The sequence below is a fragment of the Myodes glareolus genome, chromosome 18, assembly GCF_982192425.1.
Source record: "Myodes glareolus chromosome 18, mMyoGla1.1, whole genome shotgun sequence".
Taxonomy (NCBI): Eukaryota; Metazoa; Chordata; class Mammalia; order Rodentia; family Cricetidae; genus Myodes; species Myodes glareolus.
Window position 1 is genome coordinate 70367512 of NC_142043.1, and position 68779 is coordinate 70436290.

The 68779-nt window shown below is 52.9% G+C and overlaps 4 protein-coding genes and 1 pseudogene across 4 annotated transcripts; 1 reads left to right on the forward strand and 4 right to left on the reverse strand.

The window, feature by feature from the left end:
- Window positions 1-921: 921 nt before the first annotated feature.
- Sfta2 (surfactant associated 2) lies at window positions 922-1681 on the forward strand. The gene is made up of 3 exons (XM_048440830.3): window positions 922-1095; window positions 1265-1353; window positions 1487-1681. The coding sequence occupies exons 1-3, from the start codon at window positions 1035-1037 to the stop codon at window positions 1571-1573; spliced, it is 237 nt and encodes a 78-aa protein (XP_048296787.2). The 5' UTR covers window positions 922-1034; the 3' UTR covers window positions 1574-1681.
- A 5794-nt stretch (window positions 1682-7475) lies between these two features.
- On the reverse strand, window positions 7476-8623 carry LOC146890911 (serine/threonine-protein phosphatase 2A catalytic subunit alpha isoform pseudogene; annotated as a pseudogene).
- A 1079-nt stretch (window positions 8624-9702) lies between these two features.
- Vars2 (valyl-tRNA synthetase 2, mitochondrial) lies at window positions 9703-20056 on the reverse strand. The gene is made up of 29 exons (XM_087898592.1): window positions 19518-20056; window positions 19327-19408; window positions 19138-19238; window positions 18651-18772; window positions 18501-18567; window positions 18306-18403; window positions 17277-17358; window positions 17055-17174; window positions 16609-16720; window positions 16048-16136; window positions 15481-15571; window positions 15264-15391; window positions 15083-15186; window positions 14761-14842; window positions 14169-14245; window positions 14016-14091; window positions 13797-13902; window positions 13638-13708; window positions 13415-13540; window positions 13231-13335; window positions 13077-13145; window positions 12904-12982; window positions 12682-12809; window positions 12452-12604; window positions 11627-11833; window positions 10505-10616; window positions 10235-10410; window positions 10034-10156; window positions 9703-9957 (listed from the first exon to the last, which is right to left on the reverse strand). Exons 1-29 carry the CDS (start codon window positions 19716-19718, stop codon window positions 9862-9864), a joined length of 3183 nt encoding a protein of 1060 aa, XP_087754718.1. The 5' UTR covers window positions 19719-20056; the 3' UTR covers window positions 9703-9861.
- A 109-nt stretch (window positions 20057-20165) lies between these two features.
- Gtf2h4 (general transcription factor IIH subunit 4) lies at window positions 20166-25458 on the reverse strand. Its single transcript, XM_048440784.3, has 14 exons — window positions 25282-25458; window positions 24359-24501; window positions 23992-24096; window positions 23113-23244; window positions 22801-22897; window positions 22632-22720; window positions 22366-22477; window positions 22180-22248; window positions 21934-22017; window positions 21600-21732; window positions 21284-21414; window positions 21063-21110; window positions 20838-20916; window positions 20166-20451 (listed from the first exon to the last, which is right to left on the reverse strand). The coding sequence occupies exons 2-14, from the start codon at window positions 24496-24498 to the stop codon at window positions 20279-20281; spliced, it is 1392 nt and encodes a 463-aa protein (XP_048296741.1). The 5' UTR covers window positions 24499-24501; window positions 25282-25458; the 3' UTR covers window positions 20166-20278.
- A 6467-nt stretch (window positions 25459-31925) lies between these two features.
- Ddr1 (discoidin domain receptor tyrosine kinase 1) lies at window positions 31926-46938 on the reverse strand. The gene is given in 19 exon segments (XM_087898593.1): window positions 31926-32862; window positions 32983-33132; window positions 33606-33840; window positions 34243-34461; window positions 35177-35304; window positions 35460-35654; window positions 35656-35705; window positions 36625-36735; window positions 37625-37790; window positions 38386-38537; window positions 38628-38711; window positions 39732-39978; window positions 40076-40262; window positions 41578-41677; window positions 41893-42040; window positions 43240-43468; window positions 43797-43899; window positions 43992-44121; window positions 46801-46938. Coding segments are annotated over 19 exon segments (2802 nt in total). The 5' UTR covers window positions 46828-46938; the 3' UTR covers window positions 31926-32721.
- Between the last annotated feature and the right edge of the window lie 21841 nt (window positions 46939-68779).

Consider the following 68779-nt stretch of genomic DNA (forward strand, 5'->3'; position numbering starts at 1 on the left):
CAGGGGTCTCTGCTGACCACCCAGTCCTCAGGGGTCTCTGCTGACCACCCAGTCCTCAGGGGTCTCTGCTGAGCGGGAGAAGCCATGATAAAGAGTCAACCTGCTTGCTCAGCGCTATTAGTGCCTCGCACATGCGCTCATGTGATGCTCCCAGAATCTCTTTGAGGTAGAGGCAGCTCCACCCATGGCTCAGTTCCCGCTCTGAAGAGTGTGCCCACAGCACCAGCTTGCTGCGGTGGTTCACACGTTGTTACCATTTAGGAATTATCATTGAGTTCATTGGTAAAGTGTTTGCTACACAGGCACGAGGGCCTGAGTTCTACCTCCAGCACCCACATAAAAAGCCCGGCGTGGCGGCTGGAGGGACGGCTCAGGGGTTAAGAGCTCCTGTTGCTCTTCTTCCAAAGGACCTGGGTTTGATCCCTGTATGGTCGCTCACAACCCTCTGTAACTCTGGTTCCAAGGGATCTGAAGCCTTCTCTGTGAGCACTGCACACACGTGGTGCTCATACACACATGCAGGCAAATCACTCACTCACAGAAAATAAAATAGAAATGAAATCTCAAAGATGGAAACTCTCCGCTGCCCAGGTTTCCCACCTGGAAAGTCACTGAGACTGGGCTGTCAAGACAACAAGAGGGGCAGGGTGAGGCCCCACCCACCCCTCCCTTTGGGGCACACATTCCAGAGCCCTTCTCTGGCAGGAATGATGACAGCTAAGAACGGTTAATCATTAACCCCTCAAGAGCCACTGAGGGACCCAGGCTTGGGTGGGGCCTGGCACTTGCAGGAGGGCCCCCACTTGTCCCTACCTCTCTCTCCTCTGAGGTCTGAAGCAAACAATGGGGGGTACCCCTCCACATTACCCTGGAGCCAGTGAGAGGCCCTCTCCAGGGTCATGGGAACCACTCTAGGAGAACTGGAAAATCCAGTTGCTGGGTCTCTTGGTGCCCCCCACACCAGTGCTGAGGGCCCAGGTAAAGAGTGGCTGTTTCCACTTCCCTTCTGCCTTTGGAGAAGTGAGGTAGCCACAATGGGGTCTTTGATGCCCCTCTTGCTCCTCCTGGCTCTCCTCAACAGCTCACATGCAACAGGTGAGGGCTGGAGGGTGGACATGGAGGTGGGAGGATTCCTTGGTACTGAGTCCCTGATCTGATGGGACAGCACTGGAGGAAAGGGAGTCTGGGGAGGGGGGACATGCCCCCCTCGGGAGGTATCATGACCCTGACTGCTGGGTCCTGAGTCACATTTTTGGTTTCCCAGGGTCAAAGGTTATTCTGAAAGTAAAGCTTGCGGAAGTTTTCCAGGCCAAGGCCTCCCAGGACTCCAGCTTTCTGGGCATGCTCGAAAAGGTAGTTCTTAGAAAGGGGATGGGGTGCTGTGTGCTTCTCTGAGCTCCTGCGGGTCTCTGCTCGGGCTGCCTGAGTCACGGGGGGAGTGGGGGTACCACCTACATCTCATCCTCTACTCATTTTTGTTCCCCAGATCTGCCTCCTCCTCCACCTCCCATCGGGGACCAACATGACCCTCCATCACAAGGGGCCACCACACCATCTCACCTGCAGAACCTGAAGGCAGCTGAATTCAGCTTTCGGCTTTGGGGAGTGGGTAACGAGAGTGAGCTGGCCTTGACCTAGCAGACCCTCGCCGTACCACATGCTAATAAACAGGTGGATCTAATGACTGGCTTGGTGTGTCCAGTGGGTCTGTGTGCACAGGGCATGCCAGCGTCTCTGACTGATTCTCCTGTTTGCTGAGCAGAGGTGCTAACTGACTCCCCCTGTATACCATGGAAGCCTAGAATATGAGAAGTGAGGTAATCTCAGACAGACGACAGACAGACAGACGGAACACCTCTCCTGCCGTGTTCCTCCTTGTCCCCGGCTTTTCTCAAATGCTCTGAAACAGTATCTTCTTTTACAAGAGAAAACCCAGGTCCAGAAAGCATCGTTCTCCTGAGGTCCAACAGTCGCCAAGAAACCAGGCGCCATACAGATGCCTTAGTTTAAGGAGGATTTTAATTGCAGCCTCTTGTCCTAAGCTTTGGGGCCATAGATTCAGCAATCCCTTGGAATGCGGACAGAACATTTCAGGACATACATAGCCCATTGGCCCTGGGTCCTTTTGGCCTGCATGGCTGGTCAGGGTGGAGGGAGCTCAGAGGGAAGGGAGGGGTGACACTGAGAAGTAGCCAGCAAGTCCTGGTGCGGAGGCTGGAGAGAGGCAGCCATTAGGGGAGTGTGTGACACCTGACGTGGACGTGGGATTACAAGTGTCCTAGGCTCCAGAGGATGGACTGCAGAGCCTGCCATGCTGTAGGTGGGCACATTTGGGATAAACTGATGTCAGAGTAGGAACCCAGCCTTAACAGTTCAAATCCTGCCGGGTACCCAGAGGCCTCTTCCATTTTTACTCGACTGCCTTCCTCAAGATTATCTTGAGGGGCTGAAGAGATGGTTCAGTGGTTAAGAGCATTGCCTGCTCTTCCAAAGGTCCTGAGTTCAATTCCCAGCAACCAGATGGTGGCTCACAACCATCTGTAATGATGTTTGGTGCCCTCTTCTGGCCTGTAGACATACACACAGACAGAATATTGTATATATAATAAATAAATAAACATTTTTTTAAAAAATATTTCATATCATAGTTAAAAAGAAAGATTATTTTGAGCTGGGCCTGGGGATGCACGCACACCTTTGATCCCAGCACTCGGGAGGCAGAGGCAGGCAGATCTCTGAGTTTGAGTCCAGCCTGGTCTCCAGAGCGAGTTCCAGGACAGGCAGGTGTGGGACCCAAGCAGCAGTGAGACCCCCCAGAAAGTAGGCCTGAGTTTCTGTTTACCCTAAGGCAACACCTGACTCCAGGAAAGACCACAAACTGAGACCACCCAGGTACCACCCAGGTACCACCCAGGAACGGACCAATCAGCATCCAAGGGGACAATACCTGCCTTTCCAGCCATTGTAGATAGAATTGCCATGTGTCCTTAGTCGAGCACACACCCATCCCCTTTCACCCAGACACCCCTAGACAAATGTCACCCAATCAGGCTCCTGAACCTTAGAAATCCTCCTCACTCCAACTTCTACTATGGTGAAAACCCCACCCCAACTGGGCTCGGAGCGCTCGGCTCTCTTCGCTGCATCAAACACACTAAGCTCAAGCTTGAAATAAAGGCTCTTTGCCTTTACATACGGGGTTCAGTCTCCCTGGTGGGCTTTTGGGGGTCCCCATGATCCGGGCATAACGCCAAGGCTACATAGTGGAACCCTGTCTCAAAAACTGACTAAATCCTGTAGCCTTAGACCCGACTGACCGCTTGGGAGGGTTGGGATGACTGCTCCTGTCCTTCCCAGTCTCTCCACCCATGCCACCGTCACCCCACGTGAGAGCTGACTCCGGTGGGAGAGCAGGATACTCAGGGAGAACATCTCTGAAGCTGAGGACGCACAGACGGGAAGGAAGCAGAAGCAGACATTTTGCTTTGCCTCTCTTCTCCTCTCTGGCTGTTTTGGAACATGTAGCATCAAGAAGAAGGAACCCATAGGTCCCCAGGGAACCCCGGTGTTCTGTGACTTGCGCTTGGACTGCCCCAGGAGGGAAGTGGCCCCCACGAGTCAGACGTGCAGACTCCAGGTGAGCTAGGGGCTGGGGTTTAAGGAGCAGACAGACGTCTGTTCTGTCCAGCTCCTCGCGCTCAAGGCCTGGGATCATCAGCGCGTAGCTTCCGGATTCTTTCCCTAAAGTAGTAAAATGGAGATAACTCCTTGGGGTTCACCGTAGCTGTGAGGGAGAGCTGGAGGGACATAGATAGACAAGGAAAATGAAAGTCTCCCTGAGGTGGGGGTTTCTTGTTCCCAGAAGACATTTCAAGAAGAAATGGCAGGATGCCATGGGGGCGGGGTTTCTAAATAGGGCCAATAGGTGAAAGGGGGCGGACCCAGGGACCTTATATAAGACCCAAGCCCGGCTCCCGTTAGCAGATGATCAACTTTGGAGCTGTTACTTTTTTTTGATTCTGCAGCTTAGTGTTTTACCTTTCCCCGGTGTTCAGTTCTCCAGGGGACTCACTCAGCAGCTTCTACATGACCAGCACCCCTTCCGAACAAGGGATCACCCTGACCAAGACTAGCTGAGGGGCGCCTAGTCGGTCCCACCTCCACCAAGAGTAAGGAGTCGGCCCCTTTGAGCTCTGTGGCCAAAATGAGATTTCTCTCTTGAGAACCACGGTGGCGGGTTAAGGCACCACTCCTAAGCAGAGACAAGACAAACCAGGCCCCAAGGTACTGGGGAGGAAGGGTTGCAGAGGGCAGGTTCCTTACTCAGCACACCTGAGAAAGCCCCGTGGGGTAGGGCCTTCCTCATCTGCCTGGCTCTCGGGCCCTTGACCCAAGTGCCGGCACCTGGGGATGGGCTGTATGGGGGTAGGGAAGACGCACTCAGCTTTACCCGCACCTGCATTTGTGTGCCTGCACCCCGCAGAAGCCAGAGGCGTCCCCTGGAGTCACAGGCAGTTGTGTGCCCCCTGACCTGGGTGCTGGGAATGAAACGTGGGTTTTCCGAAGAACTGAGTCATTTCTCTGCACTGCTTCCTAAGCTGTTGTAACTTTGGAGAATTCAGAGCAGCCTTGACGCAGAGGAAAGAGATGGCTTTGAGTTGGCAGTGCCTGAAAGTGGAGGCCTCGACAGGTGAGGAGGTCAGGGGTCTCTTAGGGGCAGGAAGGCTTTGCTGCATGCTGGTACCCTGACGGGCTTTTGCTGTTTGTTCAGAACCCACAAGGCTACTGTTGAAGTAATGGGACAAATGACCTCTCCACTCATACCCCGTCCTCTAAACCAGGATCTACCCACTCCAGGCACCCCCCACTCCCAGTCTTATTATTGTATGTGCGGTGCTCCCCCCTCCTTGCCGAGACTCTGAACTTCGAGTGTCCTGCGGCTGGAAAAACAGACTGTAGGGCTGTAGGTGTGGCTTAAGGGCTGAAAGCTTGCCTAGTCTTGCACAGGGCCTGGGTTCCATACCAGCACTGAGTTTGCAGCAGCCCAGGGTCAGATTCTGGCCAAGCTGCAAGCAGTAACTGCTAGGCTCAGTCTCTGCTGGGGGAGGCTCTGTCGGCTGGGGGGAGGCTCTGTCGGCTGGGGGAGGCTGGAGTTGACGCTTCCACTGGGTCTTCACACCAGCTCTTTCCACCCCACATATCCATGCTCTATTTTTTTTCTCTCTTTGCTGCCTGTTGTTTCTGCCCCATCATGCCCTGGGCACCCAGTTTTGTTTTTAATTTCCAGTTGCTATAACAAACGGGCAGAGGGGAAAAAAGCCTTTTGTATTCTCTAGATCATAGGTACATGTGATAAATAATTCAGCCCAGGTGCTGAGCTTGCTTACAGATTATAAACTTGAGGGGGAAAGGAGGTTCGATGGAATGTTTACTCCGGTTTTGTTTTGAGTGGTGGATTTTATATAGGCAAAGTAATTCATTAATCTGAATAAACTCCCCCTTTTCTCTTTGGGTCTACTGAGAAAGGGGGGTACAGGTAAAATCCCAAGAGGATGCTCTGGCAAGGTCGGGAAGACCTTTCAGTCTCTTGCCTACAGATGGCCCTCATCAGCAGAGGTTCCCATAGTCCTTCCTGGGATCTCTGATCTTGGTGTTTTTCTGCACACAGACCTGACCTCAATATAAACTGGAGGACTTTTTTTTTTTTTTTCAAATGGCCTCTAGTAGAAATTATCAGTATGTAAAAACCAAAAGAGAGAAGGTCTGCACCTGTGAGTGGACGCTGGCGTGGGTGAGAACTGGCTGGTGAAGTTTGATAACTTGCACTTCAGTTTCAGCTAGATGTTAATTAAGGAGGCGCTTTCCTGGCAGCCCCAGAAACAATAGGGGTACAGTTAGTGTAGCAGGGACTGCTGGCTCCTGCAGGGTCGCAAGAACAGGAGGCTAGCGGGGCCCTTTGAGCACCCATAGTCCATTTCTTTCTAGGTTCCAGTTTCCCGGTTAGAGGGGAACCTAGCTTCTGACGGACTACCCTGTTCAGCTGGCCTTTTCCACCTCAGGTGCCATTCCTTGGTCAGCCTCTGTCTGGTCATTGTGGTCGGGGCAGCTCTGTAGGATGGAGGACAACTCTTCCTGGTCACTGTGGTCGGGGCAGCTCCAAAGTATGGAGGACAGCTCTGTCTGGTCACTGTGGTGAGGGCAGCTCCACAGGATGGAGGACGGCCTCTGCCTGGTCACTGTGGTCGGGCAGCCCTGGAGGTTGGAGGATATTACTATTCTAGTGGTCAGGAGTGTCTTTTCGGTGTCCTTGGTTGTGCCGTGGACTCTTTTATCCTTGGGACCATGACTTTTCCTCCCAGCTGGAAGATCCTTGTCCCTCCAGGCGTAGTTTGAGGTCACTTTAAGAATCCCACCCTGTGCCTTCTTTCTGCCTTAAACCCTTGGCCTCATGACAAACAGCCAGTTTCTCTTGATATGTGGGCAGAGTGGCTGGCAAATGCTCTCTGGTCTGGATGCAGGCCCAGCATATCTGAAACCTTGCTGGCAGAATGCAAAAGAACTCATGCATGCAACCAGTTTCAGTGATACTGGTCTCAGGTGTGGTGATTGAATAACCAGTTCTCTCCAAAAGCCCCCAGCCTGCACATCTGGGGACCACACAGGAGGTGGGCACCGTGGACATGTCAACTGTGGCTGATAATGGGACAGTAGGCCTGCCTTATAATGTTCCGTAGAGTTGGCAAAGACCAGTGACCATTCTTCCCTAGGGCCACAGAACTGAGCTGGTACCTGGCTCCTAATGAACACCTCCTGCCTCCCTCTGCAGCTCGACTGGCTATATGATGATATTCTATCCAACACAATGCAAGGGGGGAGTGTTAATATCCTTGAGGAAAGGGCTTCCATTTTGGAGGGAAGTCCAGCCCTTCGAAGAGCCCCACGATAGAAACCTCTGTGATGACATCTGTGATGATGTGCTTTATAACTGGACCCATGCGGCAGCCGCTAACCAGTTTGAGGGAACTCTGGCAGTTGAGTGGCTGGCCCCGGCACAGCTCCCTTCCACACCCCTCTGCTCCCTCACTCCTTTGGGCTTCTTTTGTGTGCCCCATCTCAGCTTTTCTCTGAGGGACTCTCTCTTTCCCAGCCACCAACTTGGCTATTTTTTTTTCTCCGTTCTCCAGTTATTATGAAAGCATTGTGGTGACTTGTGCAGTGACATCTTAGAGGAGGGAAACGGTTCCATCCAAACAACGTGGGGCTGAGATTGGAGAAGGGGATAAACTGAGCGCAGACAAATCACATCATTACTAAATGGTGTCCCTGAAAAGAAACAGCTAGAGGGGAGGCCTTGGTACTTATTTAAAAACGTTCATTAAGCTCCAGTGATTGCTGTTGTCACCTACAGTCACGCTGAGTAAGCCACAGCTAAGTGGGAGTCAACTGGACTCACGGGTGTTAATGTTTGCACCCTATTTCTGCAGTCTCTCAAGCAAGCAAAGGTAACACAAATGGAAACTGGATTCTTGACCAACAGTGTCGCGTCAGCATGCAATGAACTGGTTCATTCTAAAGTGGTCATGGCTGTTGATGACAGGAAGCTTTGTATTTTTATATGGCACATCTTTTGGTCTGTGTGAAAACAAGTTTTTTGAATTATTTTCTGACACTTTGGAGTTACTGGTGAGCTCTGAACACCAACATAAAGCTATTGGCATGATTAAATGTCTCGGAAATATCTTGGCCAAGGGTATAAACAGCTCAAGGGGCTATTCCTCAGCCGCCACGGTCATCTGGATCTGACCACAGCAAGTCACACACTGGACCCGCATGAGGAACTTCTTGTAGGCGATCAAGTGCTCAGATGTTGTTGGGGACTGCAGCCCCCCAGATCTGAGCTTCCTGTAAACAACTTGTTTTCCTCTGCTCTGAGCAGCCTGCAGCTGCTCTGGGCATGAGACCCAGATGGTAGGGGAGTGGATTCTGGTGGGCCTGCAGCTGAAAGATCCTGAGAGCTGGGGCGTGGCCAAAGCACTAGATAAGCTGCCCCTGAACACCATTAAAGGGGGCATTCTTGTTTCAAGGATGACCCGTGTCTTCGGACTGTAGTACACGTAGTAGCACAGACTACAAGGTGTGTCTATGGATGGTAGACAGATCTGCCCATCCACCCAGGCAGTGAGAGGAAGATAGTCGAATGGGTCTGTGAAGTATTTCCAAACATTTCCGTATTTTCTTAACCATAAACTTGTGTGATCTGTCTGCCGTCATGATTCCCTTGGAGTATGGTGGAGTATTACGCTCATGGTAACAAACCTTAAGAGCTAGCTACAAGCAATGTAACTGTTTCAACTGAGTAATATCCTTGTCCACATGGTCTCCCATAAACAAGTAATTTGTATCTGATTTACTACCTATTCTAAAGAGTTCCATGAGGTCATGAACTTGCCCATGTACATTTCCACACAGTGACCAGACATGGAACCTCTGCAGGTTGGATTCCTTTGTCAGGATTTCTTTAGCCTTCACGCAGGCTCTTGACCTGGGACTCGGAATGCTGCTTATACTCGTTCAGCTGCTCGATGCACTGGTCCTGCGGCTTGGTCAATAACTTATCGTCCATGATGGTGAACCAGCTGCTGCTCTGCCTGCTCCCGTGAGCCCGGCCCCCCCACCTGGGTCATAGGCACAGGCTTCCACTCCCGAGGTGCTTTGTGCGGCCCCTGGTGGATGCTAGGTGCTAGCACCTGCCTGGCTGGTCCACTACTGAGCCACTCCTCCTCCTCTGCTCTCCCTAGCTCAGGCAGGACTTTCTGTAATGGCAGTGGCCCCAACTTGGCTATTCCCACACCTCCCAAAAGTCTTTGCTTAGCCCCGTCTAAGACTCTTGACCCATTTATATTTCAACACACTCAGTTCCCTTGTCTTCCCTTTGTCTCTCACCTTTGGTGATTTTTTTTTTTAAATTTTGTCTGCATTGGTGTTTTGCCATGGATGTTGGGTCCCCTAGAACTGCCATGTGGGTGCTCAGAATTGAACCCGGGTCCTCTGGAAGAGTAGTCAGTACTCTTAACTCCATTTGATGACTTTTAAACTCACTATCACCCACCGAACCCAGAGCGGGGGAAATTAGGAGACCCGTCTGCTTCCTTCCTTTGATAAGCATGCAGACGCATGGCAGCAACTGGAGTTAATGTGTCAAAGCAACTCTAGTGTTTGAAATGTTGTTACTGCAGCAGAAAGGGCTGCACTGGAGCTGGTGTGCTGAGCCAGCTAGGCTAAATCCCTGTTGGTAAGTTGGGCGAGTTCCTTCCATTCTCTGGCTGTATCCAAATTAAGCTAAAGCCCATAGGAGTCCATTCTTAGTAAGATATCAAGAATGACAGAAGACCCAGCCACAAAAGGCTCAGCACAAACATCTACCCTGAGCCCCTCCATGCAGAAGGGCTGAGCAGGCTCTGAATCTCACTTGAGGTGAGGTATTTGGGTGCGGGTGGCTGCCTGCATCTGGGACATGGAACTTGGACAACTGAGTTCCCCAGAGTCCTTTATAGACCTCACGCCCAGAAAAAAAAGTATCAGCCTCTAGGCACAGGTCACCAGAGCCCTGCCCCTAAGTTTAGGAAACTGTTGGAACCAGTGTCACGCCAGGGCAGTGGCTCTCTTCTAGAGCAAGGGAGAGGAAGGATCACACACGGTGCATTGGGGTCTCATCATTTTATCTCCCTCTCCTCATTCTTGCATCGCGGGGACTTCAGGTCTGCTTCCTTTTACAAAACAAGGAAGGTAGACGAGGTCACTTCTGAGGTCGCCCTGCACCCCAGGTCTGGGAAGGAAGGCTGGCAGGGGTGTGAGTGGGGCTCAGAGCTCCCTGGCACTGGGTGTCTCTTCAATCAGCTGCTGGAGGTGGGAGGCTGCTTGGTCCAACTTTGATAGCTCCAGGCGGAGGGAGGAAAGCTGGATGGGGAGGGGGACGAGAATGGGTGAGCCGGCTCCGCACCATCCCCGCCAGGACTCAGGCTTCCTCACTTACCCTCTGCTGCCTCTCTGCAACCCCCTCTGACGCAGTCCGGTTCAAGAGGTCAGCGAGCTGTTTCTGTAACTTCTGCCTCCGGGCAGCTAGCCGAGGTAGCTGGCTCTGGGGGTCCACCAGGCCCTAGACATCAGGAGCGAGGGCTGAGACACCGGCAGTCTGCAGCCTCCACCCTGAGACCCTCCAGTTTCCTCTGCTCACCTGCAGCTCCATGTAGATCTTAACGGTGTCATCCAGTGGGGCGAGGGCCCAGCCGGAGGGAGCTGCTGCCCCTGGGGGCAGGAACCCGACGGCCCCACAGTGGCTCAGGGTGCCCAGGGGCTCCAGGAAGGGCTGGAATAGGCCCTGTTCTTCCGGATCTGAGCTCTGGAGCAGCACTGGTGGAGGCAGGGACAGTGAGGCCAGCCGCTCCCATCCTTGGCTGCCCTTCCCTGACAGCCCCTTCATGACGACACCCAGGACCAGCCTCACCTTGGGGTCGGGCTTTTGTGAGCTGGTAGGTGGCTCGGAGGGCCCGTAGTGCCTGGACAACCTCTTGGACCCTGGAGAAGCAGCGTTCCAGCTGGGGCTGGCGCCAGGACTCCTGGTGAGAAAACCCAGAGTCAGCAGGGAAGCTCCCGGGAAACTTGGCATTGCTGCTGCTGTACCCTCTCCACTGCCTCATCAACGAGCACAGCGCTCCGCCTGCAGGAGCAGGGCACCAGGTGAGGGCACCACCATCTAAGGGAATGCACGACCAGGAGTTGATGACTTACTCACTCTGCAGTACCAACCAATCCCCACTGGGCGAGAAACCCAAGTACTATCAAGACACAAAGCCCAGTGTCAGGTTTAAATCTAGAACAGTTTTACTTTGTTTGAATATTTTACAAGCATGTACTCGGTACAGCATATGCATGCCTGTGGGATCTCCTGCAACTGGGGTTACAGTTGAGAGCCACAGTGCGCGTGCTGGGAATCAAACCCCGGTTGTCTGCAAGAACAGATGCTCTTAGCTGCTGAGCCACCTCTCTAGTCCCAGAATCCCCCCCACCCCCCGCCTCTTTGTTTTGTTTTTCGAGATAGGGTTCTCTGTGTAACAGTCCAGGCTGTCCTTGAACTTACTGAGCTCCAGCTGCCTTTGCCTCCCAAGTTCTGGGATTAAAGGCGTGCACCACCACTGCCCGGCCTTTCCCCTCTATCTAGTCCTGGAACTTGATATATAGACCACACTGGCCTCAAACTTACAAAATCCTCCTGCCTCCGCTTCCCAAGTGCTAGGATTAGAAGTATGAATCAATTTAGTGAGACAGCATAGAAACAGCAGTGCTGGACATGGTGGCACATGCCCTGAATCCCAGCACTTGGCAGAGAGGTAGGCGGGTCTATACAGCGAGCTCCAGGACAGCCCAGCTACACAGAAAGACCCTGTCTCAAAATGGGGGAAAAACAAACAAACAAATGGGGCTGGGAAATGGCTCAGCAGGTAATGTCTGCCAGGCAAGCGTGGTAACCTGAGTTGGAACTCATGTGAAAAGCCCTATGGTTAGTGGCAGCGGCCCCACAACCTTCAGCCATCACAAGGCTACCCTTCTACCCCTGACCCTGACTTACCAGGCTGTGGGCACTGGGGTAGGGGGCCACACAGATGCTGGGGGCAAGGGGACCACCTTGCCTGGGGGGCAGTCTTTGCCAAAGTTCTTCTGCCAGGAAAGGCATCAGTGGAGCGAGGAGGCGCAGACCAACATCGGCGCAGGAGAACAGGACCTGAGGGGGTCCTGGGGGACACGGTGCCTTCGACAACACTGGCTTTACCGCTTCCTAGGGAGGGAGCTGACAGGTAGTAGAACAGCCACACTGCATTCTGCCTCTCTGTCACTGCTGTGCCAGTGGAGACCAGCTCCCGGGACGGGGTACATGCTAAGGTTCCGAGCATCACCGACACCACGCTATCTATCCCTGGATGTGCATGTGAACAGGGCCCCGTGCAGTGATTTCCCAGAGGTGCGGGAGAGAGAGTGTGACAGTTTGGTTTTTTTTTTTTTTATTTCTTATTGGAAAGGGACAGTGGTTTTTTCTCTGCAGTGCTGTGGACAGAAGTGTCCGATGCACCACGTCCTCTGCCCTGGAACAAGGCTGAGAAATAGCTATAGCTAGGGAGATCAGCCCCATGCATGCCCTGAACGACCCTGAGTGGGGAACTGAGGCAGGCAAGCACTCTGGGTGACTGTCATGGACACTGCTTAGAGACCCTGGTCTGAAACCCACCACAGTGTCCCCCCGGGAAGCAGCAGCTAGAGTGGCCGAACCGTGACTCTTCAGCCTCCTCACTGACAGGCAGCAACGCTGGGCTGCACTCCAGGGGCCAGGCAGTGAGGGAGGAACATGTGCACGCACCCCCAGAGCTCTGGAAACTCTAGGCCCTGCCTTACCACTCACCAGGTAGACATCACAGAGGTTGTGGAGCCAGAAATGGTACAGGGTGTGGGTGACGAGCGACAGGTCCCGGCTGAGGAAGCCCCTCTCACACTCGTGGGCGGCAAAGGCCAGACGGCTCAGAATCCAGGCATCCATGGCGGAGGAGGGCAACACCTGCAAGCAGGCGGCATGAGGGCCCGGGTGGCTGGACCCCGTCCCCCGTGACTCCAGGCTGGCTGCCGTCCTCCCACCTTCTCTGCTGGCTGGGGTACGAAGTTCTCCCCCAGGGCGCGGAGGATAAAGCGCAGGGCGTTCCAGATCTTGTTGCAGAAATGGCGGTAGTTTAGGACCTCAGAGACAGACAGGTGCAGGTTGCCCCCTGGAGGGAGAGAAACAGGAGTCTCCCCGTCCTCGGCAAGCAGGGCTGGCTGTCCACACAGGGGCCCTCGGCCATGCCAGCCACCAAGGCTCACCCAGGATTCCATGAGAGCACAACGCAAACCTCAGGGCATCTGTCCCACACTCAGGGATCCCATGAGGAAAATCCTTTTTCTGCAACCCAAGGAAGACAGGGGTGGTCAGTGCCTTCAAGGCTGCAGGGGAAGCTGGCAGCCAAGTGAGACTGGACAAGGCCCACGGGTCTGACCTGTGCTGCGGCTGCAATGGCCAGCTCCCTCGGGTCCAAATTGCCATCTCTCAGCTTGGCCTGCAGCACCTGGGGATGAGCGACAAGTTCACGGACCTCGCTCCCTGTGCTCCCCTGACCTCTTCATCCCTTGAGCTAAAGCCTTTGTTCCTACCTGCAGCTCTTGCCCGCTAATGATATCCCGTGGGTCTAGCACATTCCCCAGGGACTTGCTCATCTTTCGGCCTTGCCTGTCCCGAACCATGGAATGGAGAAGCACCTGGAGACATGCAGGGGGTCAGCAGAAGGGCTTAGGGACCAGGGGGAGACCGGGCATGTGGGGCACTAGAGTACATTACCTTGCTGAACGGGAGCTGCCCCGTGAGCTGGGTCCCCAGCATGACCATGCGGCTCACCCAGAACAGCAGGAGGTCACTGCCAGTTTCCAAAAGCGAAAGCGGGTAGAAACGAGTGAGGTCTGGCGTCTAGGACAGGATAAGCAGTAAGGGCCGCGCCCGCCTTAGCCAGCTCTGCCCACCCGTGTGGCGCCCACCCTCATGTGTTCTGCTTTAACCACCTCACCTCTTGGGGCCAACCCAGGGCAGAAAAGGGGAAAAGAGCCGAGGAGAACCAAGTGTCCAGGACATCAGGGTCTGGGGACAAAACCGAATGGGGGCAGCTAGAACCTTCGGCCGCTGCTGCCAGTCCCAGCGCCCCTCACAGATTCGGCCACACACTCACCCCTCTCCAGGGTCAGTTCCTCCCCTGGTCTCCCGGTCAGCTTTGCTGCTACGACTCTGGCCTCAGCCTCTGACCGCCCGACCACCCAACATTCCTTCCCGTTATCCTGAAAAAATCATGGGATTAATGTGGCGGGCTCCCAACCCCCAAGCCACCGCCCCAGGCTCTGAGCTCCCTGCCTGGGGCTTCCTTCCACACCAACTGCTGCTGCTCACCAACCTCTGCCTTCTCTCCAACCACCAGGTAGGCCGGGATCTGATGGCCCCACCACAGCTGCCGGGAGACGCACCAGTCCCTGTCAAGGAAGATCCCAGCTGATGCCTCGATGTGCCCAGGATCCTCCCCCTCCACCTTCATGAGCGCCCCCCTTACCCGATGTGGGCAAACCAATGCTGCCAGCTCTTCTGGTGGAAGGCAGGCCAGAGCTCCAGAGCCCCTGACTCCACAGCCTGGAAATAAAGGTAGCCCACGCCTTTAATCCCAGTCACGGGCAGGCGGGTCTGAGTGTGAGGTCAGTCTGTTCCAGTCCTGCTAGTGAGACCTGGGCAGTGAAACGGCTCAGGCAAAGAGCTTGCTTGGCTCACAGCGTGACAGCCTGAATTCTAGTCCACAGAAGAACCAACCCCACACTTTAGCCTCTCATCTCCACCTGGGCACCATAACAGAGGCAATTAAATAATTTTCAAGTTTTAGAATGCTTATGTCCATGTATGTTGTATAGGTGCACACATATAGAGGTCATAGGTCAACTTGTTCTCCTGCACCATGTGTGGCAGAAGGGCCTTGAATGCTGGCCAAGATGATTCTGGGCTAGAACAAGGGTGCGCGGCAGCCTGCTCGGGCCACCTGCCTCCATCGCCACCAGAGCCTTTATGACAGATCCCCAGTCTCTGCTTCATCACTATCCTCAGAGGCTCCCCGCCTCCCAGGCCCAGTCCCTCCTCCCTATACTGGGCCGCCTTACCTTGGCAGCTTGGTCCCCCATTTCCTGGCAGCGGACAAACCACTGGCTCTTCAGCAGGTATTCTACCACGTCCCCGGAACGGCTGCAAGGGTAGCAGGGTTAGGATCCGTGTGCTAAGGAGCAGCTGGGGACAATCTCACAGGACCCTGGACTGGTGGCACCTTTTGTAATCCTAACACCCTAGAGGCTGAGGCAGGGAGTTCCAGGCCAGCTCGGATTATACGATCAAGACCCCGACTCAAACAGAACCCACACGCTAACCAGGGTATGGAGCCCACCCCCTTTCGGGACGGCCCCTAGCGGAGGACTAAAATGACACTACCTGCAGAGGGGCAGCACCATGGGGTGCTCCTGCAGGCCCCGGAACAGCCCCCGCTCCCTCAGTGTGCACATGATCTTTTCCCGGGCCACAAATCGGTGAAGACCCTGGGGGAAGTGACAGGCAGGATGAGGCGGGGTGGACAGTGCCCACACGAGATGGGCAGCACCAAGACCGGCCCCACCTGCAGCCAGTCTCCACAGAGAGACGTCATTGTCCCATCCTCTGCGATGACACTCAGAGGGGTCAGGCCGTGCCGGGCCCCCATCTCGGCATCCGCTGGACTGTGAGCCGGGGTCACCTTCACTGCCCCTGGGGGAAGGAGCTGCTGTGAGACGCCCGCTCGCATGGCTCTCCCACTGTGTCCCCCACTTCTCCCTGAACCCTTGGCTTCCACACACCTGTGCCCACATGTGGCTCAACAGTGGTGTCTGTGATGAGGGGGAGGAGCTGTCCTGTCAAAGGGTGACGAAGCTGTCGCCCGTGTAAATGCTGAAGGGAAAGGTGAGTGTCAGGAACAGAGGGTCCGCCCCGTGAGACCCCAGAGCAAGGGAGACTGAGGGTCCGCCCCGTGAGACCCCAGAGCAAGAGGGACAGAGAGTCCACCCCGTGAAACCCCAGAGCAAGAGGGACAGAGGGTCTGCCCCATGAGACCCCAGAGCAAGGGGGCAGAAGGCAAAAGGCCCAGCGAGTGAGCCAAGGAATAAACACTCCGAACAGCTCCTCCACTGCTCCTACGAAGGCAGCCATGGGAAGCGCACGAGCCAATGAGTGTGGTGGATACAGAGATGGGCAGCAGCGTGGTCTGGGGGTCGTAGTTGATTAACCCCAAGCGTGAGGAGAAGCAGAATAGCAAAAGAGAAGGGAGCATAGACCGAGCCGCCACAGAGCCGGGAGGAGGGGTCTCAGAAGGGGGAACAGTGAGGAAAGGGTGCAGTGTGGGGTGCAGGCCCACTCCAGTTACTCACTGTGTATCGTGGGTCGTCGGGGTGGACGGCCACAGCCACGTCTCCAGGCAGTGTCTCGGGCCTCGTGGTTCCCACCACAATCTCCACACCTGGAGACAAGCATTCAAGCCGTGCGGTCAGCCATCGCCCGGCCCTCCCGACACAGGTGAAGCAGACAAGGCCCAGCTGGCCCCTGCTGCCTCCTGCCCTTTTCTGACCTAGCTGAAGCATTAAAATCTACATGTTGCAGCTGCTTTCCTTTGCGTTGCTTTCCTGAGATGGGGCCCATGTCACCCTGGCTGTCTTGGAACTTGCTATATAGACTGGGTGAGCCCTAAACCTGGAATCCTCCCACCTCTGCCTCCCAAACGCTGTGATCGCAAGTGTACCATCATTAGTCAGAACTGATCTTTCACCTCTTTCCTGAGTGAAAGACTCTCATACACTCATCCTAAGTTCCCAAAGTAGCGACCCCAGAGTAAGGACCCCCAGCAGCAAACCTACCAGGAGTCCCAGAGACCCAGTATGTGCTTGAGAAAATGGGGAGCAGAGGAAAGAGGGCAACTTTAGGCTGACACTCACCAGGCTCGCCATCCACAGGGAAGGCAACAGAAGCAAGGAGCCCAAAAGACACGGGGGTTGGGCAGCCGGGCAGCTGGAGCACCGTGCGGCCAGGCAGGGGCCGGCTCTCTACCTGGAAGGTTGAAGAGGCAGGTGAGAGAGCAGCCTCTCTGCAGAGCTCACATCCAGGATTTCCACCACCATGCATCCCGCTTCCCTGGCGTCCACCCAAATCCCATCCAGAGGGCTGGCGAGCCAACGTCCACTGTAAAGTCACAGAGCTCAGAAGCCAAGGCAGTTCACTGCGCTGAGCACAAATTCTGTGATTCTTTACAATGCCCCTACGAGGCAAGATGCCACCATCTGACTGACGGGTGAAGCGGAATGTCTAGAGCTTGAGACAGGCAAACACAGCTGCCAGCGGCAAGGGCCCGACTCCGCCAGCCTGCTTCTCTCCTCTTCCTCACCTCAATGTCTGAGATGGCCGATTTCAGAGTGCACGACCAGTTGACAAGCTGACGGCTCCGGTACAACAATCCCGAGTTGTAGAGTCGCACAAACGCTTCCGTCACAGCTGCCGAGGAGCCCTAGAAGGATGACATGCTCCCTCAGCTGAACCCAGAGATTCCTCTCGTTCCTCTCCCAACACCCTCCCGAGAAAACCCGCAGGGATTATAACGTGAACTCACAGCGTCCATGGTGAAGCACTCTCGGTCCCAGTCCAGAGAGGCACCCAGAGCGCACAGCTGCTCATAGATCTCCCCTCCTTTCCTGCACCAGAGATTCCTTTCGGTAAACATGACCAGAACACCTCCCGCACACTAACCAAGGACGCTCACCAATGCCAGGTAGCACAGGAAATAAGGTGCACGTGGCACCAGCCCAGCAGGGTCTAGAAGCCGATGAAGACAGAGCCACACAACCAGAGTGAGGTTTTCCATGGCTTTAAAAGCTGCATAGAGGTCTCTACAGGGGTGTCTAAACTTCTGGCTTCTCTGAGCCACGCAGGATGAATAATTGTCCTGGGCTACACACTGTGGTGTCTACGCTGTGGCCCCTGGGTTATGGGAGCATACAACACACATCTAAGCTGCGGCCCATGGGTTGTGAGCGCATACATACATTCATTTTGCACAACACCGTAACACGACATTGCCATCTAGAAAGTTCACATTTGAGAACTGTACAATAAAGCAAAAGAAAGAAACAATCACACACACAAAACAAGTCCCCAATGTGTTTTAAATAAGTTTACAATTCACAGCTATGCAGGGATGCACGTGACCCACGGACCACAGGTTGTACATGCCTGGCAGGAACAGCCACACAGTGAAAAATGTAAGAAAGTAAGAAAGACAAAACACGTGACAACAGACATGAAGGAGTCGGGCCCCGGTGCAAGGGAGAGGATGAAATCCAAGAGGAAACAGGACAAGCAGACAGAATTTAAAACAAAAAACAACCAGATACGTGCACAGATCCATAATATACACATACACAATATTTACACGATATTTACATTCTGACATAAACACAGCGTGCGCCCCCCCACACTGCCCCCCCCACAGAGCTTGGACACCCGGTCCCTCAAACGCTGAGTCCCAGAGCTTCTGCCCTGAGGCGGTTCGGAAGACCCGAACACTACCTGTCAGGAGAAGGCAAGCAAAGATTCAGCCAGTCATGCACGTAGCCCCGCCCTAGAGGCCCCGCCCCCGTACTCGTGCTTCCACTGCCACATGGCCTTGAGGAAGTCTTCCCGGCTCAGCTCGTGTCTCCTCACGCCCTGCTCCTTCCACAGGTGTTTCTCCACCACAGCCTGGAGTGGAATCAAGGGCAGACGAAAAGCTGGTCAAGGTGCTTCGGATAAAGACTGCGCCGTCGACCGAGAAAGGGAACCGGGACAAAAGACCCACCTGGGTAGCAATTCCTGCGTGATCTGAGCCAGGGATCCACAGCACGCGATCTCCACGCATCCGGTGCCTGAGACGGAAACACCAGAAGGGACCCTTGAGTTCACTCACCCAGTTTCCCTTCAGAACTGCGGCCGCCCCAAGTCCTCTCACCAGCGCACAAGCGCGTCCTGTATCGCTACTGTGAGTGCGTGACCGATGTGCAGGGAGCCAGTGACGTTGGGAGGTGGGATACACATGGAGAAGGTCTCCCCTGTAGCGTGGGGCAGCTGCGCCTAGAAGGAATGAGGAGGTCTGAGGCACCGGAGAGGACAACAGCACCCTCTGGTGTGGTGTGCCCAGGTCAAAAAGAACTTCAGAAGGTCAGGTGTAGATCCTGGCTCTCGGGAGGCAAAGGCAGGTGGATCTCGGTGAGTTTGAGGTCAACCTGATCTATATAGAGACCCTATCTCAAAAAACCAAATCATGATGATGATGATGATGATAGAATTTCATCCAGTGTGCAGAAAGTAAAAAGAAATCTCTGAAGCAGCCGGGGCCGAATGAAAGCTGAGCTGTGAAGCTGGCCTGTGCCCACAAAGTTCAAGGGCTGCCCGATCGGTCCCTGGGCCCTCGCAGCCCGGTTCTGCCCAGCACTGACCTGATACTCTGGCTTGAAGAAGCCCTCTCGCGCCCACCACTGGTACCAGGCCGCTTCAACATATCGGGGACTGTAAGCAGGAGGCAGGGACCCAGAAACATCTGTACATGCAGAAGAGAGAGCCACTACTGAACTGCATTTCAGCAGACCAGAGAGCATCAAAATCACAAAAACATAACCACGGTTTACCTTTCTTTTCACCTGGCTCGGTGGGGATTTCATACAATACTACTTCCTTGTGGCTCCAGGCCTTGGTGGGCACTGCGGGTGACTGTGGGAGGAAATGGGGGTGGGGTTGCAGATCGCAGTAAGTACACCACAGTCATCTAGATCCCCGCACCAGACCTCCTTCAGTCCCTTCCCAAGGACTGACCCCTGACCTTGCTCGTCTCAGCTAGCCCAGCCTCCAGGGCCGCCTGCTTCTCCCGCAGGCGCTTCTGTTTGGCTTCACGGTTCCTCCGAGAGAGGGGCGAGCCTTGGAGCTCTGGCTGTGTACACAGTGGCTGGGGCCTGGACAGACCCCAGGAGGGCCTCAGTACCCAAAGCGGTGGCCGGAAAGAGGCCAGAGGTAAATGAGACATCGGGAGTGTTTGGGAAGAAGTCAGGTGCGCTCATTAAGAGGCCGTGGGGTGCTGGAGGTCACAGCCCGTCACTCCAGCCCAGCGGCTGAACCCTTTCACTCGGTCCTTCCGCCCAGGGGCGGAGCGCATGGTGGCAACAGCATTCTGGATCGCTGAAACCAGGGCGTCCAGAAAGCAGGGGCTCTGGCGGTCACCCTGCACTGACGCAGACACGAGGAAGAGAAGTCTGGGGTTCGGAAACCAGGAAACCCCCAAAACTCCCAACACGGGACTCTATCCTGAACTCCGCAGCGGACTCGGCGTGCAGACAGGGAAGCCGCCGGGTGTGCGCACGCGCAGGGGCGGGGCCACGCCGGCGCGTGCGTAGAAGACGCTCCGAGGGTTTACTATGTAGTTGTGGGTACCACCACCTCGGATGGGAAAACGTGAGCAGGTGTCCGGAGCCGCTTAGCTTTTTCCTTAATTTTATTAAACAAGAAATGTCCCGGTGTGTAAACAAAATACATCTGAGTTGGAAAGCTGCCCGCCCGCTCGCCCGCCCGGGCCCAGACCCGGACTGCTCAGGAGCTGTGCTTCTGCCGCTTCCAAAAGCGCTTGACGTCGCTGTGCCCGGCCGGCGTCACCACCATCAGCCGCTTGGCCGAGTTCTCGAACACCAGCACGCCCAGCTCCCGAGCGTGGGCCAGCAGCAGCTCAAAGTCCACTTGCGACAGGAACTGGTTATACAGGACGCCTGGGGTTGGGTGGGACAGGCAGGAGGTGAGGGGCTGCAGTGGCCTCGGCCCCTTCGGGCAGTATAGGGCAGAGGCAGCAAACTAGAGTTTTAAGAACGAACTCGTGCCATCCAGACGTTCGAAAAGAAACGGAATATCACAAGAAAAACCATGCAAACCTACTTAGGGCGATGACTGAATGACCCTGCTTCTTACCCTCACCTAGCTAGCTTAATCCAAATTGCACTGAATTGGGACATAATTCCTGCTACCAATATATCAAAATAAAGGATCAGCTTTCCTCTCCCTCTCTGTGAGGGAAACAAATAAGAAATGCCCAAGACCCTTTCCATTCACCATGGCCAAACTTCTGGCCTTACCTCTTAGGTCAACAGAAGCCACTCACCTTCAGTGAAACGAAGTCTGTCCCTCTCCAGCTCCCACAGCCGAATCTGGTCTGTTATGGTGGGAGGCAGCACAGGAGTCTGCAGGAACAAGGTTGGGGCTATAGGACCCAGGGCAAGAGCCCGAAGCAGTCTCTGTGGTTTAGATGCCCCTTTCCATCCATCCTTCCGTCGCTAGATGCCCAGGCTGCCAGCCTCCAGCATCTCGGCACCCCACCCAGCCATACCTGTTTGAGCATCACTGGATGGGCCCTGGTCCTCAGGAAATGGATTATCTAAGAAAACACAAGAACGCAGAAAGCCGTCTGAGCAGTCTCTGTCCCTGAAACAGCATCTCTTGCACTTGCCTCGCCACGAGCCCAACAGAGCTGAAGATATGCTTCCACGGCAGGAAGACCCCCAGGACAAGCACAACCCATCTCCCCACCTCCATTCCAAGTAGGGATACCTGCTGGGCTGTGATGCCACTGGCAATGGCCTGCTGCACGCTCTCCCGGGTCACTTGTGCCACCACCATGTTGGGGAACCGATAGAGCATCTCGGAGAAGAGGGCGATGAGAGCGATCTGCAGCTCCGACTCTGACCCGGGATGAAGAGGAATGAGGAGGTGCCCACACCTGCCTCCCTCTAGCCCTGCCCTCGTGTGTTAGACGAAATACCAGAGTGCTCCTAAACCATAAACATGGCCATAACTGGAATCCCTCCTGTGTCCCCCCTCCACCACCACCGCCACTCCCTCCCCAACCACCTCCATCCAGCCTCACCGGTATAGGCATACAGTCGGTAATTGGTTTCCACGACAATGAAGCCTGGCTGATGCACGGTGCCCCCAGCCCCAGAGATGCCAGATGAGAGATTGATGGCTAGGCGCGTGGGGTAGTAACGCCGGGACTTCCTCTGGAAGGGCACAGGGAAATAGGGTCCCCTATCAGGTCACCCCACCACTCTAGCATCTGCCTGACAGACACCAGATCCCCAGTGTAAAACCAACCCTGAACTTCCCCCCTCAAATGACCCAAGCACTCAGTCCTGGCAAGGGCTTTCTGCTGCGCCCCAAGACCCCACTCTCCTAGAAGCCAGGCGGCTGGGTGTGCGTACCTTCCTCTGGAAAACGAGTCCGAACTCACGCAGGTGTTGCAGGAAGTTCAACAAAGAATCACTCATACCCTCTACAGAGTAGTCCTGGGGAAGAAACGGCCAACGGGGGCTGGGCACCCAGTCCACCACTGGCCACCCAGCCCCTGCACCCCCTTCTTGTGACTTCTCAGGCAGTTCTGTGGTCATTGTTACACCCCACTTCTCCATAACCTCTCTTTATCTCCCTGTCCTCCAGCCCCTACTTACCTTGCCCAGAGTAGAGAAACTGAGCTGGAAGAGGAAGGAGAGAATCTCCACTAGGTCCATGCCCCGACTCTGAGGAGAAAGGGGAGGTGAGAGAGGATATGAGGCAGAGAGGCAGGAAGAGGGAGTTAAGGAACACAGTCTAGGGACCAGAGGAGAGTGGACATGGTTGTAGGCCCTGGCTCTTACCTGCGCTGTCTGCAGATACTGCAGCATGAAGTACCAGAGCTGGGCAGACGTGTCCAGCAGCAGGAACTGGAAGCCAGCAGAAGTGATACAGGGCGGCTCTCCAGGTTCAGTGCTAGAAACGGAGGGGCTGATGGTAACGGCAAGCAGAGAGGGGCTGCCTATTTCTTATACCTACTCAGACCTCTTTCCTCATCCCTCTGAGCCCTGGACACCCGCTTTATCTGAGACCCAGTGAGCAGGGAGCTGCTGTGTTCTGCCCACCTCACCTTTTCATAAGCCCAGCCTGGCTGAGGAGCTGGGCCAGGTCCTGGCTGACGGCTGCACTGGGGGAGCCCACCATGAAGTGCAAGACCACCTAGAGACAAAGGGTCGGACTGGATCTCAGGGCTCCAGGAATGGGGGCAGAGCAGAGGCACACAGAGGCCCGATCCTCACCTCCCAGCGCTCCTCAGCGTACTTGTCAAGCGAGGGGACGTCCCGGGCATGCTTGTCTGGTCCCAGCTGACTTGTGTCATCAGACCAGGCCTTGCCCCTGCGGCCAGCCAGGATGAGCAGGAGTAAGGAACCCTGTCTGCTTCCCCACGAACCATGAAGAGGGGGCATTTCCTATACCCTGCACCCATACCCGGTCCAATGTATTTTTGAAGGAGCTTCCAAAGGGGGAGGGGACCTCTCAGGAGCTTCTCCTCCTTTGCGGCCATCAGCAGTTCCCCTGACCTAGCTCAGGAAGAGAGGGAAATGACATACCCACCCAGAAGGGCAATCCGGAGGTTCTGGCGGAAGATGGGGTTGAGGATGAGGCCCTGGAGTCCACCAGGGAGCAGCTGAGTATGCCAAATACGGAGGCCACTGAGGAGCCCTGTACTCTCCTCCTGAGCCCTGGACAGAAGCAGAGGCGAGGGGCATGTTATGAGCAGAAAGAGACCTCTAGGGGGTTCCATTTCTACCTTTTCTAAACTGACAGCCCTTGGAACAGCGTCCCAGAGCGAAGCTGTGTTTCTAACTACAGCACTAAATAAAGCCTAGTTTTTCTTTTCTTCTTCTTCTTTTTTTTTTCTTCAAGACAGGGTTTCTCTGTAGCTTTAGAGCCTGTCCTGGAACTCACTCTGTAGACCAGGCTGACCTTGAACCCCCAGAGATCTGCCTTCTTCTGCCTCCCGAGTGCTGAGATTAAAGGCATGTGACACCACCACCTGGCTTGTTTTCTCTTCTTTTAATCGTTATTTGTTTCTCTGTTTCGTTTTCTACGTCAATCTCTTTTTTCTTTCTCTTTCTTCCTTCTTCTGTTTTGTTTTGTTTCTGAAAGGGTCCTATGAAGCCGGAGACAGCCTCAGACTGACCGTGGAGCCCTCGAACTGCTCTTCCTAGCTCTCCCTTTCAACTCCCAGGACTGCTTCTTTCTTTTCTTTGCTCTCTTTTTTTAAGTTAGCATACAACTAGTTAGTTACAGAAATCACAACCTCCAAAGGGGAAACTACTGCCAGTGTACTCTTGGAGGGTATTCCCTGTGCGGGGCAGAGCCTGCGGAGAGGCCCGAGGTGTGACCCCAGCTTCTGTGTGGATCCTAGCTGTGCAGCTTGAGAATGCAGCCACTGGGCAGCCAGCATGGCTGTGCTCAGGACTCACTTGCTGAACTCTTTCTTCACCCACAGGGCCACTGCAGCCTGTGGCAGAGGCTGCTCCAGAAAAAGCATCCGCATCACCCAGTTCTTCGCCAGAGAAGGGAGCTCCCTGTAAGGTTCAGAGGCCAAAGGTTACCAGAAGCTGCCTCATGCCTGCACCTCTGCCCACATCTGCCTCTCGAACGTCTCACCCCACCTCCCACCTCTTTACCAGTTCCACTGCCCCCACACTCTGTTTTGGACTGCCACACCTTGTGGTAATGTCTAACACACCGGTGCTCACACTAGGCTAAGCCTTTCCCCATGAGATTCCAGTCTGCAGACCCCATTATGTTCCCCAAACCACGGTCCTTGCTTTGAAAGGCTCTCACCTGAAGACAGCCAGACAAGTGGCTGGGTGCCCATACAATCGGTCCAGCACCCCAGGGCTCAGGCCCCCTAAGAACTCCTGTAGATTCCTACATTGTAGGTGTGCTCGGTTCAATCCACCCCTTGCAGGGGCGCTCTCCATCACCTGAGAGATACAAATGTCAAAGGTATTCCCCACGATCCTGGACAGTGTCGCTCTGCCTACAGACCTATCAGGTCCACTATCACCCACCATTTCTATACCTTCCTCTCTGGTGCTACTCAGTACTTATTTCTCCCAAACCCCTCATGTTCCTGCTTCTTCAGCAAACAGCCCAACACCTTGAACTTGCCATGTGGCCAAGGATGGCTTTGAACACCTGATCCTTCTGCATCCACCTCCCAAGTGCTGGGGTTACAGGAATGTAGCATTGCTGACTTTTCATCCCACATCTCCCCTAAAGTAAACCTTTCCTCAGTCTCCAACTGGTGGGATTATTCCGACTTTTGTATGTGGCCCTGAGGATCAAATCTAGATCCTCACCAGTGTGACCAAGTGACAGAATCATTTATTGTTCCATACTTGCAAAAGAGTTTTGCATATTAGCGATGCCTCATATTCATCTAAGCAGTGACAAAGATGCTTATTTGAACCCAGCCCTCTCTCTCCTCCACCCTCCTTGTCAGATCGGTCTATAAGCTCCAAATCTGTCAAGTCTTTAGTTCTCATCTGGAGACACGGCTATAAACTACTTCCATGCTTACCAATATAAATCCCTTTCTATCCCTTTTCCCCAACGCCAATCTCACCCTCTCACCGTCCCACACCGTCCCACACCGTCCAAGCTCCTCACTTCTTCCTGGCTTTCCTTTCACGCCACCTCTAGCTTAACTCTCTCCCTTATCCCTCTCATATCTCCTCGTCACTCGGATCCCCCTCGCGTACCCCGGGTCACGAGCCGTCGCTTAATCAGAGCCAATGTGTCGCATTGGCTTCTGAAAATAAAGGATGAGAAAACGGTGGGAGAACCACGAAGTCTTTCACAGACAGGAACCAGTCAATAACCACTCCAAAGGGTAGGGAGCGCCGAGAAAGTGTGAAAAGTAAAGGGGATGAGAATAGGCAATGCACTCGCCTGCCGCGTGGCATCTTGGGAATTGTAGTCCTCTCCTTGCCTTCATTGTAACATCGCGAGGACGATTTGACTACAATTCCCGAAAGGCACAGCAAGACTACCAGCCGAGAGAAGCTGTTTTTTCATTGAATTCCCTAAGAACACCCTAAGACAGACCATTTAGTTCCACATCTCTCTTTCCCTTGCCTCTAAGGCGAGTCCTCGTCCCGCCCAGACAGGAAGAGGCAACCAATCCGGAGATGCACCCGAGGCCTCCAATCAGAGGCTCGCTGAGGTCGCTCAGTGGCCGTGCGTTGGATTTAGAGACCTAAAAGCCGGATTTCTTGACCTCTGCTGTTTCCCACGAAACTGAGATAATGTACCGTGCAGAGCATTTTCACGAGGCGAGGATTAACACATTCCAGTTCGCCCTTATTTGGCAACTAAATGCTCAATCTTAATCTCTTCCTCCAGGGTCCTTCCAACTCCCAAGCGGTTGGAAGACTCCATTACAATTTCTTAAAAAAAGCTGCCGTTTGCTCTGATTTGATAAATTTACCGGAGAGAAAGGCAAGGCAGGAAGACATCCACCAAGGTCAACTATAGTTTCTCCAGTTCTTTCAAATTCTGTTTTGTTTTGTTTTGTTTTTTGGTTTTTTTGTGTATCCATGGCTGTCCTGGAACTCGTTCTGCAGACCAGCCTGGTCTTGAAACCAGAGATCTGCCTGCTTCTGCAACCCAAGTCCTGGGATTAAAGGCGGGCGCCACCACTGCCCGGCATAAATTCTGTTATTCTTACATCACAGAATACCAAACCCAAGCAGAATAAGGAATTTGCACAAGAGATCCCCAGTGCTGAGATAAGAAGCACACTTACAAAGGACAAAAAAAAAAAAAAAAAGGTAGACCACGTAAGACTTGGTTATGCCTTATTATGCCCATGTGTTTCTCCCTGGCTATTTGCCAGTCAATATCTACAGTTAGCAGAACAACAGGAAGCTGACAGCGCTTTACAGCACACGGTATAGTGTTTGTATATTTCAAACACAAGAGTTACAGTCTGGGAAGAAATGTTGGATGAAATGGGCAGAACTGAAAGAAAGCACCTCTTATGGAGCAATTAAAAAAGAAAAGCAAAAAACAAAAAACACAAGGGCTGTGAGATGGCTCAGTGGGTGAAGACTCACTGTGACCTGGTGACCTGAGCGGAGGTGGGAAGATTCCTGACTTCTCCTTGCATGCCATGGCAATATGAAGCCCCCCTCCAGCCTTTGCCCTCCCGCACTCACATACAGGAATAATGAATGAGTAATTTTTTTAAAAAATGAAAATCATTTGACAATGTCTTGTTTGTCAATATTAAACTTTGTACCAGCCCCTCCCCCCTCATTGCCGCTACCAAACTCATTCGTCCATGATGACCTTCATCCTGATAGCAGGGATAGCAGGGGTAAGGCAGTTTCTAAACATAAAATGACCTTGTCTGGATGAAACAACTCCAAGAGGAGTAACTGATAGGCTTGCACACAGCCCCAGAGGTGGATTTAACTTCCCATTCCTCAGACCTCCTCTATAAATCCCAAGCATGCCTTTTGTCTTTGGCAGACATCCCTTTATTGCCATGTCTGCCCCTCTATGTTTGAAGTAAGCATTTCAGTCTGTTGAGGCCCGTTTCCAGCCTCTTTTCTGCCTCCTGTCTCTTTAAGGTGCTTCAAAAATCTAACAGTAAAATAAGGAAAGAAGAAACATACCAGATTAGCAAAAGAAATAGCAAACGATAGTAAGAAATCCCAATGTCTTGTAAAGAGATGGGAAATTTTTTATTTGCAATTAAAGGTGGTGAGGGGGAGGAATGGAAACTGGAGAGGGAAGAAAAGAAGCAAAAAGAATAAAAACACGTTGGGCAGTGGTGGCGCACGCCTTTAATCCCAGCACTCGGGAGACAGAGACAGGTGGATCTCTGTGAGTTCGAGGCCAGCCTGGTCTGCAAGAGCTACTTCCAGGACAGGCTACGTGTGGCATTATGGGCCTGTAATTCTGCACTGGGTGGGTAGGTGGAGGCAAGAGGGTCAGGAGCAGTCATGGAGCACACCTTATTCCCAACACTCAGGAGGCAGAGTCAAACAGATTTCTGCAAATTCAAGGCCAGGCTGTCCTACAGAGAGAGTTGCAAGACAACCATAAAGAGATTCTGTCTCAAGAAACAAAACAAAACAAAACATTTCTGGAAAGCTGAGATTCCAGGCAAGCATTACCACCCCAGCTTCCACAGACAATTTCCATGTGGTTTTTCTTTGACCCGGCAACACCACCATTAGAACTGTATCATCCAAGTAGGGCGGTGGTGGTGCACGCCTTTAATCCCAAACCATGTGAAACAGAGGCAGGTGGATCTCTGTGAGTTCGACACCAGCCTGGACTACAAGAGCTAGTTCCAGGACAGCCAGGACTGTTGTCAGAGAAACCAGTCTTGAAAAACCTGAAAAAAAAGAATTGCATCATCCTGAAATCCTCACCCATAGAACAGATTATACGCAGAGATACCCAACAAAGATGCTTCCTGAGCTCAAAACTGACAAAGACTCACAGGCCTGTGCCTCTGCTGGTCAGAGAAAACACAAATCATCCCAGCAATGTGGAAGACTGGGTACCGCTGGGAAAGGAGGGGCTGTTTACATACTGGGGCCTTGAACTGCACATCAGCAGAGGAAGAAACACAAATTATAAATGCCTTAAACAGCCCAGAAGAAACCGAAAGCCATGGTGGGTGGTTCACTTGACTCTGCTTGGCCGGATTCAGCAGAGGCAGCACTACCTAATAATGCTGGGGTCTTGGAGCCGCCCTCAGAGAAAGGGCCTGATGAGGCTTCCCTAACTCTATAGAAACTTTTTTCTTTTTTTATTATTTATTATTTATTTATTATTCTGCCTGCATGTCTACCTACACCCCAGAAGAGGGCACCAGATCTCATTATAGATGGTAGTGAGCCACCATGTGGTTGCTGGGAATTGAACTCAGGACCTCTGGAAGAACAGTCAGCGTTCTTAACCGCTGAGCCATCTCTCCAGCCCAACTTTTTTCTTTTTTTCAGAATTGAGCCCTGTGTTCCCTAAATTGGCCATTTCACAGTTTATAATCTCGCAGTTGAGGAAACAACGTAAAGACGCGTACACAAATGCTTGTGGAATAGCTCACAGAAGGAAACGAAGAACCCCATGGGCTGAAGAGCATCGGTGGAGATCTGGCGTGACCAGAGAAGACTGCTGAAGGCTAGCAACACACAAAACCCAGGGAACAGTTTCTGGACAAAGGCACGCTACAAAGGCCCCGTTTTAGGAGGGTCTGTGGCCTGGGGAAACTGAAAAACGGTGGTGTGTGCTGGCCCGGAAAGTCAGCCCTGGACAGAGCAATCAGAAATGGACTTGGTGGAACACTTCTACTATAAGCTTTCAGGAGACTGAGGCAGGAGGATTGCTAGTAGTGAGATTCTTGTAGCAAACAGCCTTGGCGTGGTAGCATAGGGCTTTAATTCCTGAACTCAGGAGGCAGAGGTCCATAGATCTTTGAGTTCAAGGACAACCTGGTCTACATAGGGAACCAGACCAGTCTTGGCTACACAGTGAGACCCCATCTGAATTAAGCAACAGAAAGATCCACAAAAGGGAATAGGGGTATAGCTTAGTGGTAGAGTGCTCGCCTAGCGTGTACAAGACCCTGGGTCCAACCCCGGCATTGTAATCATCACCATTATCGTCATCGCATACATCACACATATATAAACATAAAATAAACAAAATGTAATAAAAAGAACAATTTAAAGGAACTGGTGAGATGGCTCAGAGGTAAAGGCGGTTGCCACCATACCTGAGTTTTCTACCCAAGACCACATGGTGGAGCTAGACAACCAATTCCTGTAGGTTGTCTCTAACCTACACACACACACACACACACACACACAACACACACACACATGCACAGATGCGCACGCACACACACACAGGTATGCATATTAAATAAATAGATGTAATATGTAATAATTTTTGAAATACAAGCTACAGAGGACCAGACACGGTGCTGTGTGCCCGCAATTCCAGCACCTGGAAGGTAAAGGCTGAACATCCGTTGGGATTATTCTCTGTTACACAGCAAGTTTAAGACAAGTCTGGCCCACATGAGACCATAAGATCCAGCCTCAAAACAAAGGTCACTGTGGTTGCAGAACTGAAAACAAACCGGAGAGGGACAGACGCGGTCCTGGGTGACTAGCTAGGACATGTCAGTGTTGCAGCCTGTGCCTGGGCAGGGGAAATGTCGAGAAAGAACAAAGATCTGGCAGCAGACCTATGCGCTGCGCACTGGACTGGACTCAGCATTGAGGAGGATCAAGGTGCCATTGCTGCCAGGGTGGGAGAGGGGCAGGTTTGGACACGCCGGCCTGAGCTTAGCAGCAGCCAGAGTTACATAGTTCCAAAGCTTACTTAAAGCAAGTCTGGGCACAGAACCCTGGGAGCTATGGCTCCCTGCCAGGAATTCCATTGCTTATTATTCTAACGTCTGACCTCTGAACTCTAACCCATCAATGCCTGTCTTAATCGTAAGGCAGTAGCCTGACCTCCGCAGCTTTAACAAGACCGTTAGATTGTGACCTGGGCCCTGAGAGCCCATTAATCCAGCCTCAGATTAAATTATCTTTACTGTTGTTCTCTCATTATCTGCTTGGCTCGCTTTGTGAATATCGCCAGCCAAACCCCAGGGTCCTTGTTTCACAGAAATGGCTGTGAAGATGGGGCTGCCTTCTCCAAACCTGCAACTTGACTGTTTGTTGCTTGATACCCACAGTGAACTCTCAAGCTTGCCCAGTGGCTGCAGCTCGTCCTTGCAGGCCTGAGCCATCCAGGCTCGTAGCTGTGGCTTCCACCAGACAGCTCACAGGCCGGAGACATGTGCAGGCTCCCAAAACCGAACCCGAGATCACCTGGGTCTCCCCAGCCCTCGGGATCCGAGAATTGGACAAGGAAAAGAAATCACACCTTTATTTTGGATACCCTCAACCCAAAATCTAGCGCTGCTCTCTACGGTGAGAGCGAGAACTCCTGGTGGCTTCCGAGGTCGCTGTTGACCTGCTGCTGATGGACACCACTGGTTTCTTTTTCTTTTTTTCTTTTTTAATTTTACATATCCATCCCAGTTCTCCTTCCCTCCCCTCATCCCAGTCCTTCACCACCTTCCCCTTACCCCACCCACCACCTGCTCCTCAGAGAGGGTATGGCCTCCCAGGGAGAGTCAAGGAAATTTGTCCCATCATGGCCTGACCAAGACACCCTTCCCCCACTGCCCCACTCCCGTGTCTAAACTGAGCAAGCTGCCCCTCCCACCCCATCTAAGCTGAGCAAGGTATCTCTCCATAGGAAATGGGCTCCAAAGAGCCAGTTCCTGTAGGAGGGATAGATCCTGGACCCACCGCCAGTGGCCTCATAAGCTGCACAATCCACTGTCACCTGCATCCAGGGGTCTAGTTCGGTCCTATGCAGGTTCCGCAGCTGTTGGGCTGGAGTCTGAGAACTCTCACTAGCTCCGTTCTGTCGTCTCTGTGGGTTTTCCCGTCCTGGTCTTGACCCCTTTTCCCATACCGTCACCCCTCCCCTCTTCCACTGACTGCAGGGCTTGGCCTAGAGGTTCCTTGTGGATCTCTGTATCTGCTTCCATCGGTTGCTGGATGAAGGTTTGACGGTTACGGTGGTCCTCAATCTGATGATAGGGGAAGGCCATTCAGCCCGGCTCCCCACTATCCCTTAGAGTTTTATCTGGGGTCACCCTTGTGTACTCTTGGGAATTTCCCTAGTGCCAGGTTTCTCCCTAATCCCATAAGGGCTCCCTCTATCAAGATATTTCTTTCCTTGCTCTCCCCCTCTGTCCTTCACCCAACCTGACCTTCAGATCCCTCATGTTCTCCTCCCCACCTCCCCTTCCACCCCCACCCTTCCCTCCCACACTCACTCCCAGTTCACTCAGGAGATCTTGTCTATTTCTCCTTTCTAGGTGGATTCATGGATGTTCCTCTTAGGGTCCTCTTACTTCGCTTCTCTGGGGCTGTGGACTGTGGTCTTAGACACCACTGTTTGTTTGCTTTTAATTATTATTTATGTGCATTGCTGTTTTGCCTGTGGAGTCACAGTTGAGAGCTGCCGTGTGGGTGCCAGGAATTGAACCTGAGTCCTCTGGAAGAGCAGCCAGTGCTCTTAACCACTGAGCCATCTCGCCAGCCCCCAGGGGATGCCACTATTCTCCCTGCGGAGCATTGGAGTGGACAGGGCTCTCAGGGTCCAGCGGGCATGGGCCTGGATTATGTGACCACAGACCAATGCTAGACTTCAAGCAGGATGTGGGACACGGACTGGGGAAAAGGAAAACAGCAGGCTGGGAGTGAGTGGGGGAGGCAGATGTTACCCAACCCCCAGGAAATGCACCCGCGGCTGTGGAAAAACTCAACTTTTATTATTACCTGCCTAGTGCAGGAGATTAAAATTGCCTCAAGCTAAGTCCATATATTAGTGTAAAAATCTGTGTCTCTCCCCCCAAAAATGTACAAACCCACGTGATTATAGAAAAACCAATGTGGTAGCTACAATAGAGATCCCCGCCCCCAGCCTTGGGCTATTGATCCCTCTGTCCCCCATCCCAGTATTTACTCCACAGAGACATACAGGCTTTGAGAAGTTCTAGCTGCAGCACGGAGGGTGGGAAGGAGGGGCGTGTGATCGAGGATCAGGGCAGGGATCACCCCCCGGGGCCAGTGTGTCAGGGGGCGGAACAGAAGGAAGCCAGGGCTGAGGGTCACTGTAGGGTTAGGCTTCCTTGTCCACCTCGTCCCCCAGTTTCTCAGCTGGCAGTGTCCAGTGTGTGACAGGAAGGCGGCCGGGGCCACAGCCACCTCCCCAGGAACCAGTGTTGTCCAGTGGGGCCCAGGTGCTCCGGTGGGCCTCGTCCAGTGTGCGCCCTGCATTTGCCCCCTTCCTTCCCCAAGGGATGGCTAGAAGAAGTCAGGCAGGATCCCAACCACAGGGCCAGCTGGGTGGGTGGTGCTCAGGAAGGAAGAACAGGAAGGGTGCGTATCCAGTGGCAGAGGCTTCAGCTCCTTGGGCAGGCCCAGCCCACCTGCAGAAACACTGCCTCTCAGGGACAGCAAGTCAGGAAGGGTGGGGTGCCATAGGCTTCTCTTGTTTTTGTGTCCGGCGTCCCCTGGACGGGAGAGGGCTGCAGGGTCCTGAGTTTACACTGTGTTGAGCGCATCGTCTGCCAGGAACCGATGAAGCTGGGCAAAGGGCGGCCGCTGCTCTGGCTCCCGGCTCCAGCACCTCAGCATCAGCTCATAGAGGGTCTGCGGGCAAGCGGGTGGCCGGGACAGGTACACCTGCGAGACGCCACGTGAATGAGAGGCAGGGGCAGGTACCCTTTCGTTCCTGTCACCTCGCCACAGGGTCTGCCCCTCTTGGTCCCTACCACAAGCCACAGCCCCTCCCTCAGTTCTGACCTGCCGGCCCTGGTCCCTGAAGAACTCCCCCGCGTTCTCGATGACCTGCTCGTCCGTCAGCTGCCCGAAGGGCTGGGACCTGCAGAGCATCAGCACCTCCCACAGGGTCACTCCGAAGGCCCACACGTCACTCGCTGTCGTGAACTTCCCCTGGCACACAAGAACGCAAGGAAGGCAGAGGAAGACCTCAGACAGGATAGACTCAGAGTCTACCCATCCCCACCTGGGCTGTCCTACCTGACTCCCTGCACCTGCTTCTCTGTTCCTGGCTTTCCCACCCCTCCCCTGCTCTGGTTCTATCGCTTTCCACCTGCCTTCCACCTGCTGGTCCCTATCCTACCCCTTCTAGCCCGTTTCCAACTCTTATCTGCCCCCCCCTCCAGCCCGATACCCACTCTTGGCTCCTGAATCCCTTTCCCCACATACTGCTGTTCCTTCTAATTCCAGTTCCTTGATCCAGGGTACCCTCAATTTTCAAGGGAGAAAAGTAGAACCCCAGAAAGGCAAGCGGAGCCAAATAATTGGCAGAGGGGCAGCCAGTCCGCTCCTTTGGGATGCTAACCATGGCAGAGGGGCAGCCAGTAACCCCCTCCCGCCCCACTCTGCTTCTTTAGGATGCTCACCATGAGGATGCACTCCCAGGCCATCCACCTGATGGGCAGCACTGCCCGGCCCTGTACACGGTAATAATCCCCAGCATAGAGATTCCGGCTCATGCCAAAGTCGGCGATTTTGATGGTGAAATTTTCCCCAACCAAGCAGTTTCTAGTGGCCAGGTCCCGATGCACAAAGTTAAGTGTGGCCAGATACCGCATGCCTGAGGCGATCTGGGCTCCCACGTGCAACAGCATAGGGTAGCTGAGGGAAGGAGCAAAGAGAAAGTCACAGGGCAGCCCAGGCTCCTCCCCACTTGACGTACTTCTGTCTAGGAGAGGGAGCGGAGCCCACACCTCAGCCACTAGATAAGTTGCTTCTGATCCTGGCAGGGAAGAGGTTCAGAATGGGGCAGGTCCTGCTCCACCTATGCAATCCCAAGGAGTTCATGTTTTATTAGGCTGAGGCAAGAGAGAACTCATAAAGGTTCCAATCTCTTCACCTGCTAAGAGCTCAGCCTTCCTGGCCTAGTTCATGTATTACCATGGAGATGAGTTCCTCATTCTAGGCCCGCCCCATGTTCCCTTCCTTCCTCCCCAGCTTAGTGGGGGTCAGGAGACCCATTTGGGGTGCTCTTGGGAATCCCCTGACTCGGCGAGTGGGTACCTGATTGTGGGGCCCTGGTCAGACTCTCTGTCCCCAGGCATGCCCTGCGCTGCCTTGTTCTCCAGCTGGTGGGCACTGAGGAACTGGTTCAGGTCACCGTTCTCCATGTAGTCTGTAATCATGCAGAGGGGGTCATCCTGCACACACACGCCCAGGAGTCGGATGATGTTTGGGTCCTTCAGCCGGGACATGATCTTCACCTCCTTCAGGAAGTCATTCCTGGGGAAGCAGGGAGGAGGCTGGAGAAGGACCAGGGCAGTGTGTCCTCCTCCCTCCCCCAAGGGCCTCCCTCCCTCCCAGACACCAGGCTCTGTTGCTCTCTGATCACCATGGCGTCCCCCCCTTTTCTAGACATTACTCCTAGTCCTTACCTAGCTAAAGTATGACTACATCATTTCCTCTCCCCCTCTCCTCCCTGCATCCTCTCTAGGCTCTCCACCTACCTTACTCTTCCTCAAATCTATGGTCTCTCTTTAATTATTCTTTCATTATTATTGTGGGGTTTTGTTTTTTGTTTTTTGTTTATGCTTTGAGACAGGGTTTCTCTGTAGCTTTGGAGCCTGTCCTGGAACTCGCTCTGTAGACCAGGCTGGCCTCAAACTCACTGAGATCTGTTTGCCTCTGCCTCCCAAGTGCTGGGAATAAAGGCGTGCGCCACCACCGCCTGGCTAATTATTATTGTTACATATATGTGTATGGATAAATCTATGCGTTCACCCTGCCCAATCCGTTTAGTGTTGAAAGTATGTATAGGTTTTAAGGCTGACCACTTGGGATTAGATAACTATTGAGGGGGCTGAGCTCTGGGGAGGATGAACTCTCCCTCTCTCGGAAGTTGTTGGTTGTCTGTAGCTCTCCATCTACAGTGGGGCCCCGCGTGATCGCCCCCGTTCACACTGGCATGTGCTATCATTATTGCTGCTGTGGGTCTCACCTGGCATTTTTAGTGGCATCTGGCCGGAGGATCTTCACTGCCACCAGCAAGGGGTGTCCCTTCTGCACACTGATAGGGAAATCACTACTGACCAGATCTTGAGGGTTCTCTACTTCACACAGGTGCACCTGGAGCGGGAAGGTCATTCACTGGGTCACAAGGTCCTCCAAGCCCACGGTCAGATGGGGCGTCACAGCACAAACGGTCAAGGACGCATGCAAGCATGGCGGCAAAGCCCTAGTACGGTTCGACGCTGTCGAAGCTGCACAGGCATCCTCCTTACCTCCCCAAACTGGCCCTCGCCAAGCTTCTCCTTGAAGCGGAGCCGTGACCGAGGGAAATCCACTCTGGGGGGCCCATCCCCAACTGCCCCTGGGGGCAGGGCGGGCACAGCATAGGTGTTGCCCCCAGTGACGCCCTGCAGGGTAACAATGTCAGCCTCGGCATAATGGGGGACGCTGTTCTGGGGAGGTGGGGGGTAGCAGCGGGGCACCCGGCTTCTCGGGTTCCATATAGTCCCCACTGCAGGCTGGAGAGGGGAGGGGAGAGAAGACAGGAGGAGGCTTCAGGAGCAGCCCTGAGCGGTACAATTCTTCACGCCCCAATCTCCCAGAGGTCCCAGTCCTTATGTCCCCTTGTCTCAGCCTCAAACCAGAGAAGGCGGGTGCAAGGACTGTGCACCACACCCAAAGGCTTTCGAGGCAGCACAGACAGCTAAGCAGAAAGTACCAGAAAATTTCCCCCTTGGGGGGTTTCCTGGCACAACCCTGCCCACTATGTAAGCCTGGGCTGGAAGAGGGACTCCAGCATCTAAGCAGGTCCAAGCCCTGAGATTCCTCCATGTTCCAAACCCACTGATCACCAGCTCCTGCTGCTGCCAGCCCAGCCCCTCCCTGCCACAGTAGCTCCCAATCCCAAACACACCAAGCTCAAAGACAGGCAGAGACAGGGCACACAGAGAGGGGAGGGGGCAACAGGTCCTCACAGGCAAGATGTTTACAGACAGGAGGGAGGCAGAGCTGTCCCCTCTAGGCCCTGGGGAAAGGGCCACAAAGAGAAAGCAACACAGAAAAGAGGAGCAGACAGGAGGGGCGTGAGCCTTCACCTCTGGGACTGCGGAGAGAGGACACAGGGGGGAGAGGGCAAGCGCCCAGGGTGAGGCCCTCCTCCTCGCAGCTCTAGAGAGAGGGGAGAATAAAGGCGGAGTTACAGAAGAGCGGCACCACAGCAGCGTCCTCTCTAGCTCTGGAGAGCAGCGTGAGAGGAGGAGGGGACAGAGCTAAGACCAGCGCGGTCCCCTTGGCTCCAGGGGCAGCAGAGCTTCCAGCTGGGGAGCTCAGGAGAGCAGAAAAGGCCACAGTGGGGAAGTGGATAGTGCAAGGTTGAGGGCTTTTCCCTGCCCAGTAGAGGTCCGGGAGCCTGCAGAGCCCAGCAGCAGAGGGGCTTACCCTGCGTGTTGGTGGGTTTGGCCCAGGCGGGTGTGGGGGGGCCCGGGCCTCGAGGGGGACGGGCGTAAGTGGCCAGAAGGAGGCGGTAGGCCGGATTGGAGAGCAGCAACGCTGTCGGGAGAAGGAGGGGGGAGACACGGGGAAGGGATGAGACTCAAGGCTGGACAGACAGGGAGACCTGGAATAAGGCAAGACTGGGGCTTATGGGACTGAAAGTGCAGGAGACAAGAGATCGAATCATTGAAGGCTCTCGAGAGTGATGGAGAGCTGAGTGGACGATGGATGTGTGCATGGATGAGTGGATGACGGGTGAGTGCAAAAACTGCTGTCTGAGGCTGGCTGCTGGAGAGACAAATGGGTTTATGAATATAGATGGATGGACAAGGTTGGATGGGTGGATGGGTGGGTGGGTGGGTGGATGGGTGGGTGAGTGGGTGGATGGGTGGGTGGGTGGGTGGATGGGTGGGTGAGTGGGTGGATGGGTGGGTGGGTGGATGGATGGGTGGGTGAGTAGATGGATGGATGGATGGATGGGTGGGTGAGTGGGTGGGTGGGTGGGTGAATGGGTGGGTGAGTGGGTGGATGGACAGACGGGTGGGTGGGTGAATGGGTGGGTGAGTGGGTAGATGGGTGGGTGAGTGGATGGATGGATGGGTGGATGGATGGATGGATGGGTGGATTGGCAGATGGATGGATGGGTGAGTGAGTGGGTGGATGGGTGGGTGGATGGGTGGGTGAATGGGTGGGTGGGTGGGTGGAAAGAACAAATGTTGAGGGATAAGGAGACAATGAGACAGCACAACAGAAATCTATGACACAATGACAGAGTGAGACCACTGGCATTCTGGGTAATACACAGGACAACCTTGGGGAGACTGTATGGAGGTTCACAGAAATAAGAAAATGAACTGGGACTGGGCATGGACAGTAAAGGAGAAGAGGGGCTAAGACAAGAACACAGGCAGAAGACAAGGCGGGACTGGAACAAGGCGGGCCTTACCAGAGCCATTGGGGACACAGGGCGCAGAATGGGGTGGAGTCCCCCGAGGCCGAGGCTCCTGGTAAGGGGGTGGCTCTCGGGGCCCTGGGCGGTTGTTGATGAGGATGGTGTCCCCAGGGACAGACAGGTGAACTGTCAGCTCCTCCTCCAACACCCGGCGCTCAGCCTTGTCATGGGATTAGACAACATTAATTGAACTACAGCTTAACATGGCTTCCTGGGTGTTTGGATTAAAGTTGGTCTATTCTCTCCTCATGGCAACCCCACTTCCCTGATGTCACCTCACAGGACCCAACCACATCTGACCAGGCCCTAATTATCAACTGTAATGGACATCACCTTCCCGGACACGGGAAGTCCAGGGCATAAGGAGAGCAGGCGCCACTCGCCCCTTCACTTGCTCTTTCTCTAACTTCTGTTCCCAAGTGATTGGTTGGGCTTTGAGAGAGGGACTCCCGACAGATAGAGCCTGGCTGAAGGACAGAAAGTGAGGCAAGGAGATTTGTCCTCCTGGCTACTGCCCGAGGGCTGGTCTGCCACCTGCTCTATCCTGCTCTGGAAGGCCCTGCCTCTTTGAAGGTACCCTCTAAGGACTCCCTAGCTCTTGTCTCACACGCCATGCTCACTCTTGAGAGGGGTCTTTCTGATATTAAGCCAAGCCCTATAGATCGCACTGACCCTGTGCACCCGTTTCCGCCCACACACGCCGTGCCCCGCCCACACACGCAATGCCCCGCCCACACACGCAATGCCCCGCCCACCTTGCTGAGCAGCCGGCGCCAGTGCAGCCTCCAGAGCATGAGAGCGATGATAAGCAGTAGCAGCAGGATGATGGCCACCAGGCAGCCGATGAGGATGGCAGTGGGGCTCCCTTCCGCCTTGGCCACTGGCTGTTGGCCCCGGGGCTCCAGCTCTAACAGGGGAGAATGGTCAGCACCACAGCAGGAGTCCTGCCGCACCAGAGGGGGAGGCCCGGGAGGTACTGCACTAGAGAACTGCTCACCAAAGTTGCTGAAGTTGGTGGGAGGTGGGCCAGGCGGCCACCAGGGGGCCGGTGGGAAGGAGTCAGAAGAATCGTTCATCACATCTGGGGAGAAGGAAGCAAAGAGGAGAGCGAGTTAGAGTAGGGGACCCCAGGGGACGCAGGTGCGTGAGACTTAGGGAACTGAGAGGGGCAGCGTGGTTAGCCAATTGGTACAGCAGTATGGGAGGTCCCTTGGCTGAGGGGAAGTGGAGAGCTCAGGGAGGGGCCTTGTGGGTCTGCAGGCTTAGAGAAGAAGCGGAACAAGAACTGGTCACCCTCTCTCAGGATGGATCAGGAATGAGGGACTCATACAGGAAAGAGGTCTGGGAACAAATGGGATCCTACACATCTATAATCCTAATGTGTGGGAGGCTGAGGCAGGGGCATCGTAAGTTTTAGGCTGGTGCAGGTTACATTATAAGACCTGTCTCAAAAAATAATGTTTTTTAAAGATTTATTTATTACGTTTATAGTGTTCTGTCTGCATGCCCGGAGAGGGCACCAGATCTCATTATAGATGGTTTATGAGCCACTATGTGGTGGCTGGGAATTGAACTCAGGACCTCAGGAAAAGCAGGCAGTGCTCTCAACCTCTGAGCCATCTCTCCAAGCCCACCCCCTCACCACAAATAATTTTTAAAAAGAATCTTTAAAAGTTAAATTTTAAAAAAGAATCTGCCTGGGTGTGGTAGCACATGTTTTAATCCCAGCACTCAGACGGCAGAGGCAGGCATGTCTATGAGTTCTAGGCCAGCCAGGGGTACATAGTAAGACCTCATCTCAAAAATACAAAAAGATAAAAAGAACCTACAAAACACCAAAAACAAAACTAATATATATATATATATATATATATATATATATATATATATATATATATATATATATATATATAAAACCCCACCAAAACCAAACAAATGAAAAAAGACTCTACAGAGGATTGGGATCTGATTCTTCGGCCCCAGTTTGAAAAGTCTCACAGGTGACAGGTGATACATCAGGAATCCATATGCTGGGGACACCACGGCGTGAACAGTCAGATAAACCTAAGAACTACAGAGCCAGGCACACTCTGGGACTTACTGGAGATGAAGGAGATCTCACTGAAGAGTAACCAGGGTCCCGCGAAGAGGAATCGGCACTGCAGGAAGCGGCCCACGCGGCCACCCAGAGGCACTGAGATGGCCCTGGCTCTGGGGTCTCCGAGGCTGCCCCCCAGGGCATGGCGCACAGGCTCTCCCTCCCAGGCCATAGCAGGGCCTCTTTTAAATCGGCATTCCACCCCGCCGGGCAGGCGGGCTCCCAGCGTGTGCATGTTGTTACAGTGGACCTGAGGAAGAGCGGGAAGGGACACTGAGTCCTGGCCAGGAAGCTGCAGCAGCACCTTCCCCAGCCCTGGTATCCTCAGGAGGGCGGAGCTCGCTCACCTCCATGGTCTGGAAGGTCCTCAGCCTGTCAAACTCAAACTCCATCTCCACATAGCCACTGGGGAAGCTATGGTTGCTCCATCCTACATAGTCATAGCCCGGCCAGACCCGCAGCTCCTGGCTCTGCCTGAAGTCATCCAGCCCTACCACACCATCAGCCAATTGGCCCAGACCACCATACTGCAGCCTGATTGGAAGGAATGGGAAAGGACTGTTCAGAGGGAAAAAGAGGGACCATGCACACACACACACACACACACACACATTGGTGGCCTGAACAGCCGATTCTCACTCTGCTCTCCCCGCCCAGCACACACCAATGTCCTGCAACCCTCTCCCCTCCTGTGTGCATCGTACCCCGAACTATCACAAGGTGGTCGCACACCCTGCTGAAGAGCTACCGTGAAGGCACATGGTTCAATCTACAGTGTGTATATTTAATGTGACAATTCCCAACAGATGTTCCTAGCTGGGTGGTGGCTGGCTGGCCTAGAACATGCTAGACAGCAAAGGCAAGCTGAAGGCTCTGATGCGCCTGCCTCTACTTCCCAAGTACTGGGATTGCAGTTCTAGATGCCCTGCCGGTTTTCTTATGAGGTGATCCTTGCCTGGGGCAACCTCTTTCTAACCCAAACAAAGTGCCCTTTGGGCTAATAGTCACCTTACTGTCCTTCATTTGTGGTCTGACCTTTTAGACCCCACCTAACTGGCATTCTCTTCAGCTCTTCCATTTCACTGTTCAGGCTACTCTCTGCTCCACCTCACCTCACATACACACGGACACCACACACACACATACACACAAACACACAAACACACCACATACACATGGATACCACATACACACGGACACCACACACACACATACACAAACACACAAACACACCACATACACATGGACACCACATACACATGGACACCACACACACACACACACACACACACACACACCATATACACACGGACACCACACACACACATATACACAAACACACCACATACACATGGACACCACATACACATGGACACCACACACATACACACACACACACACACACCATATACACACGGACACCACACACACACATACACACAAACACACCACATACACATGGACACCACACACACATGGACACCATACACACACACACCACATACACATAGATACCACATATACATGCAAACACACATACCACATACATATGGACACCACACACACCACATATACATGAACACCACACACACACACACATACACATCACCTCTCACACACAAATACCTACACACCACACACATCACACACATACACATCACCTCTCACATACAAATACCTACACACACCACACACACACACCACACATACACACGAACACCACACACATATACATGCAAACACCACACACACACCCCACATACACATGAACACCACACACACACACCACACACACACACAGCTACGGCTCTCTCCCATCCCCGAGCCCTGTGTAGGCCATCCCTCTTACCCGCCAGCCGTATATCCATCATAGGTGGAGTCGTTGAGATGTACCGCCTCAGATAAGTACATGGTCTGCCCCACGGGGGCTGTGTACGACAGGAGCCCATCTGGGAGGGTGGAAGGAGGGGAGTCAGAAGGAGGCATCAGGCCTGAGCGGCTGATTTCAGCCCCTTCTTGTTGGTGTGGAGAAGGCCACACTACATAGCCCCTTCCTCCTCACTCTGTGACAGTCCTGACAGAAAAGGACTTCTGATACCTTCTCCAGTCTCTATTTCTTGCTTCCAGGACTGGAAAGGGGTTCTTGTGGGGCTAAGCTACTCACCCCGCCAGAGGCAGCCATACAGCTCCACCCGCAGACAGACGCTCATGACTCGGTCAGCCCGGGGGTAGAAGCGGACCAGCCGGGCCACCATGGGGGGCCCAAGGTCCTTCAGCACCACTCCACCGGGATCCTCATTACCTGAAATCACCTGAGGGCCAGGGAGAAAAAGAGTGGATGGCTGGGTAGGGCTACAGGTCAGGCCTAACCACCCAGGTTTCAGCGGCTCCCTGCCTGCAGCCTACAGGGGCCACCAAGAGGCTGGCGAGGGGAACATGCAATACTGTGGGATGCAGGTGGGCATTTTCAAAAGGAAGTTCTGTAGCAGTGGGCACTGATACCTCTCAAAGCTCTAGAGGTTGGTCCTCAGTCGTACCTTATCTACCCTCTCCCCCTGCCTGCTTCCATGTGACCCCAAGCCATTCGGGCCGCTGTACTCAGACTCTTGCCCAGAATCCTATCTCGGCACCCCTGCCTGCTTCACTCCCTCTGTTCATTCAACACTCTGGACCGGACATGATCTCAGTGGTGAAGTCAGCCCCTCCTCCCAGGACAGCTGTGAGGAACAAGAGGCAGTGTACGGGGCAGAGCCCCGAGGTGGTGCCCAGAGCCAATCTGCAGGAGACATCTCCGAGGAGAACTGGATAGAGTGAGAGGGAGTCTCTGGTGTCGGGGCGGGGAGGGCTTGCCAAGCACAGAGAACAGCAGGTATATGGTCCCTGACTGTGAGGAGGGGGCCCTGGCTTGTCCCACAAACAGCAATAGAGGCTGTATGGCAGCGTATGCACATGCGTGTGGGTTTGGACACGCACATGCAGTGTTTGTAGAGACCAGAGGAGGGTGCAAGATCCCTTGGAGCTGAAACTGGGTTCACCCACGTGCTTTGCACTCAAAGAATTGGGTTTTTTGTTTTGTTTTGTTTTGTTTCTGATAGAGCCAAAGCCAGTGCTGGACTGAGAGCTGGGTGTGGCTGTCTGATTTACATCAGGTACTGTGTGCTGTTTTCTGAGGAAGGGGTTGGTCGGTTGTAGAGAGGGACAGAAGCAGGCGGAATAAGGTTTAGACTTCATCTCAGCTGGGTGAAAGTACACACAGCTTAAGAGCTGGGGGGGGGGTGTGTACAGTGATGGGGCTCAGGAGATGCCACAAGGTGGGCACAGAGAGGAGCTGAGAGAGAGAGAGAGTTTGTGGTCATGCAATGGACGGGGGGTACATTTCCCCAAGCTGAGAACAAGAAAAAGAAACAGATTTGGGGCAAGAGTGGGGACTGAGGTCCACTGGAGAGGCCACGGGATGTTAAGAGGTGGCCAGGCTGGCAAGGAGAAGAGCGATCCTCCCCAGGTGCCTCACCTCCTGACCCCAGCGGTCCTTCCAGCCCATCCAGCGGCGGCCATCTCGGGAGTAGCGTAACCGGTAGCTGCGGGAGAACTCTTTGCCCAGACCCCCAGCATGGCGGCCCTGTGTGCCCACCAGAGCCACCAGGTATAGCCTCCGAAGGTCCACCTGCAGGTACTCCTCCTCTTTGGGGAACACGGGCCCTGCAGGGCACCACGCCCCATCTCCATCACTGCTCTCCAGCCTGGGAGGAAGGAGGAGGTCAGGACAATAATGTCATTTGTAGCTCAGGCTGGCCTCACTATGTAACCTCAAACTTCTGTTCTTCCTGCTTCTGCCTCCTGAGTGATGGGATTATAGCATTCAACACCACACCCGTTTATGGGGTGCAGAGAATTGAATACAGAGCTTCATAGTAGCTGAGCCACACTGCCAGCCTAGTCGTGGGTCTATGTGAAGTCTGTTTTCACCACACGGCATATGTCTCGCTGGCCGGGTCCTTCTCAAAAACCCCTTGGCCTGTGCAGAGGGGGGGTCCATTCAAGAGCTCCCCCGCCCCCCATTTCAGGTACCTGCTGTGGCGGGCAGCAGTGGAATCTGACCAGGAGCTGGACACAGAGATGTCGCTGTCGGGAATGGTGCGGTCCTGCATGCCCAGGGCATAACGGCACTTGGCTGAAGGACACAGACACAGGATTGGTCAGGGTCCCCCAACTCTCTGACTCCCAAGCTCTATTCCTCAGAGACCCAAGATTCAGTCTCCTCACCAGGGTCAAAATGTCCCTTCATGTCAGCATCTCCAATTGTCACCAAGAGTAGCAGCAGCAGTAGAGAAGAGAGGGTCCCTGTCCCCATTGCTCCTGATCCCTCCAGCCTACGGAGGAGGGGACAGCATCTCTGCAGGGGACAAACAGGGAGGAGAGTCTGCTCACAGAGGGCTGTAGGTATAGACATCATCAAGAGACAGACAGGAGGGTAGCTCTGGGGTTGAGAAGAGTAAGTTACTGTTTGGAGCAAGGTTCTACTTTTAGACTGCCTCCTACACATCAGGCCCGGCTGAGCCTTAAACCAGAGTTCGTAACTTTATCATCAGCCACTTTATAAGGTAGATGTTATGATCCATATTTAACACACAAAGAAACCAGATAGAGATCTGTTCATTAAATAGCATGCCTAAAGTCCCACCCACAATCAATAGAGAAAACAAAAACAAAAGTAAAAACGAAACAATGGCTTCAAAAATGTAGGTAACACACAGAAGAGAAGGACGTAATAGTTATAATAAACTAAGAGCTCTTATAAATAGATAAAGAAACAATTTTATAAACAACCCAGTATAGAAATGGCCCAAGACTCTGAGTATTCTCTTAATAGAAAAGCAGAGCCAACATGTTTAAAACACGTATTTTAAAACATATCCAAGTTCACTGGAATTAGAAAAATACAAATCAGACTGACTAAGGAATGCTTCTTTTTCTGAGACAGGGTCTTCTGGTGTAGCCCAGGCAGGCCTCAAACTTACTATACATCCTAAGGCTGGTCTTTTACTTGGCAGAAATCCTCCTGCCTCAATATCCCAAATACTGGAGTTACAGATACACATTCGATGCCTAACCTGACAAAGTATTTAAGATTTATTTTTAAAATTTTTATGCCTACCAGTGCTTGTCTGTCTGTAAGTATGTGTGCCTCATGCATGCAGTACCTGAGGAGGCCAGAAGAGGACAGCAGAGCTCCTAGAACCTGAGTTACAGATGGTTGTGAGTGGTCACCACGTGGGTGCTGGGTCCTCTGCCAGAGCAGTAAGTGCTCTTAACCACTAAGCCATCTCTCCAAGGAAAGAGGAACAAAAGGGAAACCACCATTCCAGGGAGGGGGATGTGCTGTTATAGTATCAGAATCTACTTGGTAAGAATGTAGCAATATGAGCATGCCAGATGGTTCAAACATAGGGACTAGGAGAAGTAAGAACTCAAAACTGTCCCCAGATGTCCCCAGAAATCCCTAGGCTACGTGAGTGCCCATGGGGATGCTCTGGGGGTTTGGGGGGGCCTTAATCTTCTATGTAGCTGTGAAAACACGAAAAGGGGAGGGCCAGAGAGATGACGCGGGGTTAGGCACTTGGCACCAAGCTCAAGGACCCGAGTTCTATCCCTGGGACTCACAAGTGGAAGGAGAAAATGGGGTGGAAGGTGAAAACTGACCCTGGGTCTCTCTACAGAGCACTGGCTATCCCAGAACTCTGTAGACCAGGCTGGCCGTAAGCTCCCAGAGCTTCACCTTTCTACTCCCTGAGTGCTGGGATTAAGGTGTGCACCACTACCAGCCATCCTCTGACCCATATACACGAAAATAAATGTAATACTTTTATTATTATTTTTTTTTTAAAGAAAGGGCTGGAGAGACAGTTCAGCAGGAAGAACACTGGCTACTATTCCAGAGGACCCAAGTTAGATTCCCAGCACCAACATGGCAGCTCACAGACATCTGTAACTCAAGTCCTGGGGGATCCCACGCTCTCTTCTGGCCTCCAAGGGCACCATGCATGCGTGGTGGTGCACAGACATACATGTGAGCCCAAACACCCATACATATAAAATAAATAATAATAATACATTTGAAAGAAAGGCAGGGTGTGGTAGCGTACACCGGCAATTCACTCGAGAGGTGAGAGACCAGAAGGTCAGCCTCAACCTCGTTCTAAAGTTGAAGCTAGCCTGGGCTACATGAGACCCTGAGTCAAACACCAAAACCAAAAGCCAACAAAAGTAACAAAGTGAGGACTGGAGAGACGGCTAAACAGTGAAGAGCATTTGCTGGTCTTACAGAGGACCCGGGCTCAGTTCCTAGTTTCCATACCACGGCTCACAACCATCCATAACTCCAGTTCTAGGGAATCCAAAGCCCTCTTCTGAGCTCCGTGGGTACCAGGTCCACACAGATGTTACACAGACATGCAGGCAGGCAAAGCACTCATAAACAGAATACACACACACACACATATATATATGTACACACACACACACATATATATATGTATATATATGATTTTAAATTGAAAATGGTATGAATCTGACCTGGCTTGTGTCCCCCATGTCCCCCAAGCCACTGCTCAACACGGAAAACCAGACTCAGAACTATGGGAACTACTCTACCCCGAGAAAGCAAAGGACAAACAAACCCATGTCTGTTTGCACTCTCACACGTATGTCTAGTGAGGCTGTGCGTGACCGTGAACAGGGCAGGAGAGGGAAGCATATATGAAGAGGAAAGGGGCTGGCTGTGTCCGCTCTCTAAAACTTGTGAGACGGTAGCAGGCATCTATGTAAAACCAGGTAGCATATACACCAATGTAAACCTAACTCTGGTTTCCAAAACCTAAGTACTAGAGAAGTTTAATTGGTTTATTGAGGAAAATACAATAGAAATACCAGCTGCCTGAGTCCCTCAAACCCCTAAGTACAAGATTCCATCCATATCCAACCTGATGGTCCCCTCTGTGGTTCCTTATGCCGCTGTGGCAGTCAGCCCAGCAGACTGGACGTCCTCTGACGGTTGACAGACTCGGAACCCCACCTGGACTCTCAGGGTCAGAGTCTCCATGTAACAGTTTCCCCTGAAGACAGTGATGCTTTCTTTCTCCGTTCCTTCTGGGGTAAGGGCATCCTCTGTCCCGGGGACAGTGAAGCTCTCCTGACACCTGGCAATGCCTGAGGTCTGTACTGAATTTTAAAGATCCTGGAATCCAGAGGGACACCTACTGAACCTCTCACAGCCCTGCCACCAGCTCCCCCCAGCTCTCCTCTCTCTGCCTCTAACAGCCCAGTTCCCCCAAGTTCCAACTTATTGGAGGTAGCAGAAGGGCCTTGAGCAGAGAAGACTGGGTTGCCTTGGTGATGAGGGCGGGCTTAACTATGGGGAAGCCAGGTCACCCCAGGAGGTAGGAGGAGTTGGGGGAGTCTCCCCCATCCCTTTGTCCTCCAGCTGCTCCCACAATGCTCTAGGGCAGGAATGTAAGAGGCAGCTGAGACCCCCCCCCCCCATCATTGAAGCAGCAGCTGACTGGGTTGCCAGAAGCCACTTTGCTATCAAAGGAGAGCCTAGAACCAGAAGGCACCATAACCAGTCCCTTGTGGGTACAGCCCCATGGTGCAGGGGAGCAGGCTGCTGGGACTGGGAAGCCTGGCAGGGAATTCCTGGGTGCCACTCTCCACCCCCACCTCTGTAGAAACAGCAAGGCCCTTGTTCTCCTGAGTAACCTTCATGCCTATCCCAGATGAGTCATCAGAGCCAGACAGTGCAGAGAGGAGCCTGGGGCAGAGATACAAAGCCAGGCGGGGACAGGAGGCAGGGGGAGTCGGAGGTAAATAGAGCAGGGCGCCTAGCCAAGCGCAGGAGCTGCAGAAGCATGCCGACAAGGACTGGGGCAGTCCCTTTCTCGGTCCCCTAGGACTTGATTCCCACAGCCAGACAGGCTTAGGAGTTCCACCTCACTGGCACCTGACCTGGTCCTTCTTCAACCAATTACAAGCCAAGGGTCAGGACTCTCCGCCTCGGGCTCTTCATTCTTTCCTAAATTCCGTCTCCCAGTCCGGAGCACTATGCCCACACAGCTCTACACAGGTACACACGCAGGTGGAGTGAGTGCTAACAAGCCCACTGGAAACACCAGAGTAAACGAAATGCACCACGCTCACACCTCCGGGTGCCTCACCACCTCACACACACATTCTTTTTCTTCTTCTTAACTCCTGACCCTCCTGCCTCTTCGGCATATCCTGCTGGCCTGTGTCCCACAGAGATGGCTCACACACGATTCTTAGCCACATCACACACACCTTAGCATCTTTTGTTGTGTGTTTGATTGCTTTATGTTTTTTAAATGGGCGGCTGGTTGATTGGCTGGAGGGATTTTTGTTGTTATTTTGGTTCTTTTGAGACAGGGTCTCACTATATAGCCTTGGTGGGCCTGGGACTAGCTAGGTAGACCAGGCTGGCCTTGAATTCATTAGGAGCCCTTGCCTCTCTCTCCTGAGTGCTGGGATTAAAGATGTGCTCCACTACAGCAAGATAGTGGGTTGGTTTTCTGAGACAAGGTCTCAAGTATTCAAGTCACTATGATGCTAAGGCAGGCTGACCTTTAACTCTTGATCCGACTGTCTCCACCTCTCGGGTGATTACAGGTGTGTGCCACACACCCTGAGCTCATTCACACAGCCAGATCTCACCCTTTAGTTAGTGAGTTGCCACCTTTAGACACCTGTGAATACTGTCAGACACTGCCTTGATCAGAAAGAAGACAATGGGAAACCCACTCAGGATTCCCCAGAGAACTGCCCCTCCCAAACACGCATGGGTGACTAAGCCAGAGGGAGGCCGAGAGCAGGTGGGGACAGGTGGAACTGGGGTGGGAAAAGCAACAAGAAGCACAGGCCATTTCTTCACTTTCTCACGCATTCTGCCGCGACCTGTCTCTACAGTGCCGGCAGGGTCTGGACACACCTCCATTCTCCTCACCCAGTCAGTTCCAAGTCTGCCGGGCGGTGGCTGGGAGAAGGGGTGCTGGACAGGAATGCCGGGCCAGAGGGTACCCTGGGAGCTTTGCTCATTGGGCGGTGACTTCGTCTCTTGGCATGACCCGGCAACCACCAAGCGTGGCTGGTCTGGTAGGTTGGGCGTCAGGCTGGCTCCCTCTGGCTGGGTCAGCTTAACAGAGCATGCTCGTAGGCACGGCACCGGGAACATGGATAGGATGACTCAGTGGGCTACATATGCGCACCTGTCCTCTTGGGGCTCGGTTCTCCCCTCACCCAGGAAAAGAGAGATCCTTCTCTACACAAGAAAACCCTTTCTCGGAAAGTCAGGGCCCTCTCTGTTTCGGATGGGGAAACCGAAACTCCAAGGCGGTGGACCGAGCTGGGGCTTCCCAGCCCGCGTCCCCTGCCTCCTGCGCTTCCCCACCTCGCTCCCTACCTCTCATCGCTTTCCGGGGCCGACTCAGGCGTCCGGCCCCGGCTTGGGGCCTCCTCGGCGGCGGGGCACGGGAGGGGAGCGCAGGCGCCGGCGGGGCTCGGGTGTCGGGAGGCGGCTCCCGCGAGCAGCTGTCGGGGGCCTGTTCCGGGGAGAGGAGCCAGCGCGGGCCGGATCGCGCCCAGGCGCCGCCTCCCCGCGCCCGTCCCCCGCCCGTCCTCCCGCCCCGGCGCCCGCGCTCCCACGCCCGGCGCCGCCCCTCGTTTCTCTCCGAGCACGGAGCCCGCCCCGCAGGTCCCCCTGCGCGCCTTGCCTCCCCTAGGTGATCCGCACGCCCATCCCCCGCCGCCCGGGAGGCTAGGATACAGCAACACCAGCAGGGGCCCTGCCGCAGCCCGCCCAGGACCCCCACGCGGTGGCCCCGCGGGGAGATGGCTCCCTCCTCCCCCTTTTCTGGGCTCGGTTCCTGGAGAGAGGGGGAGAGAGGCACGGAGGAGCAGCCCCAGGGCACGCAAGAAGCAGCGGGTTCCCACAGGCCCAGCACGGGAGCGAGAGCGGGAACCCGTCTGGGGGAAGGGAGCCGGGCTCACCTGTCTAGCTAAACCCACTTGATTCTCACCCCACCCCCACTTTGCTACCTTTTAGCACCCCCCCCCCACACACACACTCCCAACCTAGATTACCCTCGAGCCTGAGGGTGGGACACACTGTTAGTCTCCACTTCTCTCCGTCCCCTTCTTCCAGAACCTCTCTCCAGCTCTGCAGCCCCCCCCCCCCCCCCGCCTCCGTTCTCTCAGGAGCCCAGAAGTCCAGACTCTCAGGCTCTGGGTCCCCTTGGGCTCCCTGCTCCATCCAGGCTAGCTCTGGAGTCCTCCTCAGGCAAGCCTTCCTCAGCTCCCAGCCAGCTCAGTCCCTAGTGGGAGCCGCAGAGTCTGGTTTCTGGCAAGGAAAAGCGCAAAATGGAGCCAGGACGGGGTGGGGGTGGAGGAGAAAGATAGAGACGCGCCCTGAAAATCATATGCTGCCCCAAAAGACTGGAACGCAAGACCCAGGGATGCAAGAAAACAACGATCCGAGAGAGCTGCCGAGCCTCGGAAGGGAGAGATGGGGGCAGGAGCTTGTGTGGAAGGTGTTCTGTCCCGTTCAGCACCACCTGTGAGTCCTGCCTCTCTCTACACCCCCACACCTGCCAAGTCTCCGGACAATGTCAGGTCACAGTAAAGTCTCCAGCAACCTTGCCGGTCTCGCCACCCTGTTGCATCTCCTAACTGATTCAAAATTCACACTCAAAAGCATTTCCAAAGAGTCTCGGAAAAAAAAACCAGACAAGAACAGAAAAAGCTACCAGGAAGATAAGCGGCCCCTAGGGAAAAGCCAAGGCAGGCTAGATATCCAGTTTACAAACCCAGGGACGCTCCAGCAGCTGAAGGACCTGCTAATAGCCCTCATGGACACTGGGAGAATTACCTCCGGCCTTTCCACCGAGCCCGTAGGGACACCGCCCCCCTCACCCCCAATTACATACCCCTCTGCAGACAGCAATAGGAAATCTGGGCCCTGCAGAGGCTGGGCGGGGTGTGGAGTTCGACTGGAGGTGGGGCCAAGGCTTCACTGTAACCTCACCTGCGACGGTAACAGCCCCTCCTCCCAGGAGAGACGCTCTGGGGAAGCCCGGGATAGGCGGAACTTGAGCTCCTCAGACCCCGTGGGACAGTGCGCGTCCCAGACCCACACTGACCAGTGAAGGGTCCATGGGAGGGATGGAGGAAGCCAGAGTCTTGAAGCCTCTGACCCTCTGACACCCTCCCAGGGAAAATTCCTAGTCGGTGATGCCCACCTCGCCCCAGTCCAGGGCTGGAGAAGTAGGAGGGACCCAGGGCTGAGGCCCAGCGGAGTCAAGTGACAGCAGAGAAGGAGCCGGAGCCGGCTGGAATGTGCTGCTTGGAGCCCAGATTCCCAGGGGCCAGAGAGGGAAATCCCAGCCATTCCGGGGCCTACAGAGCTGAGCTAAGAACCAAGAGTGTGCCCATCTGTGGCTCCCCAAGCCCCCACTACTCCAGAAGCCCCCACCGGTACCCTAGAACCCGGGAAGGGCTCTTGGCTTCTCGCTCTTGCACACACTCTCCTATGCTGGGCTGATTGTTTTTTCCCCTGCAAGCCCAGGAAGAAGAGGGGAAACAGCTGGGGGAAAATATGAAGAAAGGCACGCGGGAGAAATAAGAGCTCAGCCGCGGGCCTGCAGACCACCCGCCGCTGCAGAGAAGCCGGCCAGAAGCAGGGAGAGGAGGGTGACCGGATGGGCCCACCCTCACCACCCCCAACAGACACTAGCCACAGTCCCTGCCCTGAGATGCAGCTGCCTCCGGGGAAGCAGGTTGGGTCAGCAGCTGGGAAGAGTGGGAAGCCTCTCGTGGGTGGGTGGGGAGGGGCAGGATAGGAAGCTGGAAAAGACCCCTAGCCTTAGGTCATATTTTAAAACCACTGAGTTCAAATGGGAAACTGAGGCCTGGAGTATGGGGACAAAGGAAGATAAATCTGGGCATCAAAGACGTAAATTAGGACAGAAAAAGGAGAGAAATTAGCCGTGGATAGGATAGTCTGGGAGAGGGACCCAGAAGGGATGGAGGGCGAGGGGAGAGAGACAACGGTGACAGGACCCAGCAGGGGGTAGCACAGCGCTGACCCCAGAGAGGGGAGTAAGGCAGATGGAGCCAAAGTGAGAGGTGGGAGGTAGAGGAAGGAGAAAGGATTGAATGGAGAGGAGCTGATCCAACACAGAAGGAAAGCAAAGGGTGTGGGAAGGGACAGAGAAAACAGAGAGAGAAGGTTGGAATGAAATTAAGATATGGGGGAGGCGTGGAGTTTGAATGAAAGAGAGGGGGCGGGAGGGAGGGAGAAGAAGTCTGGGGGGCAGACTTAGAAAGGAAGGACCTCAAGATAGTTGGAAGGCCCAGAGATGGAACTGATCCTGTCTCCAGGCTGCCGGCCACCAGGGCCCCGCCCGCTAGCTCCTCGTCAACCCTGTTTTGGCCCAGGGCCTCCATCCCTTTCCCCTCCCACCCACGCCTCCAGGCCTACCTGGTCCCTCCTCATAAAGGCAAAGGCCGCCCAGCCCCAAGGTCTGCTCCCGTTCTCCCAGCTGAGCTCGGACTTCCTCCTTCTCACCTCCAGGTTCTCCTGGGTTTCAGTGTCCCTAGGCTCAGGCCTTTGAGAATCCCAGATCTGAGACCGTTGAAGCCTCCCGGCTTTGTCCAAGCTCCAGCCTCAGGGGCCCCAGAGCAGCTGCCCTGGCCAGCTGCGGCTGGCTTCAAGGTGACCATGGCAACCCAGCCCCTGCTCCCCTCGCTGAGCCTCTCAGCCCCCGCAGAGAGGGAGGGGACGGCCTAACCCAGAGAAAGGGAGGGGGAGACAGAGTGTGAAACTGGACCAAAAGGGTCTCCTAGACAAAGAGACCCCCAGACAAAGGCCGCTCGGGAGGTAAGCAGCAGGCGCTGGTTGCAGCCGGAGGCTAAGAGCTGAGTTCGCCCTGCAGAGCAGAGGACAAGGTGGGATGTGGGGGCTGAAGTTGGAAACAGAAGGGTTTAGAACTAATGGTGGTTTTTGGGACCTCCTTCTGAGTCCTCAACAATGCACCCCTCTCCCCCTTCCTGGAACTTTGGTTTTGTTCCCCGAGAAGAATCCCAGTTTCTTAACTGGCTATCTCAAAAGCGTTCTACTGCGAGAGCTCCCCTGCGTTAGCAATGGCCCACAGAAGCACCTGAAGCCCCAAAGGGCAACTTCAGTTCCCAGGAGTTGACCTGTTCTATGAAAAAGGTATCTTCAGAGGACTCCTCCGGTCGGTGGTTTGAAAACTGTGACTCCCAAACCAAAAGACATTGACTGATTGGCCAGCAGGGGGTGGGGCGGGGGAGGGTGACAACTCCCTCTCAGCACGTGAGAGGAAGCCGGGCTCTGCCCTTTCTTTCAGAAAGGTTGACTCCCCGTCCCATCTGCCTTCCCTTGGCTGAGTCTCCACAGTGCAATTCCCTCCCCCTAGGATGAGGGGCCCTGGAGTTCGTGTGGGTGGGCCTCAGCTTCCTTTGTGGCTTTCTGAAGTGTCGCCGAGGATCTCTGAGTCCAGCCTCCTAATCCATTTCACAGAGTTAGTAAGACTTTGCCGGGGCAGGACTCTGATAGAGCTCGGAGCGGTTGGGATGGAGCGGGCTCTCTTCCAGTGCTTCGCCTGCAGGGGGAGAGCGTAGTCACAGAAGGCAGGCTCCACGTGCGGTAGACAGAGCTGGAAAGAGCTAAGGGAGCCAGGAGAGAGTCAGGATGTGACCTCCTGAGTGGGGTGGGAGGAGATTGAGCACAACTTCAAGTAGGTCTAGGTGACGTTAAGATCTGCCCATGAGGCAGGGCTCCTGCTGGCCGAGCGACGCGGGGTATGAAACGCAGCTTTAGCAGGAAGTCTGGTCCCAGGGAGGGTGACCAGCACCACAGCTTGGCCACTCTCATCACTAGCTTGGCCCTGCTCTGAAGACGAGCGTTAGGGCTGTGAGCCGGAAAATGACAGGATTAGGGTTCCCCTAGATGGAGGGAAGAAAGTAGGTAATCCCAGCTTTGTCCTGGTGGCTCACCTCCCACCCCAGCCAGGAACGAAATGGCCATATGGTGGCAACCATAGCCAATGGAAAGCAATACACGTGGTAGGTCCCTTCTCCAGCCATCTCTATTCTGTCTCCTCCAGTCCTCGGAGAGGGTGAGCAGGGCTCTAAAAAAAAAAACAAACAAACAAACAAAAAAAAAACCCACCAGAGATGGTGGAACTTGCCCTAAGTACAAAGCAAGTTGGCTCTTCCCTCTCAGGGTTTCTGGATTCTTCCATATCACTTTTCCAAAATGGGGGTGGGGATCTAGCGTGGCTCCCTGGATGCAGTCTTGACCCTCTTGAGTTCTGGGCACTTGACAAACCTCAGTATTGATAGACTGTCTTCCGTGATTTCTCGGTGATAGCAATGAACAAGAAAACCACTGGGGGGCGCTGCCGCGCAGGTGACCTAGACGGAACCCGGACAGAGAAGAGAAAGGCCTGGGGGTGGAGAAACTGGCAGAGCGGGGGAGGGTAAGGAGGGGCCCCAAGCCACAAATACCGAGGGATGGTGGGTCAGAAAGGATGAGTGTCAGCGCCAGGGCTGCCAGGCTGTTTCCATTTGTGCTCCAAAACGAAAATGTCAAAATGTCGCTTTCTCTCCTGGTGTCATTTGCTAAGTGGCCCTTAGAATCAGCGGCCTGCCTGCAATGTACCAGGCTGCTCTCAGACCCTTTCCAGACTTTCTCAGTTTGATCATAGAACGCAGCAGTTCTATGATGGGGAATTTTTGTTTTGTCTTGTTTTGGAGACAGGGTCTCACTATGTAGCCCTGGCTGTCCTGGAACTCGCTCTGTAGACCAGGCTGACCTAGAACTCTAAGGCATCTGCCTGTCTCTGACTCCACATTGTACCACTGTGCCCTGCCATGATGGAGAATTTAAAATATGTTTACTCTTGCCAGACATGGTGGTACAGGCCTGTAACCTCATCACTAAAGAGAACAGACAGACAGTTCAAGGGCTTCGGAGTTCTAGGGGTCAGCTTGCTCTATGGATCCACTCGCTGGAGGCAGGACTGGAGAGATGGCTCAGCGCTTAGGAGCACTTGTTGCTCTCCCAGAAGACCTGAGTTTGATTCTCAGCACCTGTATGAGGTGACTCATAAACACCTGTAACTCAGTTCCTAGAGATGCAGCACTCTCTGGTCTCCATGGGCACTCACCTGTGCATGGACTCAAACATAAATAAAAATACAGTTTTTAACCGGGCAGTGGTGGCACGCGCCTTTAATCCCAGCACTCCGGAGGCAGAGGAAGGTGGATCTCTGTGAGTTCGAGGCCAGCCTGGTCTACAGAGAAACCCTGTCTTGAGAAAAAGAAAGAAACAAAGGAAGAGATAAAGCAAAGAAACAAAGAAAGAATGCTGACCTTAACTCTTTCCTTTATCTCTCAGGAGAATTCTAACAAGCAACTTCTCTTTCTTGTTTGTGTACAGAGAACAGACAGATCTGAAAATGGCCAATAAGGGGCTGGGGGAGTGGCTCAGTGGTTAAAGGCACCTGCTACTCTTGCAGAGGACCTGGGTTAGGTTTCCAGCATCTACCTGAAGTTCACCACCATCTGTAACTCCAGTTCCAGGGAATCTGATACTCTCTTCTGGCCTCCACAGGCACTGTACACACATGACACACTTACATACATGCAAACCAAACACTCATACACATAAGAATAAGTTCAGCCGCATGTGATGGTACACAGCACACACCTTTTAATTCCAGCACTCAGAAGGCAGAGGCAAAGGATCTCTATTGAGTTTTAGGCCAGTCTGGTCTACCAATGAGCTCCAGGCTAGTCAAGGCTACATAATGAGATCCTGTCTCAAAAAAACCAAAATGCTATTACTAATAATAATGATAATTAATGATAATAAATAAAAAATTTAAATGACAATATTTTAAGTGGCAAATGATTAACTTTAGACCACACTGAAAGTCCAGGTCAATGTCTCCCAACAAAAGCCAATGAGACTTCCGTGGGTCTATGTGAAAGTTATTCTTTTAGTGTTTTCATTTCCTCAGAAACCGAACGTTACGGAAAGCATGCGCAGATTGCGTACGACTCCGCCTGCACGAGAGCACCTGACTCACGTTGGTGTTTACCCTTTACAGCCTCAACATCTTGGTTGCTTTCATACCAAGTGAAAGCCACAAGACCAGTACTAACGTATTTCTTGGCAATTCAAATAGACCTGATCCAGGGAAGAAGTGAGTCATTGCTGGGCACTCAGCAAAACACCCTGCCAAGTTCAAAAGAACCTAGCACTGGGCGGGGTCCACGTTGCTGCTGCAGCCTTGTTTCAGACAAACAACACTATTCATCACCTTAAATTGGTGTTCATCTCCAAGTTGTCTTTTGCTTATGTTAGTTGCTACTCTGTTTGCGGTTTTATCACTGTTTAATTGCTAAAGTATACAGAATTCATAGCTAGCTGATTTTGCACGCATGATAAAAATAGCTTCAGCCAAACTCATAAAAATGACTGTTCTTCCAAAAGCGTCTGTTCATGCAGCCATGCATGCTTCCCTAGAGTCTCCTAACTGCAGGACTAACGTGAACCTCATCTTCAGGAGACTCCAGGGGGAGACTGTAGTGTTGGAATCCCCAGTGAAGGTCCAAGTCCCCTGTGCCCCGCTCCTCCTCAAGACTAAGCTCAAGAAAGTTGGAACCTGGGGCAGAGTGGAGATGGGGTGAATGCCAAGGCAGGTTTAAAGAATAGACTCAAGAATTAAAATGAGGGGCTGTGAATGTATCTCGGTTGGCAGGGTACCTGCCTCACGTGCACAATGCCTTGGAATCAAGTCCAGCACTGTACAAAACAGGGCTGTCGAGGCTAGACGCAATTGTGCACCCCTTTAATCATGGGAAGGAAGAGGCAGTGGAGTAAGGTCAGCCGGGGCTATACAGTGAGATCCCTTCCCACCTCTCTCTCCTGGCTGTCCTGGAACACACTATGTAGACCAGGTTGGCCTAGAACCCAGGGACCTCTGCCTTTGCTTCCTGAGAGCTAGGATTAAAGACATGTGCCACAACATCTGGCCTTTTTTAGCTTTCTCTTTCTCAAAACAACAACAAAACCAACCCGAGCTATCTAAATTTTCCTAAATAAATATACATGCATTATGTGTGTGTGTGTGTGTGTGTGTGTGTGTGTGTGTGTGTGTGTGTGGTAAGATAGTATCTCCTATAGCACAAGCCGGCCTCCATCTCGTTATGTGGCCAAAGATGACTTTGATCTTCCTGCTTCCATCCCCAGACAGAATGAATATGATGTCTGCTTTATGTAGCGCTGGGGACAGAACCCAAGGCTTTGTGTCTGATAAGCAAGCATGTTGCCAACTGAGCCTGAGCCCGGCAATCGTGTATGCTCACTTGAAGGACCTGACTCTCACAGAAGGAAAGGAGAAAGATACAGAATATGTTTTTAAGAACGCCGTGGTTGGTTGGGCATAACGGCGCACGCCTTTCATCACAGCACTTGGGAGGCAGAGCCAGGCAGATCTCTTGAGTTCCAGACTAGTTTGGTCTACAGAGCGAATTCTAGGACAGCCAGGGCTACCCAACAACAAAAACGCTGTGGCGTCGAGTATAAGAAGACAGTTAACTAAAGATGCTGGAAGGTTCTGACTTAGTTTGGACGTCATCAGGTCACAGTGGAGTTTTCTCCATGCTGCACCTACGGAGACTCACTTCCTGATGCTGACCAGATGCCTTAGTTACAAATATCACATCCATTTCCAGAGGCAGAAGATCTCTCCCAGAAGTGCCCTGTGGATTCCCCATGTCTCTGCAGAGAGGACTAGGGGCAGCTGGCTGTGTCTGCAGTGAGGGTTGGAGGAGGCTGATTTGTCCCTGCAGTGAGGGCTGGGGGCAGACATACAGTGATGATCTACCCAGCCACCTGGCTTTTTTTTTCTTTTTTAACTTACTTATGTATACAGTGTTGGCATCAGACCTCATTACAGGATGTAATCCTCATTACAGATGGTTGTGAACCACTTTGTGGTTGCTGGGAATTGAACTCGGGACCTCTGGAAGAGCAGCCAGTGCTCTTAACCTCTAAGCCATCTCTCCAGTCCTGGACTTTTTCTTTTTTTAAAGTCTTATGTGGCTGGGACTGGCTTTGAACTTGTTATCTATTTAAGGATGCCTTAAACTCCTGATCCTCCTGCTTCCTCTTCCCCGCTCCCAGGAACCACCCTAGACTTAAAGTGGGTATCTTTGGAGACCACTGTCACTTCTGCATGCTAAGAGTTAATCTCCTGAGGGAAGAGGGGGAACCCTGGCAGCCTGGGGCGGGGGAGGGGGCGCCGTCAAGGCTGATCTGCTTGAGAGCTCACAGGCTTTGGACAAAGCTCGCCCAAGCAGAAGCAGCAGCAACAGCAGCAGCAGCAGGGAAGCCGTTGACCTTAAAGCTTAAGGGCTTTTGGTTGCTGTTTATGCGTGGGTTGTTTCGGTCCCAAACTGCATGTATGCAGAGACCGTGTTTATCTTGTGCACCGTGTGGTGATCCTGAAGAGGACACCAGGAAACACTTGCTGAAAAGAAGGGTAAGCGCCCAGGGCTTGCCACCATTGCCGGCAGTGCTAATCCAGCCCTGCCTCCACCTAAGCCGAGGAGGGTGGAAGCTGCAGGGCCCTGCAGAGCTGCATCATGCCTGCCTGGCTGGCTGGACGGCTGAACTCGGATGAACAGGGTGTGAGGAGCATGCCTGAAGGGCACAGTGGGTGTGAGGCCAACTTGGGCTACTCAAGACCCCCGTCTCAGCAAAGAGAAGGACGAGAGGACAGGACGGAAAAGGAGGAGAAAAGGGAGAAGGGTTCCCAGGGACAATGGCAGCCTTCTGTCATAAATCCCGACGTCCTGTCCCTGCTAAGGGTGGCTGTGCTGGAAATGATGCAAAGCAAGGGAAGAAGCCTTGCACCTAAGTGAAGCTTCCTTAGGGGGCAGAGGCAGGGGAATCGCTGTGAGTTTGAGGCCAGCCTGGTCTATCCAATGAGCTCCAGGACAGCCTGGGCTACACAGTGAGACCCTGTCTCAAGACAGATGATTAAATTAAAGCTTCACTCAACACTTGGCCTGGACTTCCTTCACCTCTGAGTTGTGGTTGTCAGCCTTGAGACCTTCTAGCTGAAAACACTTTATTTTTATGACCTGGGCCTCGAGCTGCAGAGCCGCACCTCTGCGGCTGCCTGCTGTCCTTCCAGCTTCTACCCTTTCAATGCGTTTTCCTATCCTTTCTGAGACAGGGTCCTGCGCTATATCCCTGCCTAGCCTGAAACTTGAGGCAATCCTCCTGCATCTGCCTCCCCCTGTACTGGTGTTACACATAGGAGCTCCCACACCTGGTTCCCCCTACCCCTGCCAAATATCCAACAAAAACGTTATTTGGTAATAATCATCGTATAATAAACTGCAGAAATGCAAAGCATGTACTTTAGTTAGGCATAGTGGTACACATCTGTAACCAAGTTGATCTTGAGTGTATATCAAGTTCAAGGCCAAGCCAGACTATTTGAAACCTGTCTCAAACAAGAGGAGGAGGAAGAGGAGGAGGAGGAAGAAGAAGAAGAAGAAGAAGAAGAGGAGGAGGAGGAGGAGGAAGAGGAGGAAGAGGAGGAAGAGGAGGAGGAAGAGGAAGAAGAGGAAGAAGAAGAAGAGGAGGAGGAGGAGGAAGAGGAGGAAGAAGAAGAGGAGGAGGAGGAAGAAGAAGAAGAAGAAGAAGAGGAGGAGGAGGAAGAGGAGGAAGAAGAAGAAGAGGAGGAGGAGGAAGAGGAAGAAGAAGAAGAAGAAGAAGAAGAAGAAGAAGAAGAAGAAGAAGAAGAAGAAGAAGAAGAAGAAGAAGAAGAAGAAGAAGGAAGAAGAAGAAGGGAGGGGGAGGAGGAGGAAGAGGAGGAGGAGGAGGAGGAGGAGGAGGAGAAAAGAGGAGACAGGAAAACTAAGTTCGGCCCCTTGGATAAGTGCTGTCATGTGTGGAGCCAGGACTCCCTAGACAGGGTGACACCCCTCACCCCACTTTCTTCCTTCTCTCCCCACTCTCCCATTCCCAGACAAACACTGATTGGCTTCCTGCCTCTACAGAGACAAGTTTGCATTTTCCAGAGTGTTCTGCAGATGAACGTGGGCCTGGCTTTGCTTGCTTTGGCTGTCAGTTTGAGGAGACACTGCTGCTCCAACTGAACACGTCAGCTCAGGAACCAGGCCAGGGAGCTCCTGACTCTGGGAGTCCCAGGCTTTTGTTTTGTTAGGCTGTGTAAGCTTTATTTTTCTTTCTTTTTTTAAAAATAATTTATTTTGTGTGCCTGGGTGTTTTGCCTGCATGTATATCTGTGTGAAGGTGTCAGATGTTGGAGTCACAGACAGTTGTGAGCTGCCATGTGGGTGCTGGGATTTGAACCTGGGTCCTTTGGAAGAGCAGTCAATGCTCTTAACCACTGAGCTATCTCCAGCCCCATAGGCTGTGTGATTTTTCTACAAGGACGTCTACAATACTTTGTGGTTAATGGATCTCTCCTAATGAGAAGCAGTACATTAATATTTTTGCCAGACTCTATAACCTGGAATACCAGCCCTCTTTCTTTTGCCCACTAATTCTCACCAAAACCTCAGCTAGGGGCTATAAAGGGCACAGAGGAATCCTTGAGGAATATGCAGTCCTTTCAGCGCCGTGGAGTAGGTAACTCAGGCACTGGCAGTAGTGGAGTGTTATTACATATTACTGTATTTTTGATTAGGTTCAGTGATTGACAGACTCTAACTCTTTAGCCCAGACCTACCTGCAATTTGTTACATAACCTAGATTGGCCCCTAACATGTGGTAATCCTCCTGCCTCAACTTCCTAAGTACTGGGAATTACAAGTATGAACTGCTAACCTGGTTAGAAAACATCAGTTTGTCTTTACTTATAATATATTGATTCATTTTAAAGGGATGTTTATTTGTATGGGGTGCACAGCATACATAGCTCCCTCATGGAGGTCAGAGGACCGCGTTCTGGAGTCTGTTCCCTCCTGTTGGCCCCATGGATTGGATCCAGGATGTCAGGCTCAGCAGCAAGTGCTTTACCTGTAATGAATCTTTCATTTACCCACTGGGCTGTTCCATCAGCTTGACTGTGTTGTTTTAAGCCTTCGTCGAATGTCTGACGGCGAACTGTGCATTGGCTCTGTGCTTTCAGCCTATGAGGAGTTAGTCAGGACTGAAGGCCAGGCTAAAGACCATAGGGATGAAATTCTACCTTGTCTGGAATTTGTTTGAAAACATTTCCAACAAGCCAGGCATAGAGTATCATGCCTGTGATCTCAGGACTTGGGATGCTGAAGCAGGAGGATTTTCATTATTCCGAGACTAGATAATCTCACAACAAAACAAAATCTCCGGCAAGAAAGTGGAAGGGGCAGACTGAGTGAATCTGAGTTTGGGCAGTGACTAAAATCTTGAGCTGGGGACGGAAAGGCTTGTTCGGCAATCCTTGGGGCTTTAGAAGGTTTGAAATGACCATCAATTTTCTAAGCAGACTAGGAAGTTCCCCAGTGTCTTTATTGTGGGACCTTGCATTAGACATTGATAATCCATTGTTTCCAAACAACCGTGCTTTCAACAATAAACTAGGGGTAGTTTTAAGGCTTGAATAAAATACTTACCTCAGTCCTCCTCAATACAGAGCAAGTGCTGGTGCTGAATAGGCCACGTGTGTCTCTTAGAACACGGCTGTGTCCATGTTGAGTCCCCGATCACAACTCGGAGGTTTCCTTTGAGAATGAGCAAAGAACAAAGAAAAGAAAATGTCTTTCTCCTGAAAGGCTGTTTTTAGGAAGTTTTCTTCTTACCTAATTTCTGCTAGAGGTGGAACCCGGAGTCTCAGCCGCTAGAAATGGAACAGGGCATCTTGGTCTGCTAGGCAAGCCCTCGACTAACAGCCTCTTGCCTGCCCCCAAGTTCTGGGTGTTTCTGAAAGAACTTTCAAGATGTCTAGAGTCTCTCTGGATGCGATGGTGCACGCCTGTAATCCCGGCACATGGGCGGCATGGACAGGAGGATCTCCAGAGCTGCCAGGACTACATAGTGAGACCCTGTCTCAAAGGATCCAACACAAACAGACAGTAACCAAAAATAGTTCTGAGTCTCAATCCAGGAGGCAAAAAGTATAATATAATATAATATAATATAATATAATATAATATAATATAATATAAATTATACGGGGTTGGAGAGATGGCTCAGTGGTTAAGGGTGTCTGCTCTTCTTATGGAGGTTTGAAGTGTGGCTCCCAGCACCCACAAAAGGTGGTTCACAACTGCCTGTAATGCCAGTCCCAAGGGATGAAACACCCTCTTCTGGCCTCCCCAGACATTGTACACACAACACATGGTGCTCTCTGCATAGTGGAAAGTATTCTCTCACCACTGAGCCATCTCTCCAGTCCCCACAACGTAGACTGTCCTCCAGATTAGTAGTAACTGAGATTGACCTAGAGCACCTGGCCCAGCGTCTCCGCCTCCTGAGTGCCGGGATGGCGAGTGTCCACCACCACACCTGGCTAAGCGCCCAGTATTGTAACTGAGCAGCATTCCACGTGTCCAGGCTCTAGGTAGACCAGCAAGGTCACAGACCACAGACATGTGGTTAATATTTACCAGGCTGCTATGTGAAATCAGCTCCACCTCCTAGGAGATCATCCTGCAAGGTTTTAAGCGGCTGGGAATATTATCAAACACCTGTATCCCAGACTCCGGAAGTGGAGGCAGGAAGATGGAGATTTGAAGCCAGTCTGGGCCACTTAGAGATTTTTATTTTATTTTTTGAGACAAGGTTTCTCTGTAGCTTTGGATCCTGTCCTGGAACTAGCTCTTGTAGACCAGGTTGGCCTTGAACCCAGAGAGATCCACCTGCCTCTGCCTCCTCTCGAGTGTTGGGATTAAAGGCGTGCACCACCATCACCTGGAGAGATGTTGTGTTTTTAACAACCAGAATTATTTGAGCTATGACCTCGTTCTATAGCCCAGGATGGCCTTGGACTCAGAGTCTCCACCCGCCTCACCACCCCTGGTGAGGGATTACAGGGATTTCCCAGGGACTGGGCACGTGACATCAAAATCTTTAAGGCTGTGTTTCAGTCTAATTTGTGTTGCTGTGATAAAATGCCTGGGAAAAACTACTTAAAAGGGAAGGAGGTTTCTCTTGCACCTGGATCTTAGACAGTGGCTCCCAAAGCTACAGCCCAGGGTGTGGGAGATTGCCTTGGTGGGATGCACGGGCGACTCGCTTCACAGCAGCTGGGAAGCAGAGGATTCACAAGTGAGTTGGTCCTGCTGAGCGTGTTGGTACTAGACCTGTCTGCAGGCCACTGGGGCAGGTGAGGCAGGATGGCCAGGGCCAAGTCCATCGTGGCAACTGACCACTCCAATACCCAGAAAGCTGAATCCACAGACCTACCACAAGAAAAAACTATGACAGAGTTGAAACTTGGGGGGAAAAAATGACTTCATGCCCTCTCTCATGACTCATGTGTTTTTTTGGTTTTTGGGTTTTTTTTCCCTACATTCTGCCCTTTTTTATTTGTAGGTTTTCTGTCTCCTGATAACAAATTTCTCTGCCAACACAGTAAGCCAGATCAAGCTGAGCTGAGGAAGTATAACAACAAGGAAATTGAGCAAAGCAACTCCCAGGCGGGTTCTAGAGTTCCAGAAAGCGAGGCCAGAGAAGCCAGGCACCCAGGGCAGAGTAGGAAAGTTTAATAGATTGTAGGCAAGAGGTCTGCCACAAGCTGGGTTTGTGCCCAAGTACGATCAATAGCTGAGTGCTTAGGCGGGGACTTGGTGGCTGGGTAACAGGGGAGGAAGTCACAATAGTCAAGAATGTGGAACTGGGCTTTTTGGTGTCTTTCCTTTGTTAGGAGACTCTCTGAGTGGGCAGGAGAGAGAGAGGAGAGAGGGAGGAAGGAGAGAGAGAGAGAAGAGAGGGGGGAGAGAGGGAGGAAGGAAGGGAGGGGGAAAGAGAGAGAAAGAGAGATTGAGAGAATGAGAACACAGGGCTTCCAGGACCACGCAGGGGCGAGCCAGAGGCTCCAACTGAGCACTTATCACCTAACATTACCCTATTTGATCTCGTTTCTAAATTTTAGATTATACTCATTTCAAGGAGGAGGACTTTGTGAGCTGAACATATTCCCTTTCTTCCTCTGTTTAAAACTATATCAAGCCTGGCGGTGGTGGCTCATTCCTTTAATCCCAGGACTCAGGAGGCAGAGACAAGCAGATCTCCATGAGTTAGAGGCCAGCCTGGTCTACAGAGTGAGTTCCAGGGCAGCCAGGACTACAGAGAAACCCTGTGTTGAAAAACAAAATAATAATAATAATGATTATTGTTATTATTATTATTATTAGTTCCATTGGAGTCACCAGCTCAGTCCTGCATGATCCAGGCAGGCCCACCCCCACCCCTCTCTCTCTAAACCCTTTCCTGCTCAGAGAGTCCCCTAACAAAGAAAGGCACCAAAAACCTAGTTCCACACTCTTGACTATTACAACTTCCTCCCCTGTGGCAGCCAGCCAGCCAAGACCCCACCTAAGAACTCCACTTTTGACCACACTTGGGCACAAACCCAGCTTGTGTAGGCAGGTCCTCATCCCTTGACTACAATCTATAAAACCTTCCTGCCCTGGTTCTGGTGCACAACTTCTCTGGCCACATTCTCTGAAACCAGTGAATCCACCTGGGGTTGCTTTGCTCACTCTACCTGTCCGTCGCTGCCTCTTCACCTCTGGTTTACTGCACTGTGGAAAAACTTATTGTGGGGGAGGGGGCAGAAAATCTACTAATAATAACAATAAAACTATATCAAATCATCCTTTCGTCTTGAATTTGACCACTTCAGAAATGACCCATACACCTAGGTATGGAGAGGACAGCAGTCTTGGCTGACGACCCTTCTGCCTTTGGTTGGATTCATCCAATGCGCCTGGGAGGTGGACGGGACGGGACCCCTGCTCACCTGTCATGATGCTCACCGGCTCGTGGAAAGCCGTGTGAGTCCCTGCTGCAGAATATCTGTTACACTGTGAAGATGTGTCTTTGCCAAGACACCTTCTGATTGGCTTAATAAAGAACTGAATGGCCAATAGCAAGGCAGAAAGAGGTTAGATAGGATTTCTGGAGACAGAGAGGACCTGGGGAAGAAAAAAGGCAGAGCTGCCATCGGACAACAGAGAGGGAATTAGAGGTAGAAGATGGGAGAGAGGTAACACCACGTGGCAGAACACAGATTAAAAAGTATGGGTTAATTTAAGTTATAGGAGCTAGTTGAGACAAGCCTAGGCTACAGGCCAAACTTTCATAATTAATAAGTCTCTGTTGGCAGATGACTGCTTGTTCGTTCCCAGCTGCCCAGACCTGAAATAATCACTCAGAAACTGTATTATTTTCTATACTGTTTGGCCAATAGCTTAAGCATATTTTCTAGCTAGCTCTTATATCCTAAACTAACCCATCTCCATTAAACTGTGCATCACCACAAGGTCATGGCCTACCAGCATAGTTTCAGCGGGCTCCAGTGGAGGCGTCTGTCTCCTGTGGCGGCTACATGGCCTCCCCCTGACTCTGCCTTCTCTCTCCTAGCATTCAGTTTAGTTTTCCCACCTAGCTCTAGTCTGTGCTATCATAGGCCAAAGCACCTTCTTTATTCATTAATCAATCAAAGCAGCACATATACAGAAGGACCTCCCACATCAAGTCTCTGGGTCATTATTTGCAGGATGGTAATCCAAAGATACTCTAACAAGAAAGGTTGTTACAGTTCCCCATCAAGAGGAACTTCCTCTTGAGATCATCTGGTCTCGAACTCAAAGATCCTCCTGCCTCTGCCTCTCTTCTGAGTGCTGGGATCAAAGGCAGGCGACACCACTGCCCAGCTGTTTGCTGCAAGAATTGCACCACTGTGGGAGACTGAGGAGTGTCAGTCAACCACATCAGACTGGGTGATCCATTCTGTGTCCTTAGATTGAACTTGGCGATCATGGGAGAAGCCTCTGAGGTGTGTGCTTGGAGGTGCATTTTGCACGTTGTCTGACTGCAGTGTGGTCCCCGAGGACGTTGAGCGTGAGGCTAAACATGGGAACTCAAGTTTGCCTGTGACGGCCTCCTCAGCCATGTGCACCCAGGCATGCTGATCTGTGGGGAGGCGGGATTCTTCTCCACTGGGAGAAAGGGATAGACACATCCCACGTCTGAAGGACGCTCGTTTAGAAACTGAACTCATCTCTGGAAACTGTTCTCAATACTCTTCCTAAAGTGTGGGTTTATAAAAGGAAAAGTCTGAGTCAGAGAGCTGGCTCAGGGGTAAAGGAGTGTGAAGCCGTATGACCTGAGTTCAGTCTCTGCGAACCACTTGGTGGAAAGAAAGAGCTAACTCCCAAAAGTTGTCCCGAGTTTCACTGGAGCGCCGTGGTGTATGTGCACATGTATGTATAACATAAATACACGTGTGGTAAAACAGAAAAGGCTAAAGGATCCCTAGGAAATAAATATCTCTGGGGAGACGCTTCAGGGGCAGAGAGCTGCCAAGCACTTAAACCCATCACTACGGGAGCCAAGGCAGAAAATCTTCCTCAGTCCCAGGTCTTCCTGACCTGTACAGTAAATTCCAGACCAGCATGGATTACACAGCAAGATGCTGTTTTTAAAAAACCAAACCACAGACAAGATGGTGCACACCTATTATTCTAGCCCTTGGGAGGTAGAGGCAGGAGGATTAGGAATTCATTGTCATTCCCAGCTGGGTATCAAATTCGAGGTCAGGTACCAAGTTGGGATCCAATTACCCCTACAGGCTCCACCTCTGAATTCTGCTGTACGGGGGACCAACCCCTTGAGCTCCTGGAGACATGCCTGATTCAGACCGCAACGGTGGACAGGCGTCTTTTTCTTCCTCAATTGACAAGTGTTCCTGTGACCAGCATTCATCGTCTCGAGTTACAAGGCGACAGTCTGAGCAACAGCTGTGGATCACAAACACCCGCGTTTGTGAGACTCTTGCCAAAAGGAGTGACAGGAACCGAATACAGAGCCTGGGCCAGGTGGGCTCCCCGCCATCAGACATTACCTCTCAGAGGACTGGGGACTGCTGTCCTGTAATCTCTACCTTGAAGGATGTGGACCGCACTGGTGCCTGCTCAGTTGAGACAGGTGAAGACTAGAAATCACCAAGAAGGTCCTCGGACTCCCTAGTGTCTTGCCTCAGTTTCCAACTGCCCAACATGGTGGGAGCAACGTGGCTTCGGGTCCACTTTGCCGCACTTGCTGTCTCTTTGAGAAACACGAATACATACTAGCATCCCAGGGACCCTTCTCTAAGACTGCCGTCCGCCCCTCCCCCAGCCCTGTGGCCCTGCTCTTTCAGAGATAGATCCTGCCCAGGTCCCGCTGACAGCTCCAAGAGGCTGAGAGGCGTTGACGCCAACTCCCCCTCTCTTCTGGCTCTCTTGCAAGCTCTCTCTCTACAGCACCCCGAATTCTCTAGATTCCAGGGAGGGAGTTATCTCAGTCTCCAGCTGCTTGTGAGCAGTGAGCGGAGCATTCCACACACTCCACACGGCAGAGAGACGGGGAAGGAGCCAGAGACCTACCGTAGCCTCTCACTGGGGCAGAGGGAGGAGGCCACGCAAGTCTTCTCCTGCTCCAGCAGGGCTCAGCGGCCACCATCCCTCTTCGTCTCTGTGGTCACTTGTTTTTCTTCTGTTTTGCCTCAACTTCGCATTCTTAGCTCTTCATCCCTTTCTTCCCTAGGACCCACTCTGGCCTCATGACGTGTCGATAAAAGCAAATCCTTTGTGGGCTAGAGCAATGCCTCTGATGTTTAGAACCCGCACTACTGTGGCATAGGACCCGGGTGCAGTTCCCAGCATCTCACGCCCCCACCCACAGTGGCTCACAATGCGTTCTCTCCAGATCCAGGTCTAAGGGCCTTCTGTTGAAGTCTGAGAGCACAAAGCCACACAAACACACATAACTAAAAATAAAAATAAATTTTGTAAATCTGTCCTCAAGTGCTATGGTGTATACTTGTATTCCCAGTCTCTTAGGAAACTGAAGCAGGGGGATTATTTGAGCCCAAGAGAAACCTAGGGGAACCTAGGGAAACCCTATACCAAAAGAGAAAGAGGGCTGAGTGGTGGTGGCACACCTTTAACTCCAGCACTTGTGAGGTAGAGGTAGAAGAGTCTCTGTTAGTTAGAGGCCAGCCTGGTCTACAGAGTGAGTTCCAGGACAGTCAAAGCTGTTACACAGAGAAACCCTGCCTCAAAAATCAAAACAAAATAACAAAGAGAGAGAGAGAGAGAGAGAGAGCGAGAGAGAGAGAGAGAGAGAGAGAGAGAGAGAGAGAGAGACAGAGAATCACTCCAGTGCAGGGCCTAGGAGTAGAACCGGTAGATTTCTTCCTTAGCATGAGGCCCAGAGTTCTGTCCCCAGAACTGCAAATGGTTATTTTTTTAAAATCTTCCAATCAAGCATGTACAGTCACATCACTTGGGAAATGGAGGCAGAAAAATTAAAAGGGTTATCCTGAGCTACATAGCCTGTGCTATTTGATACTTTGCTCAGAAAAACAAAGGAAAACTAAACAAAAGAATGTCCTAAAGACCCTCCGTAGTGCACCTTCAGCTCAGAGCTGAGGTCCCCTCACCCCCAACACACACCCCCATAGGCCCAGCAGCAGCTGTGGCCAAGGATGGCGGCCATGGCAGGGGAAGTCAGTTTTCTGACCAGAGAACACAGACTCCTGAGAGACTGAGCGAGTGAAACAAACTTTGCTTTTCTTTACCCAACCTCACCCCTCCTCGGCACCCCACACTTCCAAACCAAGGAAAAGGACTTTGGACTCCCTTCGCCTAGGAGGCCAGAGTTCGGGCTTTTGTTTGCTAGAGTCTTTGGTGCCTTGTGAGGGTGGTGGGGTGGGAAGCAG

Excerpts from the sequence above, each read along its gene's own strand:
- Sfta2 (XM_048440830.3), top strand. The coding sequence starts at position 1,035 with ATGGGGTCTTTGATGCCCCTCTTGCTCCTCCTGGCTCTCCTCAACAGC. Across the intron at positions 1,096-1,264 it reads CAACAGCTCACATGCAACAG|GGTCAAAGGTTATTCTGAAA; the intron begins GTGAGGGCTGGA and ends TTGGTTTCCCAG. Across the intron at positions 1,354-1,486 it reads TTCTGGGCATGCTCGAAAAG|ATCTGCCTCCTCCTCCACCT; the intron begins GTAGTTCTTAGA and ends TTTGTTCCCCAG.
- Vars2 (XM_087898592.1), bottom strand. The coding sequence starts at position 19,718 with ATGTCTCATTTACCTCTGGCCTCTTTCCGGCCACCGCTTTGGGTACTG. Across the intron at positions 14,246-14,760 it reads TGGGGGACCAAGCTGCCAAG|GCTGTGGAGTCAGGGGCTCT; the intron begins GTAAGGCGGCCC and ends CTTTATTTCCAG. Across the intron at positions 10,411-10,504 it reads CACAAAAGCCCGACCCCAAG|TGCTGCTCCAGAGCTCAGAT; the intron begins GTGAGGCTGGTC and ends TGCCTCCACCAG.
- Gtf2h4 (XM_048440784.3), bottom strand. The coding sequence starts at position 24,498 with ATGGAGAGCGCCCCTGCAAGGGGTGGATTGAACCGAGCACACCTACAA. Across the intron at positions 22,898-23,112 it reads CGGATTGCCCTTCTGGGTGG|GGGCAAGGCCTGGTCTGATG; the intron begins GTATGTCATTTC and ends GGCTGGCCGCAG. Across the intron at positions 22,721-22,800 it reads ACGCTGAGGAGCGCTGGGAG|GTGGTCTTGCACTTCATGGT; the intron begins GTGAGGATCGGG and ends CTTTGTCTCTAG.